This window comes from Topomyia yanbarensis, chromosome 2, assembly GCF_030247195.1.
Source record: "Topomyia yanbarensis strain Yona2022 chromosome 2, ASM3024719v1, whole genome shotgun sequence".
NCBI classification, from domain to species: domain Eukaryota; kingdom Metazoa; phylum Arthropoda; class Insecta; order Diptera; family Culicidae; genus Topomyia; species Topomyia yanbarensis.
In genome coordinates this window covers 110,471,445-110,532,392 of record NC_080671.1, presented here as the reverse complement: position 1 = coordinate 110,532,392, position 60,948 = coordinate 110,471,445, and the positions used below count along the sequence as shown (strand labels likewise).

General features: G+C 40.2%; 1 protein-coding gene across 1 annotated transcript; it reads left to right on the top strand.

Annotated features, from left to right (window-relative positions):
- Positions 1 to 294: 294 nt before the first annotated feature.
- LOC131679190 (protein rolling stone-like) lies at positions 295 to 57,040 on the top strand. Its single transcript, XM_058959843.1, has 5 exons — positions 295 to 559; positions 1,709 to 1,931; positions 34,367 to 34,486; positions 48,429 to 48,609; positions 56,120 to 57,040. Exons 1-5 carry the CDS (start codon positions 464 to 466, stop codon positions 56,394 to 56,396), a joined length of 897 nt encoding a protein of 298 aa, XP_058815826.1. The 5' UTR covers positions 295 to 463; the 3' UTR covers positions 56,397 to 57,040.
- The last annotated feature ends 3,908 nt before the right edge of the window (positions 57,041 to 60,948 follow it).

The window sequence follows — 60,948 nt, the reverse complement described above, 5'->3', positions numbered from 1 at the left end:
TTGGCTCAGGTAGTTCTTCGTAACTTATAATTGATTTGATCAGTCAAGCTAATAAAAGCCTACCAAGCATTTAATCGAAATACTAATTGCTTCGAAGTAATATGAGTGGAGAACAAATTTTTAGAACACATTACGTCATGCGGGAAAGATAAGGATACCGCACATAAATTTACACCTAAATACATTATAACAATAAAAGAACCACATCAGCAGAAAGCCTCGCGACAATATTTTTTAGACTGTCTACCAACTTTTTTCTCCTCTCCTTTCATTTTCCTCCTCAGATCCGCCAAATTAAACGCTCAAAAAATAACCTACCTCACCCGTCCTCGGATGACGCAGACCACAACGAGCAGCAGCGGACGGTGTTTGCAAACATTAGGATAAACGTGAGTGGAAGGCAGCACCTTCAGTCAAGTCAGTGCTGTGCGGAAGTTAGGAAAGTGTAAACGAAACGATAAAAATGCCTAGTAAAATAGCGGCCGCCTGCAAAGATGAACTCGGTATCCGGAACTGCGGAATGGGTCACTACCCGGCGGAAGAGTTTGTCAAGTCACAGGTAATTTTGACAAAAGTGTTTGCATGGTGTACGGTTCATCATTGCAGTAAAAGAATGAGTAATGAATATAAAATTCTAATAAATACTAAGTTTTTTAATACTGACTACTAAATACTAGAAACTAAATAATAAATAGGATTAAAGATCCCTTATTCTTCTCACTTCGACATTAAAGTCACCGTGTAATTCACTAACTCGTCTAAGTCACTTGAAGATTCAATACCTACTCACCAAGGCCTTTCGGTAGAGGCTTTCCTTCGTATCAGACAGTTTCCGTTGTTCTATCTTTGATGGCTTCAAGAATATAATCATTTAACTGAATAATATGTGAGCAATATTCGTATATTCGATGAATGAATAATAAAATGCATCATTCTTTCTTACATGAGCTGTTCATCAGTATTCTTCTTGGACAATTACACCATGCATGTATTCAAGAACTTATCTACATTTATGTGCATTATTCATAAGAAATGAGATTGAATTTAAACAAGAGCCTCTTTTAGTCATGTGCAGTTTGTCGGTTGTACGTCGAGAAATTAACGCAAACTGAGTTTCCGCATACCAAGCATTAGGTCTGCTTCTTTTATTTGAGTAAATATTTCTAAGTATACTACCATTATAAGCTTAATTGTCCCATGTTCGATGGGATTCCCTATATACATAGGACAATTATGCGTAGAGCGGCAGTATATACAGCAGAATAAAATGTTGATCGAGTTTGATCAGGCTCCAGAGTAATTCTTCAACATTACAGAAGTTCTTCACTACCACACGAGACCATCACCGCCAAAAAAATCTTTGAAGTGATACATAAGAATTTTTGCATAATTGCATTCCTTTCCCAGAAGATCTGCTTTCAGACTTGGCCAGTGCGGATATTAATCAGCATGCAAGGATCAATACATTTTTACAATGTAGGATCATGCGCGATATTCTCGAATGTGTTGCTTCCCATCTACATTTTGCAATCTCACTTCATCCTGACCAAGAACGGAATAGCAGCACATGAGCAATTTCTTACGCTTATGCTAAGACCTATGATTCTGCTTATGTACCCTCTACTAAATAGTCTAGAACCTCTCCACTAAAAATTACTAAAACTTCAATACCAAACACTAAGTACTAAATAGTGTTCCCCTCTAACAGTGGCAATCTCGCACCAAATCGACCATCTTCCTGCTGTACCGACTGGCGCTGGCCATCTTCTTCACGGCAGTCGTCGTGAACTCGATCGTGGTCGCCGTAACCCCGGAGGATTGGGGCAAGTACTTCATCTACCTGACACACTGGGGGATCATGATGTGCATGGCAACGAGCGTAATGGGTGCCGCACTAGTGGCTCGCTGGTATTTTCATCCGGAATACTCAGGTGAGTTTGTCTGTACTGTACATATAATTGTTTCTCATCGCGGTAGGTAATTATAAGGTGGTGCACAATGTATTCATCCACCACAACAACTGCGCAAAATATCTAGCTCGTTGCATTAAGTAGGTTTGGGGAAGCTATCACTTGCTGAGAATACACTTGAACCGAACCCATGCACACCAACTGTCGATAGTTGATTTTTTGTTCGATTTTATAGCCGCTGCATTTAAAGAAATTGTTAAATGAACTTTGCTTGCTTAAAACAATGAAGTGCCGTGTATTTATCTCTATATACGCCTCTAGTAATCAACTCAATTTTTTCCGCAATGTTGAGCTGATATTCTACCTAAAATGTACAAATTAGGTACGTCACAAAAAATTGGTAAAAATGTATTACTCTTTCTCGTCACTAATTGTCACAATTATCGAACTTATTGGTTCTATTTATTTTTCTTCAGTACACATTTGTACCTACATATGTACTGTTTTTACTTACTTTCTCCTCTAAATTTCACAGAATACCACAGTTTTCTGTAGCCCCATTTCCCCTCCAAATTGGTGATAATAAATTTATGAATGAACATAAATTGTGTACAAGTTGAGCATGCAACGTTTCATACCGCCTTCGGCTAAGTAGCACAGGCGGAACTGCTTAATACTAATTGAGCTCCGTTTTAGCTATTTGTCTGCTAATTGCCCTCTCTATTCAGTCAGCTGGTGCTTTTAGTAGAAGTTTTTGTTTTTCGCTCTAATAACCATGGGTTCGTGATCTCTTAGTTAATAAGCTAATCTTTTAGAAGTTAACTGGAGCATTCTTACCAATGTACTACTGAGGATTTCTCGCTATGCATATGCACTATCTGTGACAAGATCCGTCGTCGACACGTACGAGGGGATAGCACATAATCACCCAACGAACGGATAAATCAACGAGAACCACTGCCAAACGATGAATCAACAAGTGTACTTACCCTTTACACCCACAATTCACCTCAATTTATCAGCTTTGATATATGAACGTATTAAAGCAGGACCGGCGGAACACCATTGTCCCGAGTGGGTAGTAAGATTCGAAGTGATTTCTCCTCGTACTGACGAAAGTTCAGATACGGCGTGTGTAAGTGCAAATGAAAATGAAAATTCACTGATAATATTTGGTGGCTATTTGGAAACACTCTTTGTTAACAGGGCTTTTTGTCCGATAGCTCAGCGAAAATGTGTTTGTTATCACCCAAAGTCCAACGGGCATCTTTCTATTACTTTTGGGTAAGATTCTATTGCCATTTTGGTAACAGACCAAGCAATTGCGCATTGCGGTATTAAACTCATATTACCGAAAAGGTAATGAACAGTGGAATGACGATGTAGGATAATTCGGTCGATTAGTATTAGTATTAGTATTAGTATCGAGTCAACCCAGCCGGAGTTCTGGCGGATTTCTACTCAAATTCAGGCAAGAATCTGCACCAATTATGGCAGAAATAGGCGGCATTACGGATTTTTATAGGGTAACTTGGATAGTGAAAGAAAATTTTTAGACAGTTTTCGGATCCGGCCTAGTTTCCGGATCCGACACAGCTGCCGATCTGGTCCAGTCCCCAAATTTGGACCTCCCGGATCTGGATCAGTTTCCGGATCTGGACTAGTTCCCGATCCGGACCAGTTTCCGGATCATGACAAGTTCCCGAATCTGGACCAATACCCGGTAATGGACCAGTCCCTGGATCTAGGCCATCCCCTTTTCCCCACCAGGTCAGGACTTGAACCAGGGCCAGATTTTGTGCTTAGATCCAGACAAGAGTCTGGATCCGGACTCTCGGATCGGATACGTGGATCCAAACTATATGTCTTGCTTTCCGTACATGACGGGAAGGACTGTTAATGTTTTGTGCAGTCGCTACCTTGCAGTTGACGTTCGTGATAAAAACAAAAAATCTATTTAACTACGACCGAAATACCCCACCACTATTCCGAGTCGGCTTTTTTCTGACTGTGCTTTGAAGCTAGCTGAGTGTGAGCCGACGGGTATCTCCGGCGACCGACATCCTTTCAGGCTTAGTAGAGGTCGATTTGAATATTTCTCCGATGGCAAAAATAATACCAATAAGTCTCATTTTCGATGCAAATTATATCTAATACAACCGACCATCGGATGGTCTACTTCCGGACCAAAGACAAGCCATTTAACGTCATCGATAAATCGCGTGATCTAACTGAACAACACTCGACTGGGTACGAAAAAGTATTTGGTCTGCGTACCCGCCCGAGAAGTAGAGATTGATGGTGAAGTCTCTGAGAAGGGCCTTGCGAAATAGGAGGTGGCTCCTTCCAGATCCCTGTGCTTCAGTCAGTGTAAATTCTGGTATGCAAGCAATTGTGTTCTGTAAAAATCGAGGAGTATTAGAAAACTTATTTTCCATCAGCCTCATTTCGAACCTTTCGCCGGATTTGGTCTTCCAAAATGTGTTCTTTGGAACGGGGCTCGTCTACTTGTTCGCCTTTTTGTAACCCGGGGCATGAACTGAAGAACCCATTGTAGAAATAAGGCACGGTGTGGAAAATGCGGAGAGGATCAAGACATTGGCTGGTCTCGGAAAGTCCACATGGGACATCCAAAACTTCAAGTGTCTCTATATTGCAGTCATATTATTTTTCTTGGTTTACTTCCGACATAGATCTTTATCAATTTTAGCATTATTCGCCATGGCCGAAAACAATATTGAGGAGCGTTTTGGGGATCAAAACGTGCTATTATTTTAATCGGATTAGCCTTTGCTCGGTACTAGGTATTGAAGTTGTCGCTTGTTAAATCCGAATTATAGGCAAAGATTTATTGATATTCTTTCCATATACATCGCACCTCAACTGGTTCGAGAAGACTCCCACGGCTTGTCATGGAGTTGTCTTCATGCTGATAATCGATTATTTTACTGCATGATATTCGCTACAATTTCAGTATGACCATCTTGAATACAGTGGAAAGGACACGAATGCCTTCCAGCGCGGCCAAGTGCGTTAGATTTATTGTTGTACTCTACCTCATTAGTTTACCCATTGATTGAAAGATCTACGCGTCCACTATATCCCAAACAATCAAATCGAAATGAGAAATTCCTCCGGTGGCAGTGTGCAACGTTTTGACTGGCTTGTTTTTCTACAACGAGATTAAAGGTCAGATGAAACGAATACCTGGCGCGAACAATTATGGACGGTTTCGTTGTGCGCAGAGATTGCTCAGAATTGTATGCGAAAAGGTCCTATGAGCACTTTTTGAACGTCAGATCGCCCAAATTTTTCCGAATATACGCGACGTTAGAAACGCAAATAAAAAACTTGCTGCAAACTGAAAAACGCGGTTATTGGCACCGGTTCGTCAACGGATTAACGAGAGAAACATTATTGCGTCTAGCAGCTGGGCCCTACGTCGTGTACTCGATTAGACCTTTGAACGACGGAACTAAGAATTCTTTATCGGTGACAACAGCATTCCACGTAAATTCCCAATCAAATGATAGAAGTTTCGCGATGAAATTATTATAATGTATATAAACGTAATAATTGTCCTTCAAACACACAAATTTAACTGACAGAAAAGATACTCGCGCTAAGCATTGTCCCCACAAAACTTATAGTTTTATATTTACCTACGACCATATCTACATCGTTACAGTTCCAAGTAGGCGCTGCGATCGATGGAGTATGGAAAGCACTCTTAATTTTCCCGGTGAGAATATGGGAGCCTAGATTCTTTATATTGAAATCGTTCCGGATTACCTGATACAAATATTAGTTTGAGTTCATTCGCATTGATCTATTCTGCGTAATAAGAAAAGTGACACTTAAATTATAATGGTAATGAGAGGTCGGACACTTAGGCATTAGAAGGTAATATTTGTGAAACATCGCACCGAATTTTTCAGTTAGATTTAGAGTTAGAGAACACCCGAAAATTGGCAAATTTTGTGGAATAATGGAAGTTTAGGAATCCCAAAGGCGTCAAGAAACCTTGGTTAAAAAGGATGGATGAACGTCGTGACTTCCTTCGGGTGGCATTTCGGGTCATGTCCAATCATTATACGTTGAATCCGCATCTCCGGCGTATCGGGGTCGTAAAGAGCGTTCTCTGCGCTTGCGGTGATGGGTATCGCTACATTACACACCAAAAAATAAATAAATTTTACCGTTGAGGCATTTCGAAACATACCACAATCTAACAAACCGTAATTGACGAAATGACGAAATATAACCGTGTTCTGTTTAATCTTACATGAAAGATGTACTTTCCAAGCGCAGTGCCATAAAATTGCACATTTTAAACAAACGCCATATGTGGAGTAAAATTACGAGACTCGCAAAATTCAACGACATGTTAAATTAAAATCAAATGTAAAACTATTTCATTTTTGATGCTCGTATAGTCATGGTATAGAAACGTAAATTTACACGATTTTTTCTAGTTGTATAGTGCCAGATCTACGTTAAACGAAGTCCGAGATATGCTGGCTATCCTCCAAATTTATTTATATCTACTCTTTTGGTTGACTTCCTAACAAGTACCTGCAAATGTGATCTCAGGAGTTCCAAGCGGATCCAAGGAGGCCAGTTGGCGATCCGGTTCAAGATGTCCTGATAGTGATTTTCCGTTTTCTCTGATTGTTCTCTGATACGGTCTCTGCTACTGATGTTGGGATCAACAATCTATTGCCTTCCTTATACAAAGTCTACTGATGGTCTAGTGATTGTTTCTCCTTGCTTCAATTTTTAATCAAATGATTATTCATGATAAAAAATTACAAATTGTTTATATTGTCCTTATAAATATTTCTAACTGCATCTCATAGTCTGAATAAAATTGTATATTAATATTTTTTGTCTATCTATCTGAACTCATTGTTTTAAGATGTAGATGTGTCAAAATGTATTTCCATGAGTATAAATATAATAAATAATTCCAAATTTCAAATAAATCCTAATTATTCTCAACAAATTTAAATTGTAAAGCAAAAAAAAATGCATCTGAATAAAAATATGCAATTGTTTTACAACGAGGATTTCCAACGCAAGAATTTTGTGCGAAAAAAACACATACGTGGTTAATCTCAGGTTTTGATTTGTTCCAAACTTTCGAGTGGGGAATTACCCCCCTCGGTAATTTTCGAGTGGGTAGTACTAACTATACTACCCACGCATTCCGCCGGCCCTGTATTGAAGAGTGAGCCATTTTCTCGTGGTGACAAGAAGCTAGGTCGGATCAAAACAACTGTGACCAGGCCAGTGCGCAAGGGGAGGGAGGTTTGGGGGTTCAAACTCCCCCCCCCCCATGAAAGTTTTGAATTACTTTTAAAAATGTATTAACTTCCTGTTCAGGAAAAAATATACTGAAAACCGTTTTGACAAATAAAATGTCATTTGAGTTCGGTCACTCTAGAAACAAGTCAATGAAGAAACCAAGGACGAAACTTTGGCTGGAAAGAAATGTATGTCAAGTTAGACGGCTTCTATGAAGGATCGGTTCACGTTTCGACAAGCTTCGATATTAGCAACAGTGGTGGGTAGACAGCAGATATCGGTCAACGGGCTAGCAACGGCAGCTAAGGAGGAAAAAACACGAAGTTGGAGAAAATCGGGATATCGTTGTCTATAGAAATTTTACCGCCGATGATTATTCCGTTGGAATGGCAGCGAAATGGATCGCGAAAATGGGCATCGGTATAGGGTGAAATACCGTCGCCGAGAAGTTCTCAGCACCAGCTAGCAGATAAATAGGAACGATTAGCACCAAGAAGGATAGGAAGCCCGGCGAAGGTGGCTGTAAACAGACGTAAATCCTTTTGGTCGACACCTCCGGATCGGTTCATGTCTCAACAGGGGACGATATTTGCAGCAGACCTGAGCGGGTCAGATGTATCGCGAAGGTTGGACAGCAAGTAAGAAAAAGTAGCAATGGATAAAAACATGACGATTAACACAAAACAAAATAAGTAAGAACACAAAACAGTACTTAACGGTTGCCCCGGATGGATGAGGTTTGCGAGATACAAGAGGTTTAAGTTTAGTCGGTTGGATTAACAACTACTACAAACCAATCCAAATCCACCCCGAGCCAGCAGGCAGCGCATAGTGGTCCGAAATACCAAAAACGTTGACTAGATGTCAAACCAACCATTGATAGGCGCTAACCTTAGGGAGGCGCTGAAATCTTGATCTGGTTTATAAAATAAATCAGGATAGATCATAAAATAAATCCTGATAACTGTGCCATTTCCAGATACACACTAACGTATTGTTCTCAAATGTGAAGTAGATAGAAGAATAACGAACGTTATTTATGTACCTAAAATAAAAAATAGCGAACTATTGCTCATTTTCTCGTTTCATAGAAACCTAAATGGGACAGACTAAATGGCACACGAAGTTGCTGGTGCCTAACCTATGCCCAATCAGTCCAAGTTGAAATGATATATTTGGCGGTCTCTCAAGAGGAAAGCTTTAGCTTTTACAAGAAACCTCATCTGCCTTTGGGTTTTAGGAGCAGTAACAGATATCCCGATAAGTGGATCACCACTCACCAGAGTCGCATTCTTCCTGTCATGTGAATTCTCCCCATAATAAAAGCGCACTTTTCAGCGCTCTAAATACAAGAGTCATCCTAATAAATCTCTGCGCACTAGCCACACCGTATCTTACATATCACAATTATGAGCTTATCTGGGCGATTTTTTGAGATATCTGCTACGGCTGAATATCTCTCGGTCAGTTCTTTCGAAGTCTTTAGAATACTTAGTCGATTATCTGTGATCAGAAAGAAGACCAAATATGGACCGACTGAGATCAATGTGCATGATTTAAAATGAATTAACGAATCAAGCATCTTTGTAACTCGCTTGTGGTAAGAGAAGGGTGGGTAATTTTTGGGACATAAACGGAATATCGTTACGGGCAGGTATTTCAATGCACTTGCTTATGTACTACATTTCGTTCATTTTTCTCGAAAAATTGCTAAATGGCGCTGGTCAAAAGATAGCACAACAACGACCTTGAACTCGTGCGGTTTGTTGTCTAAATTATTGATTTATGTCAATGTTCTAAATTTCACTTCATTAAAACTGAATTTCGTGGAATAGACATATGTTATTTCCACGCACAAATGGACACAAAGAGCAAAATACACCGGTGCAAAGTCGGTTGTTCTATGATGCCACCATTACCTAAATCTTGTTTATATTATTTCTGAGTTTTTCCTATCTGATTCATTTAATGAGAATGAAAATGATCTTCAACCATGATACGAAATCGTAGTGGAATCGTTGTAGTTTATGCTTAGAACTGGTAGGAAACGAAATGCAATATGCAAGGGTTTGTTTAGCAAATGAAGATAGCAAAACTGATCAAAAGACTTCACTGCTTTTTCGATTGTTAAAGTCAATGAAACCATAGAACAAACATTGAGTTAGTAATTTATTCTACCGAACGACTATCCGTGCCCGAGCATTGCGATTTTTGCATTAAACTATACAAATATCCCGTAGTAAAATAAACGATTTTAGTAAACAGTATATTCTCCCCTTCCATACCGGACAATTTCCTGATCAACAAAGTAATTGATCAAGCCGAACATCAGTTTGTTCAACCGGGCGTCAATAATTGTCCATTAGGATGTGAAAAAACCCCTAGTAAAAAGGCAATATGCCACAGTACACAAGCAAAGCAGCTTCACGAAAAGCAACAATCAGCATGAATTGGCACAGATAAATAAACGAAACATTTCTGTTCCTTCTAAAACCATACACTCACGACCTTGCAAGAAGTAAACCATATGCTCGCACTATTGGTACAAACTAGGAAGCCAAGCAAAGGTGGAACGAGAAAATATTTACCAAACGCGATACCGGCCTGCTCCACCCAAGTGTGCCGTAAACTTGCCATTGGTTCTAGGATTCCGATCCAAAAGCCACACTCTGTTTTGTGTTCTACCACAAAACGGTGTGGCACGATTGGACGGAACCGACCCCGCCAGTCAATAAAATGTCACGAAGCAACTAATCGGTTAATAGAATGCTAATGATCAAGGAAATGAAATTAATAAAACTTGGACGTTTGCTTTTGCATACTCGATCACGTTCATCATACGTGCGGATTAATTCGGCATCTATGATCTGGCCCTTCGATATTGCAAAGTGTTTTACGGGTGGAAGATTTAGTGAAACAAGATTTCGAAAAGTTAGCATCTACTACAGTTAAATGCTAGTTGTAGTTATTTCTAATATCTTTTTCAACAACTTTACTGAATACACCAAGTCTGTAAATAATGTTTTTGTAGGGTCGATTCTCAATTCTAAATAGATTAATCATTAAATTTATCTTTTCATAAGATGCACTATATTATATAATAAAACTTATTCGACGAAATCATACCTCCAAAGTTGATAGCTCGGAAATTATGCGATGTTGATCGTAAAATCATTTATTTCAATTTTCTTAACCTTTGAATTCAGCTCTCTAATGAGCACTGTAAATACCCACTTACAGGAACGAATCCAGAAAAAAAATTCGGGAGGGGTCTGAATTTAATGAAAGTGAAAAATTTGGTATGAAAATGAAGAATTAAAAATAGAAAAAAAAATCTACTGTGTAAACTCATTAGTTTCAGTTTAACAAAACTACGTGAATTTAAAATTTCTGCAAAAGTTAAATATTTCGGAGGGGGTCCGGACCCCAAGGACCCCTCCTCTGATTCGCCCCTGCCCACTTACTTCACTTTTTTAGGTTGCTTTATTTTCAATCACCACTCACTTTCGTGACTAACCACTAAAACGCTCCTTACACTTTTTTCAAACCTTCCCCACGAAACTACATCAAGGTATTACTTCGTTGGGGGGCTCAGCCTTTCGTTGCACCTCTTTCTTTTGCTCTATCTCGGAGCCTCACTTTGTCCATAAAATGGCTCAACCTTTGAGCTTTGATTTAACTCGACTATTCTCTTGTTCTATTAGGTCGCCATTTATCTCTCGTCCCAGTAAGCCGGTTAGCTGCAGATTCTATGAGAAATTTAGCTCCTGTTTCTGTAAGTCATTCAGCTCCCAGCCTTATCACAATCTACTTGGATAGTCCCTGGAGGTTGACCCGCCCTACTCTGACTGAGTAGGGATTTCTCCCGACACTCACACCCGCTTCTTTAGCTCCCAGCTTTACCGAAATCTACTCGAATATTATCCGGTGGTGGACCACCGTACTCCAACTGACAGTTTCCCGGCAGTTCGTTTCCGTGTGCTACTCGGCGTCCTGCTTCGTCCCGATCTACTCGATCTAGTTCCCGGCGGGGGACCTAGCCTACTCAAAGGGCCAGCCAGTGGGTGCGGTCTGACCAGCGTTTTCGGGTGGAGCTTCCTGTTCACTGGCGCCCCAAAGACCCACTATTCAATCTAGCAATTCAACGCGATGTACTCGTTCTAATTCCCGACAACGGATCTAGCGCACTCACGAGCTACCCGGTAGGGTGTCGAGGTCGGTCCGGCGATTCCGGTGAAGCCTTACATCCGGTTCACTGGCGCCCCGACGACCCGAACCCCGTACTACTACTACTACGGGGTACTACTCAACTGGTCCCCGGTGGTGGACTTCGTCTACACCGGCGGAGAGTTCCCCGGCGGCTCTCCTAAAATCCGATTTGTGGTTTCACGGCGGCGGCGTTCTAGGCAATGGCGCTACTTTGTTAATCCTTTCGCCACTTGCTCTGCAACTCGGAGAGTATACTCGTAACAACTCGACAACTTGACAGCATCCCAGATGCATTCGTCGTTGCACATCTCTTCGACGATATTGTCCATTGTCACGCCAGGTGTACCCCTTCAAACCTAGAGCATTCGAAGACCACGTGTTCCGGTGTCTCTTGAACGTTCACACACTCCGAGCAAAGGGGTGACGAAGCGTGTCCAAACCTATGAAGGTATTTCCGGAAGCATCTGTACCCGGACAAAAACTGCGTCAAATGGAAGTTCATCTCTCCATGTTTCCTATGTACCCAAGCAGACACAATTGGGATGAGTCGGTGGGTCCACCGAGATAGAAATATTACTGCGTTGTCCCAGTCTTGCTGCCACTTAGCCAACGAGTCCGCTCGGACTATTCTCTTTGCATTACGTGCATTTCTCCGCTGGTAGCATTCCACGTCCTCAGCCAGAGTGATGCAGATGGGAATCATCCCGGCAATTACGCATACCGCCTCCGACGATATTGTTCTGTAAGCACTCGCGACTCCTTCAGCCATCAACCGGAATGTCCTGTTCAATTTTTCACGGTTCCGCGTGGTCCGAACTACAACTTGGATAGTCTGCGCTAACCCTCCGTGCATTTCGCCAGTCTGTTAAGGATGATTCTTTTCAGGAGTTTTTCTAGTGTATCCAGCAAATATATGCACTTATACGAAGCTTGATCGCCCGGTGGCTTCTCTGGCTTCAGCAGTAACGCCAACTTCTGTACCTTCCACATTTGGGGGGAGTTGCCTTCATCTAAACACTTCTGCAGTACCATCCTGAACATGTTCGGATATCCCAGGATCGCAGCTTTCAGCACCACGTTTAGTATTCCACTCGGACCAGAGGATTTCTTTGATTTCAGGTGCTTCGCTGCTTCTGCGAGCTAATTGTTAGTCATCGTCCGTGTTTGCTGCTTCTTTTTCGCCGTACGTTGTCGGTGGCCACGTAGTTGGATCATGCTTCCGGAAGAGACTCTCAACGATTACATTCAGCTTACCCGCGCACATTTCGGCTGGTGTCGACGAGCCCTTCAGTTTCGCCATCACCACTCGGTACGCATCGCCCCAGGAATTGGCGTATGCTTCTCGACACAGCTCCGTGTTGCAATCTGACTAGCGTCTCTCCGAAATATACTAACGGAACCTTAATTGCATAATCGTACGTCTAACTTCGCTAGAGCTTCCAACAGGATAAACCCTCTTCTGTTGATTACTCTACTTCCCCACTCCACAGCCCAGACATTGAAGTCACCTCCAATAACTACCGGCTTCCAACCGATCAACTGCTCGGTTAACTGTTCCTGCATTAGGCTGAACTGCTCTACTGTCCACCTTGGAGGACCGTCAGAGCTGCACACGAAAACGAAAACGAAGCCTTCGTATGAGAGCTCTAACGCTTGTTGAATGGGGAATCTGCCCATAACTTGTATCACCAGTCTTCCCAAATGAACATCGAACACCATGTTTGCTCTAGTTCTGTGCTCATCCTACACCATCATTCCGTGTGCAAACTTAAACGCGCTAATGCGCACCAAAAGACGAGCACATGTTCGTCTGCACAACCGAACCCCATGTACGTACGCGGTGCTCGTACACACAGGTTCATGATACTAGTTTTCTCTGTCTCTCGCCCATCATCACTAGCATTTACTCATTCTGTTTTGTGTGTGCCTTTTTTATGTACGCACACGGTGTACGTACACGGTGTTTAAACCTAAGTTAGCACATCGTTCGCTTGGGTTCGGTGTTCGATGCGATCCTGTACACAAAGGCAAAGCATGTTTGGGGTTGAACGCGCGCACGAAATTTTGTACACGAGTTCAAACTTGTCGATGTTCATGGGAAGACTGTGTATCACAGCCCCTCCCATTAGTTACCGCTATCAGGGGGGACTTGATACGTCTCTGCAATCAAAGCGACATCACACATGGTTTCTGTCGTAGACAGACACAACAGTTGCTGTGTCACAGTAACCAGGCCTCTCCGTGCAGTCTCTCGACGGGACATCGTCTCCCCGCATTTGAAGCACATCCCGGATCTATCTGGGCCTTTGCAAGACCCTGCCAAGTGTCCAAAGCACAAACGCTTGGACCATGTCTCCGATTGTTTATTCTTTCTTGGAGCGGCTCTCAATGGGCACCTCGACCATCCAACCGTAACTTTGCCTACCTGCAGCGGTTACCGATAAACCAATCGTCGGTGTCTGGGTTCCTTCACATCCCTTCTTTAACCAGCTCGTCATGTGCACCTCGCCCAGATTGCACTGCTGCTTCAGTGCACCTCTCAGCTCGTCTTCCGTCGTGTTCTGATGAAGGTCATTGCACGCAATCACTATCTCCGGGTTTAAGGCTTTAACTTCTGCTTTTTCACCAACGAATTTGATAATAGTCTCCTGCAAGGTCAAGCTGCTAATCGTGGGATCCTTTTTCAATTCGAAGAGCATCTCACCTTGTTCGGTACGCCTGATTCTTAGCACGTATTCCCCCAAATCCCCTCGCTCCAGGTTCTCTCTGACCTTCTTGAGCAGCGCTACATAGGTAGTCGCGTCACTTTCTTTGACGAGCACAGCTTCTCCCTTTGGCACCTTCTGATGAGCCGGAGGTTTACCTTTTCTCTCCAGCTCTCCTTCCGCTATTGATGTTTCCCGTGTTTCTTCTTCCGACCTACAACGGTACTCCAGCTTCCTGCCTGTTGGGTGACGTACTTTCTTTCGGCGATGATAGCGTTCTCGCGCGTCTGCTTCTTGAGCTCGCCTGGTCTTCCATCTCCTGGTGAGGTTACTGTCCTGTTTGATGTCATGAAAACCTTAGTTGACGCCAATGCTTGCTCAGCTACATCAGCCTTCCGCGTTGCCGTCTCATAATCCTTCACAGCAGACACTAACACATTTCGGATTCTGAGAACCATCTCCTTAGTGTCCTTATGGACATTGTTTCGCGCGTCCACAAACTTGTGAAGCTCCTCCACCAAGTGCTTCGCTGCCACTACTTTGGGCTTCTGTGTAACGGGTGTAACTCATCCCGCTCTACTCTGGCTGTTGTTGCTGCTGCTTCTGCTCCTCCTGTTCTTACAGAATAACTTCGGCTGCTGCTGATGGTGGTGGCCTCACCAAACCATCTCAGGCGGGTTCGCGCGCCTGTTCCGTATGTTTTTTCTCCATTTTATTGGCCGGATCGGAATTTTTCTTCAGAGCCGGATCGGCGTAAAATCGGAAATGGTCCGAACCTGGTACCACCAACTAATTGGTGACGAGTTTAGAATGTACCCGGGGGGCTGTACGGAGACAGCCGTGCTGTTAGCCCACTCTCAGTTTAAAGTCGCTGTCATCCTTCCTTACCCGGAAAATAGAACAGCACGCCTGTCAGCCCAAAATCGTTGTCTGATTCGTGATCCGTGTCGTGTTCGTTGACGTTCGCAATGACCAGTATGCCGTAATCAGGATGTTACTGGCTGCGGTCCTGATGTGCCGGTTGACCTCCTGCTTTAGCTAGAGTGCTTGTATTGCTAAGATCTTTAGTTACTGAAATCTTAGGATTTTAGCAAAAGCGGTACAGACTCGCTTAGTCGAAGCTGCTTCCAGAATTATGGCTTGTTTTAAAGGTTTAGCAGAGCCCAATCCAAACCTCACCATGTCCTAGCAAGGCTTCTCAACTCACAGTAGGTCTGCTTATGGGGGGGGGGGCTGGTTTAACCCCTGAGTTCCTGTCTTTTCTGTCCCTGCTGTGTGTATGGCATTTAAACTAATACAAGTTTCTCAGAAATGGCTGAGCCGATTTACACAAACTTAGTTTCGATTGAAAGGTTTGAACTCTTATTGAATTTTTGGTTGATCCGACTTCCAGTTCCGGAGTTACGGGTTGAAGTGTACAGTTACAGTCATGATTCGCTGGTTGGGCCACACCTCTGTCCAACTAACGAATTAGATTCGTTAGTTGGACCGACTGACAGATGTCAAAAACTCTCCAAAGGAGACGTCAGTAGTGTAATTGCATCTATTCACATCTCTAATAATTGTCAGATTGATTGTCAAAGTAAATTTGACATAAGATTTTGACATTCAGATGCTTTTTAGTTGGACAATGGTCCAACTAGCGGAGGTCCAACTAAAAAGCGGTTCAGTTAAAAAATGTCCAACCAGCGAATCTCGACTGTACACAGCAAATTCCCATATAAACTGGTTACACCATGATGTCCGCATGATGTAATACATATTAAATTGGGTGCAACATTACTTGGATTTGCGGGTCTAATCACTAATGACCAATCAAAGTAGCTTTGACCAAATTGCACGGTTGTCGCAGTGGTACCAAAACGTGTGTTTTATTAATTGTGCTTCAAGAGTTGATTTTAGTTTTACGGATGTTCGGCTTTTTCGGTCTATAATATAAGAACGGCTGTTTTGTACTGCCCAACGTTTCGGCCACGGTTTTGGCCTTTTTCAAGGGAAATACAGTCTATCGTTCTTCGTCAATGTGTCGTTTACCAACGATCGGATGGTCTATGTTTGTTCGTTGGTAAACGACACATTGACGAAGAGCTATAGACTATATTACCCTTGAAAAAGGCCAAAATCGTGGCCGAAACGTTGGGCAGTACAAAACAGCCGTTCTTATATTATAGACCGAAAAAGCCGAACATCCGTAAAACCATCTTCCGCTCGCTTTTCTTACTCGTTGATTTTAGTGATTTGCTGTGTTATTTGTTTTTCGGAATGGAAGCCCCCTTCTTTTGGTATATACTGAATTTCGAGATAAAGTCATGGCGCCAATGACAAAGTTATTGAAAATTATACTACGAGGAAACTTACTAAACATGCAAACTCTCCAAAATGTAATGGCGTTGTATGGGAGGCTCCCAAAAGAATATTTTTTCGTTAAAACTTTTCTGAGATTCTTTCAATCCTTTAAATTTCTATAAAGTTGTTGGAATTAAGAATTTACAGATATTTGTCGAAGACATCAACATTTTTCACTGCAAAACTTAAGAGTTATTAAACGTAGTAGGTTAAAATACCACCATTTTGGAAGTCAATTACTAAGAGATGTGGAATTATGTGGAAGACATTTCGATTCTATGAAAAATCAGTGGAAGGTACTACAAGAAAAATACTAGTCAGAACGGTCACCTACGGGCCTGTACCTATATAAAAAATACTTTCCGGCTATATATACTTTTTTATTTCGATTATAGGGGTTTTAACCTTAAGGTCATTCGCCTCTTCGGGTTAGAAAAATTTCAAACCCTATGTGCGAGGTCGGGACTCGAACCCAGATGCGCTGCGTACAAAGCAATCAATTTACCAACTACGCTACGCCCACCCCCCACGTCGGCTATATTTGTTTTGTATTTTGTAACAAAATAAGTAGGACCTTTCCAACATAACTTTGTTTGTCGATTTTTTCTAGTTGTCAAATGTTCTAAAAATCATTGAAAGCATCAAAATACACATATAAATCGAGAACTCAAGGTTTCTGTAATTTCAAAATTACGAGTTATTCGTAAATTAACACGATAACGAATGAATAACTAAAAGATGTGCAATTAATACTGATCTGTATTTGCAAGAGTATGAACCAGGTATCCCGTTTTATGATATATTGATAGTGATATTATGTTTGCTATAAAGCTGCAAGCTTGTGTTCTTCTTTTTCCTGGAATCGTAGTCCACTCTCGCTTCGCAGTCCCTGATACGGTCTCTGATACATTGTTGTTGGAATGAATCTATCTTGTGAACGTCTTTCCACAAATAATTTGCCTTTTTTACAAAAAGCCGAATAGTGATTCTCCTATTCTAAATTGTTAAATCAAATAATCTTTCTTGTTAAAAATTGCCTAATATCAAACTGTACTTCTATTTCTCCAAATTTTGCACATTACCTCACTTTATCTCTATTTTTATGTTGTACTAGCTAATACCCATCGCGCGTTGCTGCGACACTCTGCGAAATAGGAGGAAAACACAATTTGTTCCAAAGCGCCATCTGGCGGGCAGATAATCTCCAACTAATAGCACAAAAACACGCCCCATGCCAAATACCTACTGTGTGCAAATTTTTACGGAAATCGGTTAAGCCGTTTGGGAGTCTATAAATCATATACATACAAACTTTGACTTTTATATATATAGATAGATAGATATAGCCATCTATATTCTTAGTTTTAAAGTAGCCTAAAAATTATTACCCCCATAAAATATTTCAAAGAAATAAACACCGCCAAGCTAACGCAAACATACCGGATCAAATAAACAAATTGAATGAAAAGAAATTATTTTCAATACAATCAATGTATCAATGTAATTAGTTATTGAGAATATCGCCAAAATGATAGAAAGAAACTTTTTGACGTAGGACTACGTCTTTGTTTTCGATATAAGGGTGCACGTTGCAAATTCTTCAAAAATGGTATGTATCGAAAAGTGGTCCAATTTTAAACGCATATAATTCAGCCATCTCATGATAAATTTTCAAATTTTTTGCACATATCGCCCCGAAATACTTCTAAGAATAGATTTCAATAGATAAACCTAAAGATTTTTGATATCATGGCATTGAAAATTTAAATAATGTACAACATAGTCAAAAGAATAGCGCATCCCAAGTCCGACACGAAAGATTTGTGTACCTCGCGCGCTACGCTTCTATGAATGACGTCATCATCGACTATTTAAAGAACGGATTTGGCCGGACAAGCTCAGTTGCCTGTTGAACGGCAGGCGGATCAGATCACTGCGCTGTGTGTTTTCACAGCCAGTGTAGCTGAGTTAGAAGTTCGTTACACTGGCTGTGGAGGTACGCTACCCAGTGCGCAGTGCTGTCCAACACACGACTGAGCTTGTCCGTTCAAATACAATGCTTTATTTGTGTTGTGCTCGTTTCCAGCACACTTTTATGTATAATTATTCGTACACAAAATCGTTTGTACCTGCGAGCTCCATTTGCAAATACGGTGAACATAGTGTCGTAGTATTAGTTGTCTCTTTCGCTCTACCCATCATCATCAGCGTTGATACATTTTGCTTTGTGCGCTTGGGTTCAATGTTTGAGGCGAATGTGTAGGTAGGTAGATCTAATTTGTTACTAAATTGCACAACGAAAGTTTATTATTTACGTTCGATCACTCAGCCTATAGTATTTTGATTGTACTAATAGGTACATACTACAAAGCCTATTTATGAATGAATACACTGCCACTTGAAAAACCGTTGCAAAAACGCATCTTAGTCCATATATAAAATTGTTTTCTGAGGGAGTGAGCGTAGCGTATTGGTAAATCGATTGCCTTGTACGCAGCGCACCTGGGTTCGAGTCCCGACCCCGCACATAGGGTTAGAAAATTTTCTTAAGAGATTTTTCTAACCCGAAGAGGCGAATGACCTTAAGGTTAAAACCTCTATAATAGAAATAAAAATAAAAAAAATGTTTTCGATTCTTGTATATTTATAGTTTCGATTAAGACCACTGCTATATTTGTATGCGTACTTTAGGAAAGTTACAATAATTTCAAAATATAACTAGAATGCTTGGTCTATACATGAAATGTGATTATATTGTCTAAAATTTGATTTTTCTTCACTGGTCCGGGTTTTTTACCACACACAATCGAAAAGCTTTTAAAAGCTAACCTTATGCTATAAAGATTTAGTTCCAGATATTAGTTCGGTCACAGTTTTCTGTCTTCTTTCTTCAGATCTTCTCAAATAAGTTTAATCGGATTCGATCACGTATTACTAATGAAATGACCTGATAACCAAGAAGGTTTGGTTTAATATGTAATATTCGATATTGATTGGTTGTGATTAAACCATACATAAGAAATATATTTGATTTATTATTACTATAAATGTACTAAGAAAATAAATATTTTACATTAAGCAGTATAGTCCTACGTCTACAGCTCGTGCAAGCCCATAGGGCTGCCCCTTGTAGTATTTTTACAATAAATTATACAACACAGGAATTCATTTTATAAATGTCCCATAGAGTACCTCACAGCGAGGCGTTAGAGGTAAATTTTGGAAGGTTGAATATGTCTCATGAGGATTATGTATAATTTTGATTAATATAGGAACTGAGCGGGCTTTTTAACCTACGCAACGTTGGTTTGTATCTTAACGCTCATTCAAATCGACCGAATGCCTAATTCTTCAATCCTTTGCGATGATTTGTTTCCTCCGCAGGAAACAAAAAAACGATCGTAGTATATTGTTAGCATTTGCCTTTGCGTCATTCCGCATTCGAGTACTTGTCGACTCATTCGGTTGAGGATTTTTTTACGAATAAAATCAAACAAAATATGAAGAGTACGGTCATTAGCTGGGCCAGAAATAACGATGTAAACCCCGATGAAGGTTGCGGTGAGATGTGGCTAGATAGAATACAAAGAATTTGGTAATCATCGTTCACAAAACGACGTCAAGCACTTGATTTTCGTTCGCCGGTTCAAACCTGTCTCTTTCTCATACGCCTTTCTTACGGAAACGGCCTTAAACTTGATTTGTAGATCTGCACACGAGGACTTGAAACCGATGTTCGGTTGAGTTTATTATTGTTGTGAGCCCATTAAAAGCTGCCCGAACGTGTTTCTTCGCTGGCCGCAGTTTACTGCGGCGACGATTGCGTAGTGCATATTTTTGCTGCTTTTGTTTGCTATTTCTTCGTTCGCACGGAAAGCTTAATGAATATTAATCACCTACACAAACACTCGCATCCCAAAGATCTGTACACAGCGTACCTACATACCGCATAGTTGTTAATCGATAGGCCCATTGAGCCCAGATTCGAGTTCAAGTTGACTGGCTAATGTTTTGCTTCCGCGACCTACAGCTGGAGTGTGACGGTCAATGTCAATGTACTATCTCGGGTAGGATTGGAAGGGTGCTCGGTAGTGTCTAGACTAAGTATATTAGAACATAGCCGTTGCAATTATCAGGTGGTTGCTAAAACTATTTATACAGATGGTGGCGACCATCGACATACATCGAATGATTTGTATTCAGATCCAACCCGACAGGAAGTTCTTTCATCAATGTTCAATTAAGAACGGATTAGTATGAACAATTATCATAGTAGTATAGTGGCTCAAAGGTCAATAATCAATGATAAAATAAAACACGCCCTTGTAGGCTTCCGGATGTAAGAATAAACCATCGACGTAAATCGGATTTCTTCGTTGACCACAGTTACAAAATAAACCATTCTCAGGTGGGCGAGTGAGTAATCGAACTACCTTCATGTTTGCATAGCAAACAAGCAGAAGGTCCATACCTGCTCCAATCAAGTAGGGAGCTATATCATGTATTACACGGCGGTACACAAAACAAGAATGAACATTTCGTTTCGTTTATTTGTAAATTAATGGCTGGCGTCGAATAGCTACCCACATTTTGCATTTTTTACAGGAAAAAACTTCTGCATTTTCAAATTAACATTGTTTTTATTCTAAAAATACATTATTTTATTAGCATTATTTATTATTTTGACCCATGTTGTCTAGAAAAAATAATATCATTACCTTTCAATTCACGGGCATTTTCGTAATTCCCGGGGGTGCCTAGCTGGACTAACCAACAATATACACGTGCTTTCCTTATCTTTCGTTTTAGAGTTATGGTGTCTTTGGACAGGGCCGGCGAAACACCTTTTTCCCGAGTGGGTAGTACGATTCGAAGTGATTTCTCCTAGTACTGACGATTCCAATAATAGTATTAGTATCGATTCAAACCAGCCAAAATTGCGGCGGATTTCTGCCCGAAATCAGGCTGGAATCTGCACCAATATTGACAGAAATAGGCGGAATTACGGATTTTCTTACAAACAAAAATTGTAGGCAGTTTCCGGATCCGACACAGCTCCCGATCCGGACCAGTTCCCAAATTTAGACCTCCGTGATCTGGATCAGTTTCCGGATCCGTACCAGTTCCCGAATCTTTACCAGTACCCGCAAATGGACCAGTCCCTGGATCTAGCCCATCCTCTTTTCCCCTTACCAGGCCCTTACCTGAATCTGGTGCTTAGATCCAGACAAGTGTCTAGATCCGGATCCTCGGTTCGGATGCGTGGATCCAAACTTGCTTTCCGTGCATGACGGGAAGGAATGTTTTGTGCAGTCGCTACCTTGCTGTTGACGTCCGTGATAGAAAAATTTCAATTTAACTCCGACGGAAATACCTTACCACCATTTCGTGTCGGTTTTCTTTCTGACTGTGCTTTGAAGCTAGCCGAGTGTGAGCCGATGGGTATCTCCGGCGACCGACATCCTTTCAGGCTTAGTGGAGGTCGATTTGAATATTTCTCCGATGGCAAAAATAATACCAATAAGTCTTATTTTCGATGCAAATTATATCTAATACAACCGGCCCCCGGATGTTCTACTTCAAGACCAAAGACAAGCCATTTAACGTCATCGATAAATCGCGTGATCTAACTAAACAACACTCGACCGTGTACGAAAAAGTATTTGGTCTGCGTACCCGCCCGAGAAGTAGAGCTTGATGGTGTAGTCTCCGAGAAGGGCCTTAATTGCGAAATAGGGCTTTTCCTAGATCCCTGTTCTTCAGACAATTCTGGTATGCAAGCAATTGTGTTCAGCAAAAATTGAGGAGTATTAGAAAACTTATTTTCCATCAGCCTCGTTTTGAGCTTTTCCCGGATTTGTTCTTCCAAAATGTGTTCTTTTGAACGGGGCTCGTCTACTTGTTCGTCTTTTTGTACCGCGGGGCATGAACTGCCGTCATTGCAAACAATGAGCCCATTGTAAAAATAAGGCGCGGCGTGGAAAATGTGGAGAGGATCAATAATACTTTTTCGTCTCTGGAAAGACTGTGAATGAATTTTTCAATCCCGTTGAGGAAACATTTTTTAATGCGCCTAATAGTTTTCGAAAGAGGAGAATCATTTCCTCCGCATGACCATCTTGAATACAGTGAAAATGACACGAATGCCTACTAGCGCGGCCAAGCGCGTTAGATTTATCGTTGTACTCTACCTCATTAGTGTGCCCATTGATTGAAAGAGCTACGCGTCCACTATATCCGAAGCAATCGAATCAAAATAATAAATTCCTCCGATGGCAGTGTACAGCATTTTGACTGGCTTATTTTTCTTCACTGAGATTAAAGGTCAGACGAAACGAATACCCGGCGCGAACAATCGTGGACGGTTTCCCACTCCGTTTTGGGCAGAGAGTGCTCAGAATTGTATGCGAAAAAGTCATATGAGAATTTTTTGAACGTCAGATCGCCAAAATTTTTCCGAATATACGCGACGTTAGAAACGCAAATAAACAACTTGATGGAAGCTGAAAAACTCGGTTATTGGCATCGGTACGTCAACGGATTAACGAGAGAAACAATATTTCGTCTAGTAACGTTGTGTACTCGATTCAACTTTTGATCGGAATACACGGAACTAAGAATCCTTTTTCGGTGACAACAGCATTCCACGTAGATTCACATTCAAATGATAGACGTTTCGCGATGAAATTATAATAATGTATATAAACGTAATAATTGTTCTTCAAACACACAAATTTATCTGACAGCAAAGATACTCGCGCTCAGCATTTTCCCCACAAAACTTATAGTTTTATATTTACCTACGACCATGTCCACACCATGTCGTTACTGTTCCAAGTAGGCACTTCGATCGATGGAGCATGGAAAGCACTCCTAATTTTCCTGGAGAAAATATGAGCGTTCCTAGATTCTTTATATTAAAATCGTTCCTGATTGCCTGATATAAATATTAGTTTGAGTTCTTTCGCATTGTTCTATTCCGGGTAATAAGAAAAGTGACACTTCGATTAGAATGGTAATGAGAAGGCGGACACTTAGGCATTAGAAAGTAATATTTGTGAAAGATCGCGCAGCATTAACGAATTTTTCAGTATTTATTGTTAGAGGACACTCGAAAATTGGCAAATTTTGTGGAATAATGGAAGTTTGGGAATCCCAAAGGCATCAACCAACCTTGGGTAAAAAGAAAGGATGACCGTCGTGACTTACTTCGGGTGGCATCTCGGGTCATGTCCAACGATTGTGTTCAATACGTTGAATGCGTATCTCCGGCGTATTGGGGCCGTGGAGAGCGTTCTCTGCGCTTGCGGTGACGGTTATCGCGACATTAAACATGTTGTCTGGTCGTACGCTTAGTGTTCTACACACCAAACAAAACTGAATTTTACCGTTGAGGTATTTCGGAACTTGCCACAATCTAACAAACCATAATTGACGAAATGTAACTGTGTTCTGTTTAATTTTACATGAAAGATGTACTTTACAAGCGCCATAAATTTACACATTTTAAGCAAACGCCATATGTGGAGTAAAATAACGTGACACGCAAAATTCAACGACATGTAAAATTAAAATCAAACGTAAAACTATATCATTTTTGATGCTCGTATATGTCATGGTCAGGAGACGTAAATTTACACGATTTTTTCTAGGTGAGTAGCGCCAGATCTGCGTTAAACGAATGCCTTCGGCCTGGTTTTAGTCCGAGATATGCTGGCTATCCTCCAAATTTATTTATATCTACTCTTTTGGTTGACTTACTAACAGCTAACTGTAAATGTGATCCTAAGAGTTCCCAGCGGATCCAAGGAGGCCAGTTGGCGATCCGGTTCATGATGTCCTGATAGTGATCTTCCGTTTGTCACAAAGCTACAAGTTTAATTTCATTTTTTCACTGTCATTTTTCTCTGATTGTTCTCTGCTACTAATGTTGAAATCAACAATATTTTGCCTTCCTTATAAAAAGTCTACTGATTGTCTAGTTATTGTTTCTCCTTGCTTCAATTTATAATCAAATGATTATTCATGTTAAAAAATTACAAATTATATTGTCATTAAAAATATTCCAATAGTCTGAATAAAGTTGTATGTATTAATATGTTTTGTCTATCGATCTGAATCCCTTGTTTTAAGATGTAGATGTGTCAAAATGTATTCCCATGAGTATAAATATAATAAATAATTGCAAATTTAAAACATATCCCAAATTTTCGCAAGAAATTTAAATTGTAAAGCAAAGAAATTTGTATCTGAATAAAAATATGCAATTGGTTTACATCGAGGATTTCCAATTCAAGAATTTTATGCACAAGACAAGAATAAAAAGGTCAAGTGTTGTTAACGAATGAATTAAACGAATACGCAGAATTTGTCGAGAAATGTTGAAATCAAATGCTGAAACGACCTGGTTAAAAATTCTTTGTAGACCAGTGATGGTTCCATACATACTATAATTAGCATAATTAATGTTGTTTGCGTAATGCTCGAGGTGCGACATTTATGTTGATTTCTTCCAAAATAACTGGGACAGTGGGACATCTATACGACCTTGCATAGTGTCAGCAATGAACAAAGCTCTTGTGGTATTCCTTCGAACATATAAGGGCTCCAGTTGAATCAGCTGACACCAGTTTTCATAGCTAGGTAGTTGGGCAGAATCTTTCCACGGCAATCTACGCGAAACGTAAAAATCGATGCTGAACGGATTCGATTCTCTCAACGTCGTTATTGTAGTTTGGACTCCACACTTCAGAGCAATATTCTAGGATTGATCGCAATAAAAAGCAGTAGATCGATTTGAGACAATAGATATCCGTAGTGCTCGTGACGCTTTACCAACTGCATAGGAGACGTGTTGTTTTGACGTAAGTTGAGATTCCAAAATCGCTCCCAAATCTTTAACGTGACTAACGCGTTCAATGTCTGTTTCTAGAAGACGGTAGTTGAAATAAATCGAATCCTTCTTCCGTGAAAATGATATACCGAACACTTCTTCGGGTTCACACACATGCGATTCATGTTACACCAATCAGCAAAGACATGAAACTGCTGCTGGAGAAATCTGTAATCTTCAATTGAATAAATTAGGCGAAAAATCTTGAGATCATCCACGAAGGATGGAGTCTTCAGAACTAGATGTACATCATTGAAGCATAGCAGAAACATCAACGGTCCCAAGTGGCTTCCTTTAGGTATCCCTGACGTAGAAATGAAGGTGGGGGCCTGATAACCCGAGCAAATGCAAAGTCCATAATAACCCCATACTCATGGGGTTGGGCATGGGTGTTTGAAATGGGTTCAAACCACGAAAGCACCATCGTCATGGTCCGGTAGATCCCATAGAAAAACCATACGTTGGTATATTTTTGGGTTATTGAGACCATTTTATGGTGTTTTAATGGTTGTGAAAGTTGACACGGACCATGTTCATGGTCTTTTCAAGGGGCTGTGCGGTGTTTGAACCCATTAGTATTTGCTCGGGAATCTCCTATGATAACCGCTATCTCTCGGTCTGTGAGCTAGGATCGAAACCATTGCCAAACACTACCATTTATTCCAAATCTCTCCATTTTTGCGTTTGCGATATCGTGATTTACCTTATCGAAAGCGGCCGATAAATCGGTCAAAACAACGTCGGTTTGAGCACGACGTTCCATACTCACGGTTATGTAGGATGTTGAACACGGCAAATTAGACGCAGTTGATCATCCGGACGTGAAGCGATGTTGATCGTCACTTAGGTGCTGCTTACAGTGAGCCTGAAGAGGTTCCGTAACCAACAGCTCAAACAACTTCGAAACAGCACTCAATGAAGTCATTCCATGGTAATTGTTGAAGTTTCGATTATTACGCTTTTTGTGGACTCGGAACATGTTTGCGTATTTCCAGCAAAATAGAAAAACTTCTCTAGCAATACATGCTCGAAAGATATGACGAAGAGGAGTAAAGCAAAGTTTCGATATGCCTTTTCAGAATAACGGAGAAGAACTCGTCGGGTCCTGGATTGAAGGATGACTTAAAGGGTTACATACCTTTTTATTTTTAAAAAAATCGAAATTTGTTTCATTACTTTATCATTACTTTAACCGATGTGATTGGCTACAATTATTAACGTGTAACCCTTTAACCCTTTAACGTCCAACGCCTTGAAATGGGTTTACATAAATGTAATCGAAAAAAAGAATTTTGGAATTTCAAAACTGATAGAATAAATGGATTCAGCGACCCAAAATTAGTTAAAAACCCAATTTTTAGTCACATAAACCCATTTTTATAATTTTGTCACAACTTTGTATGAACAAGTGGCACTGTGCGTCGCTGCGTACTCGTTAGCCATAAAGGGCCTGTTTATCGATGGTGAATTTTATTCGGAACGTACAACAGAATGCTGGATAAAGTTTGAGCAGCGGTTTCGACATATTAGGGGTCCAAAATATTTTCCCAATCGATGGTGGAAAAAAGGTCTGCGATACTGCGATGACCAGCTTTACGAAAATCGTAGGAGACGAAAAGCGGGGAAGTATCGAAATCCTGCTCCATAGTGCTATTAATCGTGGCGATCAATGGAGGATGATGCGCTACTGGTTATACTAGAGGAGAGGGAGCCATCACTTTGGTTAGTGGCGGAAACATGATCGCTGACAAAACAAAGGTCGAGGTGGCGGCAGTTCTTATTGGCAATAGGATTGATTTGTAGTAACATGGCTGAGCTATAGCTGTCAAGTAGTCTCACTGCACCTGGGTGGAGAACGGAATGGTCAGAATCCGGATAAAGAAATCCTTTGCGGGATGATTGCCATGAAATGCTAAAAAGATTAATATCTCCTAGTATCATGATCTCATCAACTGCATTAACGTCTTCGATGATCGTAAAAGCCGAGCTGCAGTTTGCTTCGACATATTCGGTGTCACGAGCGCGGTCGAGTGGAACATGCAACGCACACGGGTACAACTTCCGGTCGCCAAGCTCGATTATGATCCAAATCTGCTTAAGGCAAACCCAAGCAATATTCTCGATAGCTCTTGCCTTCAAGCTGGAATTAACTGATACTAATATGCCACCTCCAGTGGATTTGCGGCCATTGCTAGGGCTCCGGGCACAACGAAACATCTCCTAGTCTGCACCGGTCACCTGACTGGAAAGCGTGTCATCGTTCAACCACATTTCGACGAGCACAATGATGTCAAAACTTATCAGAGACTGCAAAGCAATATTGTTCAACGGTTGAGTTGATACCACCAACATTTTGGTAATATAGCAGCAGTTTATCCTGTCGTTGATCAAGGCTGGAAATCGAAGAGCTTTGAGGCAAGGAAGAGTTCACAGATGTATTGTACTCGCCTGTGGTAAATTTACGGAAGACCCCTTGTCTCAACTCCACTACAGGACCGGGACGACTGCTGGTCGCTGGCAATAAGGGCTTTCTCATGACTAGTGACAAGTGTGCGTCCCGGTGACCGAAGAAACGATATTTCGTGGAATGCAGCTGGACTATGTGCCTTTGAAGTAATTAACGATGAACTGAAATCCAGGTACATTTCAATGTTTGAATTATTCAAAATGGATGGATACTTGCCGTAGTAGGAAGTTTGGAAGATCCTTTCTCTACTCCCACACACAGAACCGGGACGACTAGTGAACGTGGCTGGACTGTGGCGGGGAGATCAAGGCCTTTTCCAATATAAGCGGCGGTGCATCCCGGTATTCCACTAGCGAAACCTATTCTGCTTTGGCTGGTCGAAATTGAATTCTTGAACGTGTACTCCAGTCAGTTAAGTAGACGAAGTTGAGATTCGTGAGATTGGTGTCCTTCTTGACCAACAAAATTGCTTTGGGTATGTCGTTTATTCCGAGGCATTCTTGGGTCATAGCAATAACTTCCTCCACTGTATGGCTCGGGTCGAGACAGTTCAAATAGACCCAAAACTGCTCCCGCTCAACCACAACTGTTCTGATTTCCCGCTGAATGGCCCCAGTGCCACAGACAGCCAATGAGGTATATATAGGTGTGGCAGAACACACGGTTTGCTAGTGTTGGCAACCAAAAATATGTAAACAATCCAGAAGCACAACGGGTCGACGTCATATCGGTCACACGATTCAATGGGAGCGGAACGACCGCTATGACGAAAGCAAGTCGATTTATACTGTGATCACTCACACCACTCATGTAAGATTCATCTTACGAATACCAAAGTGCCATCTTCGCCAGACCTGTATATACGACATTGACAGACAGCGGCTTCAGTGGCGAGAATTTTTGTATTATTCTGGCGACTTCATTTCAGTGTTGGCAGATCTCCCACAGAGGGTTACAGCAAGGTGATGGTCTCTCGTGTCTGTTATTCAACATCGCGCTGGAAGGTGTAATAAGAAGAGCAGGGATCGACACGAGTGGTACGATTTTCACAAAGTCCGTTCAGCTACTTGGCTTCGCCGATGACGTTGATATTATTGCACGAAACTTTGAGAAGATGGAGGAAGCCTACATCAGACTGAAAAGAGAAGCCAAGCGCGTCGGACTTGCCATCAACACGTCGAAGATAAAGTACATGATAGGAAGAGGTTCACGAGAAGAGAATGAGAACCGCCCGCTTCGAGTTTGCATCGGTGGCGACGAAATCGAGGTGGTTGACGAGTTCGTGTACTTGGGCTCACTGGTGACCGCCGACAATGATACCAGCAGAGAGATTCGTAGACGCATCGTGGCAGGAAATCGTGCTTACTTTGGCCTCCGCAAGACACTTCGGTCGAACAGAGTTCGCCGTCGTACGAAGTTGACCATCTACAAGACGCTGATTAGACCGGTAGTTCTCTACGGGCACGAGACCTGGACCATGCTCGTGGAGGACCAACGCGCACTTGGTGTCTTCGAACGGAAAGTGCTGCGTACCATCTACGGTGGAGTGCAGATGGAAGACGGCACATGGAGACGGCGAATGAACCATGAGTTGCATCAGCTGCTCCCCCACCCATCTGTCATACCGCGAAAATCGGACGACTACGGTGGGCCGGGCACGTAGCCAGAATGTCGGACAATAGCCCGGTGAAAACGGTTCTCAATTGCAATCCGACCGGTACAAGAAGACGTGGCGCGCAGCGAGCACGATGGATCGACCAGGTGGAAGACGATTTGCGGACCCTTCGCAGACTGCGTGGCTGGCGACGCGCGGCCATGGACCGAGTGGAATGGAGGAATCTTTTGTATACGGCACAGGCCACTTCGGCCTTAATCTGTTAATAAATAAAAAGATCTCCCGGAAGTCGCTTGACAAACAGCTCGCTTTGAGTTACAGAACCAGAATTGGTCGGAAAGTGAGTTTCAATGCGGCTCGAGAGATTTGAGACGACCGCGATCAAATTGTCTACAGCCACACATAATTTTTTTGTATCCAACAGTGGGAGCAGCAGAATCGGATTGTTGCATCCACTCGTTGAAACAGCGAGCTGTTATGATTGTCACAACACAGCCAGTACCGGTTGTTGTTGAAGCTAGACAACATATTCTCAACTGTTTCATCACCAAAAAATCCCCAAGGCGGAGTCTATTTGTAACATGTCACGAGAACGTATGCTGTATTGCAAAACAATTTTGCGACCTAGTTTCAAATCGAGTTCAATTATGTTTGTAAAATTTTTGGTGTCGGTTTTTTTTATCAAGATAATATGGAACATTTGGAGGCAAATATTTTGCTCTTATGCATTTAAATTTCATCGGCGCGTCTAGATTTACTGTGAATTTTACAATTTTACGCTTATATTTTCAACGCGCCCTCAAATAACAGCAGAAATGGATGAAAATATAATATTTAGATAAAGCTCTCCAGGCAAATGACGCAAATTTCGATTGCGCCTTACAATATGCAATTTGAACATGGTGAAAAAAATATATGAAAGGATCATGGCCGCCTTCTCGATGCGGCTGATTCGTTGACATAAGAAAAAGGCAATGAATAAAGAAGCATCGTTGACGCTTTCTCGTTGTTGCAAATTTGCTTAGTTAAAGTGTCGGCAAATATTTCCTAAGTTTGCAAGTATGTTTTTTATTATAGAGGTTTACATCTCTTTTTGGGATAATCTGTAACCCTTTGTGCGGGATTGGGAATCGAGACCAGGTGAGCTGCGTACAAGGCAATTCGATTTACCAACTACACTATACCCGTCCCCTAAGTATTTTATTCTTTATATGATATTTAATGCAAACAAACACTGACAGCTGCTTTCCACTATAGCAGTGATTCCCAACCTGGGGTCCGCGGACTCCTAGGGAATCATGAAGGCGTTGCTGGGGGTCCACGATAAAAATATATTTTTCGAGAGCAGTTTGAAATTTCAAGTCTTTTTTCCACTCAGCTAACAAAGCTTTTACCGAGGTCTCAGTAGAAGTGACGTTTGATTTGTTGAAACTTGAAAAATATATCTCTGATCAATAAATTAAATCCACTTTGCTGAGCTATCAGTTGAAAAATTTTACTGGTTGTGCAGATATTACTGAACTGAAATGAGTGTGTGGTATGGCGGCACTAATGTTCGAATGGATATTTGTTAAATTAGTTTGCGTTTCGACTTCGTATCATCAGGCTCCGACATGAACTTAGCGTTAGGACTAAGCAAGCGCCGTATTTACGCTATCTCCAACACCGAAGACACAAAAGGTGTTCCTGAGCAAACCGCTAGTTAAGCGTGATTTTCCGCAAGAAAAAGAGTTCTGTGAAAACAGTTAATTGGTGTGATGGCCCTTTTTAAAAGTTATTCGCGTTACGCCATCATGAAATGTAAAAAATCTAATGTTTATCGTTTTAAAGTCGTGAAAGAAAATTTTTCAGTTTATTTGGATCATAGAGAGGCTTTCAATAAAAAAGTTTTGCTAACAACAATTTTTGACATATTTTTATTGTTCATACTATTTGCAGCCAAAACACAATTTTCTTTTTGAATATGGTTCTAAACGCCATTTTGAATCAAATATGAGCAAAAGGTTCTGAAATGTAGTAGCTTTCGAGATATTTTAAATTTTGTTTTAACATCACAATTCTTTTGTTTTATTACGACCATTTCAGAAGTTATTTACGTTTCTCCATACATAAAAACAAGTTTTTCAAAAAACAAAAAAGGGTGGCTTCCCAATCCGAAAATTTAATTGATTGTAACAACTCATTCGATGTTCATCCGAATGTGAATCTGAAGAAATTTGTAATTTTTTTCGCATTGTGCGTAATGCCAATGAGAAGAAAAAGCAATCACCTCTGCCGATATCAGTGAGGATCTCCGACTTCAAAGTCTTTCGAACTGAGCTTTAGACGTTCATACCGGACGTGAATTCAAGAATGAAAAATTTGAAGAATGAAAAATTTGAGTGTCGTAGATGCCAAGGCTTTGGGTACGGAATAAAAATTGTCATTTGGGTTTCGCATGTATGATCTGTGGTGATAAATCGCACACAAACGACATTGGTTCAGTGAAAGAAACCACAAAAAGTTTCAAAATCGCTAATTGTAGCGAAAACCATGATTTGAATTTCTGGGCTTGCCCTATTCGAGAGAAAATTATAAATTCTCGTTCAAAGCAACAGAAACAACAAATAAAAAATTTATCCTACTTCTTCAGGTACATTTCAAGGAATTAAGTTTAAATGTGTTAATCCACTTCAAAATAGATTAATAATTCCTCTACCAATACAAGGATCTTCTATCTCCGTTACACCATCCTACAATGTTGAGTCATCTTATGTTTCAGTGGCAAGTGACAAGGCCAAAATAATGGTTACCACGCCTACAAACTCGTTTGCACCCAACGCTTCGTTTAGTCCAATGGATCTAGGTAGCGTAATGGAAGAAAAAAAATGAATTTATTGCAAGAATCTATGTTACAGTTGATGATTGCAATGTTAAATTCGACCTACATGATCTAAGCTTCGCAAACTGGGTGGGAATTTGCTAACAAAATTGTAATGAATTAAAAGCTTAATGGATATTTGTCCAAATATTTACACAAGTATCACAAACATATTTGTATGAACATGAATGTCTGTTCTTTGTGATATAGATATTTAGGAAATACTATATTCTGTGAAACGTTGTAGATAGTATTGCTTCACTAAAAAGTTGTTCAAAAAATAGTGCGGCACCTTATCTAATAAGCTAAAAATACGCTCATTACACTACACGAGCGTTATAGTTGCCTTTATGTCACATCACAACGAAAGAGCTAATTTCTACAAAAATTAATATAAACTTATATGGAAAGCGGTAATAATCCGTCATTTCGAGAATTACATGTTATTAAATTGCACAATTACGCCACCGATAAATCTCAGATATTTTGTTGTGTGAATAATATTGCTCTTGTTCTAAAAAAAACCTTTCATACTTTCACTTGTGAGCACACCTAACTAATTTTACTATGTGGTAATTTTGATGGAATTTTTGTTTTCCATTCCACTCGTTCGATAGTCGTGCCCAAATTTACATAGTTGACGCAATGAGCCCAGGTGTTTTAGGTCATCGTCGCCAGTTTAGACAGTATAATAGACCGCAAGTTTCATTGAAATCAAATATGTATAGTTTTGTTCTCTAACTTAAGACGATTGTGTCACGAATCTGGGGAACAACTTCGTGGATTATTATTCGAAGTTTTTCTTTACACTTTTCGCATGATAACAGATGTGTTATGAATAATTAGATAGTTAAACAGCCAACAAGTTTTTTTTGTTGCGTTGTCTCTGAGGAGTCTGCTGGTAATTTGAATATTCAGAAGCAATAACTCGGCGGCGAGACGATGAATTGACACTACATGAAACCGGCGGATTTACTGATAGTTCAGAGGAAATTTCTGTGATCAAAACCAACCCTCAGTTTAATAAAAATCATTAATAACAGTGCAATAACCTAATATTCCAACGAAACCAAACGAACAAAGTCTCTCCAAACTTGCGATGGAAATTGGACATAATTTATCACAGCGTCGTGGTAGCACGAAACATCGCACAACCTGCCTTAGGCGGATTAGTTTCCAACTCCGGACGATCCTCAATATGGCACCGGTCAGGGGCTTTTGTTTTTATCGTTTTGGGTTCGTCTCATCGTCGAAATTTGCCCACAACGACAAAGAAACTGGGTCACGTTTTAAAATGTCGCCAATTTCGAGTCGCTTTTCCTGTCTGATGAATTTATAGTCGCTGTTGAAAGTTTGAAATTTACCATGCCTTTAAAGTGAAGGATCTGAACCGCATTTCAAAATAACTGCAAGAACTTGACTGTTTTTCCCATTGTTGGAGATTGCTGCAAACAAATCTAAGTGGATAAAGTAGACGCCACAATCAGCCAGTAATGTCGCGATTTCGTTACGCAACGTGACCGCCGTTCGTGTAACAGCACAGTCAATGGGACTCGCCTTGGAATATCAATGATTATCTGCTTCAGGATTGATAGAGTTCATGCTGTTTACTTTCCTCTCGGGTCGTGTAGCAATTCATCTCGAGAAGTTCGCAAGCACTTTGAAACAGTTGACGGTCGTGGTTCAGTTGCTAATATATTGCCTCTTTTGATACTGTGAAGATTCCAATCAGCTCGAAAAACAGTTAAAATCTTCAGACCAACCTGGTGATGGGTCGACTACATAACAAACCACACTCTTGTGCCAGCATGCGTTTGCCCTTCCTTCGGCATAGGTTTAACTTGATTTTCAGTGTCCACCATTAAACAAGCTCTGGGTGGTTGATTAGCAAATCAATTTACGTTGGCGCAAGAGTCGTCTACGCCGTCTCCTCAGAGGTTGTGTTTCCGATTCGCAACCTCAAAGAGACAGCATCACGGAACAAGTGGCGAACCAGTATGCTACTTCAGCTAAAGGTCGTACAAGTGATCAAGTTATTCATTCTTTACTTCCAGACAAAATATGCAACTGCGATGATATGCCACGGGCCTTCAAGATCTACTGGATGATGCACAACATTACACTGATCGTATCGGTTTGCATCACGGTCATCTACTGGAGCATTCTACACAATGGTGAGTTGTTGCCAAACATTACAACATCGTTCAATCAAATGCAACAGGTTTTCGAAATAGTTTAGACCTATCGAATGAATCTCGTTCCTACAGCAGTTGGTCATAGACAAACAAGAGAATCCGACAATATTAGGCCCTAAAGTGTTTAAACTTGAATGTGGAAAAATGTGAATGTCAGGGGATCAAATGTGGCAGGTTTCAGGTTGCAGGTTACGAACAACTGTTTGTTTTTGGTTAATTCATTTCATAGAAGTTCGGCTACTTTATAACAGCAACCGGTGATGCAGACTAGAAAAACTCTAGAAAGAGAACTGCGAAGACTCCATTTTGAATCGATTGGATTCGCGTTTAGCTGTCAAAAAAGGGATCCAATCGAACATTGCCTATCCTTATAACATTGGACGTGTTGCCATACAGTGCCGGGACATACGTTGCCAAAATGCTGTTTTTTCTCTCCGCAGTTCTCTTACTAGAGTTTTTCTAATGCAGACAGGTCTGCAATAGAAACAAATCCACGACCAGCTGAATGGTCAAGGATAAGACGGTGCAGGTCGGCATATTTTGTTCTATGTACGAGTGCAGTTATCATTTATTTTTTCGAAAAAAAAACAACGATGAAACAGGAGGATATGAAGAAGAAAAACATAAACAAATAACGTAGTGGGCTTTTCTGTTGCCAAACGTTTTGATTCGGTTCGGTTATAATTATTTTTCATCGAGCACCAAAGCATCAGGATGCTCGTCAGGATGTTTCTGTTTTCTTACATCGAGATATTACGATGGAATACATAGAAAGATCAATTCGCTTCTCCGAAAAGCTTCTAGTATTTTTTAATATTAGGCTGTTAAATCTCGAACTATACACGGAAAAAATCCGTTCATAAATTCATCAACAAAAAATCACGATTTCGCGAACTGAGCGATTTACGAAAATCGTGACCAAGTTTCTGAAATCGGGGATAATAATCCTTGGATTCATGAAACTATGTGTGTTATCAAAATCTAGTTCGCGCAAAAATGTTTCATTGCAATTTTTGTTTGGGTTACTATGGTTGTGCCCTGGACATGGTTAGTTTTTTTTAATGATTCTTGTTCGTACTTTGGGGATACACTATTTTGTAGTTTAGGGGAGACCGGGGCTTTCAGCATTCATTTTTTACCACTTTTATTTTGGTATATTTTGCAAAATAGATCACGTTGCCTAAAAGGGGAGACTGCTGGCAACATCTTTGAATTTTATTAAAATGTTTGATACATTGTCTCCATTTCTATAGACAAAAATATGACGCGGAAAAGCCGTGAATTTACCCCAGCCTCGAGGTAAGTTAGCGGTATGTATGGGATAAGTTGATGGAATGCCAGAAAATGAGCAATCAAATGGAAATTCAGTGATCTTTATGAGATGTGTTGATTGTCTTTTCAATAAAACTGTACATTATTCGACGCTTTCCATTATATTTCAGTCTCGATACCCCGGCATTTTAACTTCAACGCGTACTCCATATTCAAAAGAAAATTTTCGGAATTCTTCAAGCGATTGGGCGAAGTAAATGTCTCCTGCATTGACGAAATACACAAGAAAAAGATTCTCTTACTTTGGAGTGAATTCTAGAAATGAAAATTTTTAATGACTATGTTTGCACCGTAAACAGTAGCGCCAACTTACCCCGTGTGCGCCGCCAACTTACTCCAACCGCACATTTTATAAAAAGGCTTTAAAAATTATTTTTGTTTGTGGATAGTTGTAATACGGATACTGAAAGCTCTTTTTACGTACTATCGAAAAATATAATCATTCGGCGAATAGATTTAAAATAACCAAAAAACACAAAAATTTTAAAATTAAGAAAATTTACATACTACACTCGAAAACACAATATCGCCCACAACTTCTACAAAACAAAATGTTTTGCAACAGAAACACAATGGATAATGTGTTTCACATTTCTTGAGGTACATAGCGAGAGGCAGCGCTTTATGTCTAATAGAAACGGAGAAAAAAAGGAATTCCGCCAACTTACCCCAACCGCCAACTAGCCCCGGGCTCCACTATCAACTAAAACGACGGTCATGATTCCAGGAGTTTAGTCGTGATTTTCGTAATTTCTCATTACTGTGAGATTTTATTCATGAGTTTGATATCGGATTTTTCTGGCAGAGTAGCACGATTTATGTTCATGATTTCAGCGTTTTAGTCACAATATTCGTAATTTATATTCACGTTTTCGTGATATTTTATTCGCGAGTTTCGTGTTGATTTTTCTGGCAGAGTAGTGTGACTTAAGTTCATGATTTGTGTTCATAATTACAGGATCCTAGTCACGATTTTTGCTATTTTGATCACGAGTAGCGTAATTTCTGTTCATGATTTCAGGATCTCAGGATCCTGATTCTGACGTAGAAAATGAAAAAATTCAAAATGGCTGATCCAATATGGCGACTGTGCTTTGCTAAACTTCATGTTTTTTATATCGGCTTAAAACGCCTTACAAACAGGTTTTTCGGGGTCGATGATCCTGATTCTGACGTCGAAAATGTGACTGTGTTTGGCTAAATTTCATGTTTTTTATATTGGACTAAACGTTTTACAAGGCGGTTTTCGGAGTCGCTAATTCTGATTCTGACGTCGGAGATGTAAAATTCAAAATGGCGGATCCAATATGGCGACTGTGCTTGGTTAAATTTCATGTTTTTTATATTGGCCAAAAACGCCTTACAAGGGGGTTTTCGGGGTCGATGATTCTGATTCTGACGTCGGAAATGAAAAATTCAAAATGTCGGATACAATATGGCGACTGTGCTTGACTAAATTTTATGTTTTTTATATTAACCCAAAGCGTCTTACGTCACTAAGTCTGATTCTAACACCAGAATCGTAATCGGCGACCCGAAAAACTCTCGTAAATCGAGTTTTATGTTAATTATAACTTTACATTTTAACGACATTCAATTAGCTAGAGATTACTGGCTAGGGAAAGTTATGAAAATTAGAGCCATAGTACTCAAGTGAGAGCAAGGATGTTAAGTAAACAGATCGGAAAACTAGAAGTGGCAGGGTCATTCAGTGTTGCCATAATTAAATCTGTACCGGGAGTTGAAAAATCTTTTCTATCTGTACTCTTCTATAGAAAAATCTGTACCGGATTCTGTACCCAAACAATAACAAGGTTGTTTAAAAAACATTTTTCTTATACATATTTTTCATTCGGGAAAATCAAACCAGACATTCTAACTCGGTTGTTTTATTTGAGCTGGATTTCCGCAAGAAACCAGCTAGAATTCTGTGTGAGTTTTACTGGGTAATTGAGGAACGGGAGCACTGCTTGTCCCTCACCTGATGAGCAGATATCTTGCGCCCTACTACTGTGAGCGCACCTTTATTGTATGTGCGTACCTTGGTATAACGCACTGATTCTGGCGGCTATCGTCTTGTCATCATCTCAAAACTAAAACGTGCTTTTCCGACCGTTCAAATAAAGTTGTTAACAAAATCTTATTTGTCGCGTAGTTTTACCGTTTATTCCGCGACCGAAATCCCATAACAGCTTCTTCTGATCCGCCTGAACTCTCGCCAGTAATATCAATATCAGCTTCAGCTCAAATTCTCACTGCCACTTTGTTTGTAACCAATGGTGGCCAACAAAATAGCGGCAAGAAGCTGAGATGGGGCTGGTAATATCAATAGAATACGAGAAACCTGCTTGGAATTCAAATGGAGCAGGTCAGAGTAAATCCGAGAAGATTCGCTCGGCTTTCACTTAGATATCATCCCTTTGATTTGCTGGAAACTGGTTTCTCGCCTATCGCATTCTAATGTCAGCTTCAGTACCAGCTCCACTTCAGATTCTTTCAATCACTGCTGCCTAACACAACGTTTACCTACTGTTTACTGGGATGCATCGCAGGGTTAACTTATTTTACCTTGCTGTCATGTAAAAAAATCTGCACCATTCTGTACTTTTTCACAAAAATCTGTAATCTGTACCGTACAGAATCTGTACCAAAAATGCTTAAAAAATCTGTACCTTTCTAGATAAATCTGTACTTGTGGCATCACTGGGGTCATTGGAACAGGCTTAAAATCCTACGGGCTTAATTTTTGTCTTCTGCTAATGAGGGTCGAGCTTAGGCAGCATAAATACGAATCACTCGAATTCACTAGCATGTGTCCTGGTATAGACAGACACATGCTAGTGAACTGGTACCAGGACACATGCTAGTGAACTCGGGTGATTCGTAGTTCTGCTGCCTGAGCTCGACCCTCATTAGCAGAAGACAAAAATTAAGCCCGTACGATATTAAGCCTGTTCTAATGACTCTGTCACTTCTAGTTTTCTGATCTGTTTACTTCACATCCTTGCTCTCACTTGAGTACTATGGCTCTAATTTTCATAACTTTCCCTACCCAGTAAGCTCTAGCTAATTGAATGTCGTTAAAATGCAATGCAATGCATGTTAATTGTAACAAAATTCGAAAAAAAAATCATAAAAAATGGCTGCCATTGAGTATCCGCCTTTTTGAATTTTCAAATTCTGATATCAGAATCATAATCAGCGACCTTGAAAACCACATAATCTATTTTTATGCTCGTTGAGGAGTTATCCCTGTCTCTCAGAATCTTTTATAGACCAACATAATAAAAAACTCCATTTTTCCATATTTGCATATTTTTTTCGAAAAAAAACTGACCTATGAAAAATTCTGCAATAAATCTATTATTTAGTTCAAAGTTTGAGATACTTGCAAAAAATAGATCTCTAGGACTTTTAGTTCAAACACAACCGAATTTATGGTAATAAAACGAGATTTTTGAGTTTTAATTGTTTATAACTAATAAGGGCATGTTCAGGAGCGTTTTATTTTGTATAGGAGTTTCAAAGTAGAACTGGAACTGAAACATTCATATCCCCAGCAGAGCGTTTTGTCTTATTATTTCGAACAGTTTTGTTTCAAAATTTAAAACTGTTATACGACGCCGCTCTATTAGCTGCTGATTTTAAAACACGTTTAGAACTGTGTTTTAAATATGTGCAAAGTTTTCAGCACAGACACTTAGAACCGATAGACTGGGGGAAAAATAAATTTGAATGCAGTAATGCTGAAGCCATGGCGAGACATGAATTTTAAACTGAATAGAACACCCGCTAAAACTGCTGCTGGGGACAAAAAGTTCCAGTTTTATTTTATAGAACTGTCAAAATTATAAATCTAAAACTGAAACACTCCTGAACATGCTCTAAGTAATCAACAAATTCACATAATTTTTTTGTGCTAGTTGTACTCCTTATATCCCTAAGAGTTGATTAAAAGAGTGAATTCGTATTTATATGTCAACGCTAACTAAAAATACATTAAAAACTTAGGCGAAGTAGGTGGGACTTATACGTCCCACTGCGTCGCAAAGAGTTAAGCGACATGATTGATTTTAGAAGCATGTAACCCGAGACAGTTGGAGCCGGAGCCTAAATCAATATTTAGCGGATGGCTTCAGCGCCACTCCCGAAGGAGACCATTCGCCTTGTTCAGTTTGCCCAGCTATTGAGACCCCTCCTACGGGCGGGTACCACTTGTTTCTGAGTTCTGGCTCCAGAATGGTCCAACTGGACTCAGGTACCTTGATTACCAGTCTGAAAACATTCGCTAGAAATCAACAACAGTATACAAAGAAGGCCTCAGACCGGTATAATTGATTAGCTCTAACGCCTTTTATCATCACGGGCAAAGATCTACTCAAACACAAGGTCCCCAATCGTGGCCGATTTAGGAAAGGGGGAGTCGAATGAAAAAGGAGTCAACTCTGCTCGCTAAAAACGGAAACGACCGAAAATCGTGAAACTACCTATACCAGAAAATACCAAAAAATAGTTTACTGCAAAAAAACTGTTTAATTCACTTCAACTCATAATTCGCTTACAAAAAAATATTTATTTCACATTTCGGGTCTCGAACCCAGGCCTTCCAATTTGCTATTTAATTTCCTCGCAGCGCGCTAACCAACATGGTCACTGCCTATCCTGTCTCTCTCCCTTCCCAAAGCATATCAAAAATCTAACTACCTAACGTGGTGTTCATCCGAAAATGAGTGGCTCAACTTACGGTGCGTGCATATACAGTCCGCGTGTTTGCGTGTAATACAGCGATTTCATCGCTGACCTAGGATTTTCACGGGGTGGGAAAAATAAAACCGCCGAACAAAAAAATTGATAATCGTGTTTCGAACCCGGGCTTTTTGAGCTTGTCACGAAAACGCTGTCACTTAGCTCACTGAACCGGCATTTGCGGGTTTAAACAAAATTGATCATGCGCATGTCAAAAAAAGGAAATGAGTACTCACACTACCATGGTTTTAAGTGGGTCGCTCGAAAATCCAGTCCGCTGGAGATGCTGATCCGGTTGCCACAAACGATTTGCCCGGTCGTTTGCTGGCAGAGTCTGATCTGATGGAGGTCACTGCATTACATGTTTCCCACGTGGGTTGATCGATAGTCGGTGCCCAGCAGCTGGACGTATGCTGGCAACGATGCTGCTCCCTAGCTAGCGCGAATTTGACGGTCGTCGCTCTTCCGGATGGTTCACCGGGAACTTTGTAGCTAGATGGCGGGGTCAGAAGCGGTTGCTGACGGATGATGATCGGTGTGACGGGATGCTGCAGCTTCAAACCTGCACGAAAAACACGCATCCAACGACAAGTTGGAATTAGGGCACGCACTGCACTGGCCACCATTTGCACCTTACCTTAATTCGGGAATACCGACTCTAAACCACTGCTTCGATATGCGGGAAGCCACTTAACTTGTACGAGTTAGAACTGGGAAGGGAAAACTAATTACTGGCAAAACTGATATAGAGAATCTCACGATTTTTATCTTTTACCTATAAAACCACACCGAGGCGCGAGAAAAAAAACTAAACCACTCCTGCCTCTTCCACGATCCAGAACAAAGTGAAAAATCAGATCTTTGGAGTCCTCAGTTTAAAGCATGAGTCATATCTTTGTGACCGGAACTACGCAATCGTTCACGAAATTACGCAAGTTTCCCCGAAGCCTTTTTTTGTATACGGCTTCAATTTCTTTTGAATATCCCCAGACCTCGATCCTCTACCACCAAATCCCGGGTGCTGCCGAATGGCTTTCAAAACCCAGAGACAAATAGTTTCCCCTCCACTATAGCTTATTCTGCGGTTAAAGGTCGCAGAAAAGGTTATCTCAAAAGCGGGGCGATGCCTGCGTCGCGACCACCCGCCAAAAGTAACTCGGCTCCAACCACGGCTGGATCCGGTGGGTGCTCAACCACTCATCTGACAGTTCATTCGAAGGAACTCCAACCAACCACTCACTCTCATTCACATTTCGGGAGAAATTACAGAAGCTTTTACCCATGCTGAGCGGACCAGTTATTCGAGGGGCCGCTCGATATTATTTACATTCATATCGTAGTACTACATCATTCCCCACTTTGTTTTCGAAAATTTGATTGGTTAAAAACCAATCAAATTTTCGAAGGATATTTGTATTTGTAATTGAGAAAATCGTGACTGCTGGGGTCATATGTGGTCATCGTCAAAAAAATTGACTCATCATCTATTTGCAGACATTATCTGTTACTGACCATCATCGTTTTTCAACTCCGGTCTCCAGCAGCAATCACCTAAATTTAACCAAAAAAATACAATATCCATGCTAATACTGAACAACTGAAAAACTTTGCTTGATCTTTCCGATAAACTTTGGCTAATGGTAATTGGCAATCACATTCACTCATAATATTCGACTATAATTGGAATATTCCAAAGTACAGTTAAACTAAAAATTAAGACACGAATTCCTTTACCTCAGTATAAAAACTAAGAAGTGAAATACGCTCTTCGTAAAACCTTCACCTTTGTGAAAAATACTAGTATGTTTTGCTGATATCCAAACCTCGGAGTAACATCCAAGCAAAACGGATTCAACATCACATCCTTTAAATGGGGGTCTGTTTCCGGTTATTGTGAACTACTCTGGAGTTCTCCAGAAAAAATGTTCACGATAATCCAAAAACGCAAATCGAACGAAGCGAGAATTTCTGACCGTCAAAATTGTTTGACCACGAAAAACTCACAACATAAATTATCAAGAAAAAATACCATGCAGTCACCCCTCGATCACACATGTTAAACTCTCATTCATCCCTCTCACGAGTCACTCATTCTCTTGCCAATACCAATGAACTAGAGATGGTCGGGTTTCATTTTTTTCGAACCCGAACCCGGCCCGAACCCGAGAGCTTGAAAATTGAAAAACCCGAACCCGACCCGAGCCCGAAATTATAAAATTTGAAAAACCCGCATCCGACCCGAGCCCGAAAATTTTAAAATAAGAAAACCCGGACCCGACCCGTACCCGAGAATGAAAATTTTGTAAAACCCGAACCCGACCCGACCCCGAGAATTTTAAAATTTGAAAACCCGACCCGAACCCGAAAATTTTTAATTTGAGAAACCCGATCCGAACGAAACTTGCTAATATGGAGAATCCAGAGATCTCGAAGTTTTTTAATTTTAGGCACCCTAGGCTCATCCTAGAATAGTAGAATCATTCGAATCTGAAGTAGCACCATACGCGTTGAGTTATATCTGCCTATGGCGAAACGAATTACTGGCGAGTAAAATTCGCGTTTTTATTTGCTATTATTGAACGTCGAATTATGTAATGTCATGAGAAACTTACAAATTGTCGATATATTAACTGAAATGTAGAATAAATCGGTCGCTAACTCATGGGGAAACAAAAAACTTAATGGTGACAGTTTCAAACAACCTTGCCCGTCGTACTTAACCAAAATTTCTAATTTTGTATCAAAAGCGAATTCTATACATTTCTTTTCTAGAAAATGTAAAACCATTCCTGCAAGGCAGTTTTGTATAATTTATCACGTTAGCTATGGCAATTTACCAGAGCAGTACCACCAAATTTGTGATTTCAATATATGGGAATTGTGAAATCGTCCCCGGGCTACAACGTTCTTTTTAGTCAATGGTTACAGTTTATTTTAACTGCAAGCATTCTTTATCATAAATCAATTTGATTATTATTAAACTTCTATTAAAACAGGTACAACCTATTTGTTGCATTTGACTAACTTAACAGTGCCCGCTTAAAGCTTGTTTGAGGTACAAATGTACCCCACAAAACCATTTACGTTAATGTTTTGTCATGTTTGCATAATTCCGAAGACATTATTATATTTTTTTAAAAGCAAAACATGATACAAAGTAAGCGAAAAACTTTTGAAAAATTGTATGTTTTAGAATAAAACTATCCAATTTAATTATAAATTTAATAAAAATTAGACATATTAGAGCGATTTTCGTTCTTGGCTACGAATGTATCCCAAAAAACCATCTACTTAGAGAAAAAGTCACGAAACCGTTGTAGGGTTGATGAACAATTATTATTCAATATGTAGCAAAAAGTACTACCATTAAGTGAACCATTAAGAGATTTCGAATTAATAGATTGGTTTTTATTATTTCGACTTTCCGTAGATTTCTACTCGCTTTGCTTTGGACACTATTTGCTGTACGCTTTAGCTGAGTTTTACGCGTTTACTCTGACCGCGGCCTACGTATCGGTTTTAAACAACCTGTCGAAATTAATATTTTAAAACAGAAAGTTGAACCAATATTTTCTGATAAATTCCTGTTAACTTGATTTATTACTAATTATCATTAAAAATAAATCGCAAAGAGATTTTAGATGTGAGACACGTATTGTTGAATGCTCTCTCATGAATGTTCTTTTAAAATATAAAATAATTCAGTCAGGTTGCGAATCTGAAGAGACAGAATTTTATACAAGAATGAAAAAATACTATATTTGAGCACCAGAAAATACGACGAATTCTAGCGATTTAAAGGTGCTACCATTTGGTACGGTTAAATGTGTCTTCCATTCGTATCACAAAGTATAAAAAAGGCTGGGTTTTGTGTATAGACAGCGTCAAGAAATGGTTGGGTTGTTTTGTTCAAAACCCGAACCCGACCCGACCTCGACAATTTCTAATTTGAAAAACCCGAACCCGAGCCGAGCCCGAAAGTTCAAAATTTTAAAAACCCGGACCCGACCCGAGCCCGATAATTTCAAATTTCAAAACCCGGAACTCGACCCGAACCCGAGAAGCTTAAATTTATAGAACCCGAACCCGACCCGAAACCCGTCGGGTTCGGGTCGGGTCCGGGTTTCGGGTCTAAAAACCCGAACCCGACCATCTCTACAATGAACCTGTTCTACCAAATGTCAACAAACCGTAACTCTAACTCGTCGCGTTCGGTAGTGAAAAGTGTTCGCGAAACTTTATTGCAGTTTTTCCGGTGAAAGGGTGGTGCTACACCAAAAATCCGTCGGAAACTGGACCTGCTACCATCAGGAGAGTACTTTACGCATAGTGTCGTATCGATGTAAGTTTTGAAAAGAACCGTTTTTTCTTATTTCTCTTCGCAGGTGTAGCTGCTTTCAGATGTCGAACCTCAACCTACCTCAAGAGCTTGCTGGAGAAGGAAGGACGAAGGGTAAGGGAGGACGATGGATGGAATGGATGAAGCACGGATGGATGGAATGGATGAAGGGCGTAAAGGAATCTACGAACTTTGGGTTTGAAACGGACTACACAGGCAAAAAAGGTAAGAAATCGTTTAAATTATCAAAATATATTGAAAGTGAAGAAAATAACTAATTCAATTTATAATATTTTAGGAATCCAAGGAGATAATATGGAAGAAAATAAAAATGAAGGAAATAATATACAATTTAGGAGCAAAATTATAGAATGATTCGAAAAATTTAATGATGAATAAGGAAAAATATGAAAACCGTAAGTTTCTTAAATTGTCGATTAATATTACTTTAAGAACTAACACTAGAGAATAAGAGATAGGACTAATCGTAGGAATTGCATACTAATCTAACTAACACTACTATGTACAATAATATTTACAACACGATTCTTGTCGTGCTTAGCCAAACGTGGAAGAATCCACTTTGTAGTTACTTCCATACCATTTACATAGCTGTTTTGGTGGAGTTGCGTCCACTACACAAAGGCTATGTTGGCGGCTACCGTTTCTTCATTTGTATTCTCTTAAAGCACACTGAGAATTGCATCAGAGGCTAGCTCCTCTTTTCTTCGCTTGATCACGGCCGTTTGTCGAAATCATCGTAAGGGCTCGCTTTATGATTCATAGCATATAGCATATTACTTTGTACAGGTCATTGCCCCTGCTCATTCTAAGGCGTCGTGAACCGCAATACTGGTTTAACGAGTCAGCACAAACTTCTAATGATTTCTCAGCGCAGTTATCTTTCGGAGAAATAAACAAAGCTGCTAATAGCTGCCAGTAAAAAAATTTCCCCGTAGGTGTTTCTTCTCATCGTAATCTGTGGTTACTCCGAAGAGCTACATAGCTTGACTTATTTCCACCTATCTGCTTAGATGAGAAGAACTGAAATATTTAACGGCGAACGATAGTTTTGACTATTTTTGACATCGGACTTGAACAACGTCCTTAGAAGTCTCTGTTTACCAGCAAGATCAAGTTCAAGGTTAGTTGCCTCCAGCTGACCTCTGATCATAAGTTCATAATCAACTTCTTCAGAGTTCAAATGTTCAGAATAAGGAAATCTATCCATTTTGTACGTGGATATGAAGTAGTATTGATTTATATAACTTGTATTAGGTATAATGAAACGTAGTGAGTATATAGTAATGAATTGGTAAAATAAATGTAAAAATATGGTAAAGAAGAGCAATAAACTTATTCTACAAAATATTTATGTATTTACAACTTAAACCAAATTAACCATTGAGAAAATCTAAACTAATCTAAGGGAAAAATGCCGAAGAAAGTTGTACTTTCCAACAAAAAAACGTGCCAAATCTTGTTGGGCGCCAATTGTAACCCGAGACAGTTGGAGCCGGAGCCTAAATCAATATTTAGCGGATGGCTTCAGCGCCACTCCCGAAGGAGACCATTCGCCTTGTTCAGTTTGCCCAGCTATTGAGACCCCTCCTACGGGCGGGTACCACTTGTTTCTGAGTTCTGGCTCCAGAATGGTCCAACTGGACTCAGGTACCTTGATTACCAGTCTGAAAACATTTGCTAGAAATCAACAACAGTATACAAAGAAGGCCTCAGACCGGTATAATTGATTAGCTCTAACGCCTTTTATCATCACGGGCAAAGATCTACTCAAACACAAGGTCCCCAATCGTGGCCGATTTAGGAAAGGGGGAGTCGAATGAAAAAGGAGTCAACTCTGCTCGCTAAAAACGGAAACGACCGAAAATCGTGAAACTACCTATACCAGAAAATACCAAAAAATAGTTTACTGCAAAAAAACTGTTTAATTCACTTCAACTCATAATTCGCTTACAAAAAAATATTTATTTCACATTTCGAGTCTCGAAACCCAGGGCCTTCCAACTTGCTATTTAATTTCCTCGCAGCGCGCTAACCAACATGGTCACTGCCTATCCTGTCTCTCTCCCTTCCCAAAGCATATCAAAAATCTAACTACCTAACGTGGTGTTCATCCGAAAATGAGTGGCTCAACTTACGGTGCGTGCATATACAGTCCGCGTGTTTACGTGTAATACAGCGATTTCATCGCTGACCTAGGATTTTCACGGGGTGGGAAAAATAAAACCGCCGAACAAAAAAATTGATACTCGGGTTTCGAACCCGGGCTTTTTGAGCTTGTCACGAAAACGCTGTCACTTAGCTCACTGAACCGGCATTTGCGGGTTTAAACAAAATTGATCATGCGCATGTCAAAAAAAAGGAAATGAGTACTCACACTACCATGGTTTTAAGTGGGTCGCTCGAAAATCCAGTCCGCTGGAGATGCTGATCCGGTTGCCACAAACGATTTGCCCGGTCGTTTGCTGGCAGAGTCTGATCTGATGGAGGTCACTGCATTACATGTTTCCCACGTGGGTTGATCGATAGTCGGTGCCCAGCAGCTGGACGTATGCTGGCAACGATGCTGCTCCCTAAAACCTGCACGAAAAACACGCATCCAACGACAAGTTGGAATTAGGGCACGCACTGCACTGGCCACCATTTGCACCTTACCTTAATTCGGGAATACCGACTCTAAACCACTGCTTCGATATGCGGGAAGCCACTTAACTTGTACGAGTTAGAACTGGGAAGGGAAAACTAATTACTGGCAAAACTGATATAGAGAATCTCACGATTTTTATCTTTTACCTATAAAACCACACCGAGGCGCGAGAAAAAAAACTAAACCACTCCTGCCTCTTCCACGATCCAGAACAAAGTGAAAAATCAGATCTTTGGAGTCCTCAGTTTAAAGCATGAGTCATATCTTCGTGACCGGAACTACGCAATCGTTCACGAAATTACGCAAGTTTCCCCGAAGCCTTTTTTTGTATACGGCTTCAATTTCTTTTGAATATCCCCAGACCTCGATCCTCTACCACCAAATCCCGGGTGCTGCCGAATGGCTTTCAAAACCCAGAGACAAATAGTTTCCCCTCCACTATAGCTTATTCTGCGGTTAAAGGTCGCAGAAAGGGTTATCTCAAAAGCGGGGCGACGCCTGCGTCGCGACCACCCGCCAAAAGTAACTCGGCTCCAACCACGGCTGGATACGGTGGGTGCTCAACCACTCATCTGACAGTTCATTCGAAGGAACTCCAACCAACCACTCACTCTCATTCACATTTCGGGAGAAATTACAGAAGCTTTTACCCATGCTGAGCGGACCAGTTATTCGAGGGGCCGCTCGATATTATTTACATTCATATCGTAGTACTACAAGCAAGAACAAAAAACTGTTACTTTGTAGGAGGTTGATACCATGTAGAGACCTGCCGCAATTTACCAAATAAAACTCAATCACCATAACACCATCATGTTTTCTTTCCCTACCTACAGAGGAGATGCCCGTGGACGCCAACAATATCCTTGTTCACGCCACCAACTGTGTATTCATGTTCATCGATCTGATCATCGTGGCCTACCCAGTGCGAATATGGCACGTAGTGCAGCCGATCGGATTTGGCCTCTTCTACTGTCTATTCTCGGTGATCTACTTTCTGTTCGATGGAACCGACAAGTAAGTATCCTTACATCGATCTAGCAGTTGGTCGGTTATTAGCTTAATGTGAGCAGGTGATCAGCCCAAGAAAAAAAAATTCCTAACGCGCCCAACAATCGCATAGAGCAGATTCGCAACATGGTGGATGCCGCGAACTTGTAGGGGGCCACGAAGTCGTTGTTGGGGGTCCGCGAAGAAAAATGTGTTTGTGAATCTTGTTTCCTAACAGACCGAAAATAATATATTGATAGCTTATACAAAATAGATGTTTAGCAACAACCCAGGGTGATTTCTAAGGGGTCCGTGGCACGGAACAGGTTGAGAACTACTGCAGAGCCCAACAGCTGGCGCTTGTATGTAGAAAGACGCGTTTTACTACGTTACAAATTGCCTAGCCAGCCAGCACCAAGCCGCCGATGTTCTTGTTAAACGGTTAATTTCTGCAGCATTTGCTGTTTTCCATTGTAAAACTATAATAACTGCGATACCTGGTAGCAAATTTGTTGATACATTTTTATTAGACAACATACACGCTGTACTGGCCACGTGTGTGGACTATGTGCAATTCGTCGCTCGCTTTCTCAGAGAACGATCGTTATAAAATTACATAATAGAGGGGTGCCAAGGTGAAACGGGGAATTTCTTAGAGATCCTATATTGAAGATATTAGGGTGATTGTACTTTTTTCAATCCTATTAGTTAGAGTGTCGATATTTTTGTTTTCCTCTTAAGTACATAATAGTAATTTCTTTCATTCTAATATTTGTGCCAAAAGGTTTAATCAGAGATATCAGACGCTGCTCAAATTAAAATATTCGAATAGAGTAAGATGTATTAAGGAATAGTTACCCTAGTAGCACTGAACCTAATGGAGCTTACCATTGCATTGCAATGCAATGCGCTGTCGCTAATGGATAGGACATTTGCCAGTAATGAAAATGGCGAAAGGTGTAAATGTTTATTCACGAACAAAAGTTCGTTGGGTATTAACTACCTTAAATGGGCTATCCTGATCGGGGGGAGAAATAAAACCCTTTCTCTTTGGGTACCTTCATGATAGTGTATTAAGGCAACAATGATATGTTACATCGTTACAGTAGGGGTCGGAATCAGCTGTGGTTGACTGGTTATGTGTATTTTCTAAGCAACTGACAACACAAAGGGAAACTCACCAGTTTCCATTAGGATGGCTGGCTTTCCTATTCAATCATGGGTTCCCGGTTAGTAACGTCTTAGGTTTTATTTAATTTACGTAGTACGCATCGCTGTTACACTTGATTTATCTAGAAAATAATAAGAGTCGGTATAATTGAAAACATTATCACAAAGAACAGAAGAAATAAATCAAAACTAAGTGGATAAAATTGAGAAAAGTTTGGTTAGCGCTACCATACAGGCAAATCCATTACTAATAGCGTAGTCGACCCTTACAATTAGTCTACCTGTGTGCAAGTACCGATCTACATAGATCTTTTATTTTTACAAACGCTTGAGATAAACCGCTGTACGCTGTGATAACCAATTTGACTTAGGCACGAACATATGCGATAGTAGGCAAAACAAAAGAATCCCATGCCTGCATGCTGCCTTGCATTTAAATTGCTACATCTCAACCGGAGCCTGCCTTTAAACTCGTCATAGGGCAACTTTTTATAGCCTCATTTAGCTGTTTTCAATGAAAACTAGATTCTTCGGTAGCTATGTTTAAGCCCAACGTCTATCTGCCCATTCGATCAACAATCCAAACCCGTACATCTCATTAATGCATAAGGTTGTAATCTGACATAGGTACTGAAAGCTGTTGGCCATTAGACCATGTTGGGCGGATATTGGGGAATTTTAAATTAAAGTATCATATGTAGACCAGGTACCTTGTTTGCTGGGTTGTCGACTGTCCATATCATAATTATAATACAAATAATTATGGTTCATTTCCTTGCCACGGAAATGCCGTATAACTCATTCATTCGGAATGGGATAAGATTGTTTCATTAAAAAACATGCTGGAAGGAAAGTCGACATTATATTGTTAATTACAATCTAAATTGGACTGTCATAAACGAACACACACTCCATAAATTCACATGACATTTGAATCTATAAGTGTACTAGTTGGGAGTCAATGCGGCATCTCAAGTTCCAATTGGAATCGGATTTACTTAACCCCGTCTTCGACGCTTTCATCAAAAATGGCACGACAAATCCACGTGAAATGCCTCGTGCATGTATACTTGCGAATAGTGCTATTGACGCATGTCTTATATCCGATCTCACAACTTGCGAAATTTATGCTGTCACAGTTAATAACAAGAACTGTTGATAACATAAACAAGATAAATAAACAAGAAATTCGGCATATTTGCCGCTTAATGAACCATCAACTTCTGATGATTTCAAAAGGGTTATATAATACTGGTGCAGAAATAGGTTTTCCCTCATAAGCGGCAGTGATGCAAATAATTTGGGCAGCTCAGATATCAATTTGAGAGGCACCGAATCGATGAAATACTTAAGCAGTACAAATCTGCACATACTTAATGGAGGAAATCGCCCAACATTTCCACGAGCTGTCAGAGAAGGGGTGTTAGATGTAACTCTCTGCTCTGACAGTATTACGCACGAGTTGGCAAACTGGCTCTTACCGAACGAGCTCGTTATCTGATCATAAGTGCATTGTCTTTGATCATTTAAACATCTCGCTAGACAACATCACATATCGTAGTCCCAAATCTACGAACTGGAACGATCTACGATGAGAGCTTGACGACTAGGTTTCAGGGGTATCTTCCGACGATTGAATCTTCAGGTGACTTGGTTGAGGTCGTGGATAAAACAAACTCACTCATAGTAGTAGTATACCAAGAGGCTTGCCCGCTTCGAGTTATGCGTGCCTCTATAGAAACTCCTTGGTGGGATGCCGAACTTGGTCGACTCAAAAAAATATGTAGAAGAGCTTGAAATCGTAGACGCTGGAACGGTTCGGAGGCCTTTAAATTGGCTGGCAAAGCATACAGAAAAGCCCTTCGATCCTCTGAGCGACGTGGTTGGAAAAGCCTCTGCAGAAATGTCTCAAGTCTCAACGAGCCTAGTAGATTAAATAAGTTACTTTCGAAATCGAAAGACTTTCATGTCAGTTCGATTAGAACTACTAATGGTGAATACTCGTCTGACCAAGATGTAGTACTCAACTGTATTTAAACACACTCTTTCCAGGTAGTACGTAGCCATCATTGACGACTGTCCCTGAGTTCTTTTCAGGTAGTTCTGATTCTTGGGAATTTGCTCGTAGAATTGTGACAACCGAATCGATCAAATAGAAATCGAAAGTTTTGCTCCGTATAAGCACAGAGAACAGACGTCCATCTTCAGCATTCAACTTGTGTAAAATCTCTAACGGTTTCGAAGGTAGTTTGGATATCTAAACCAGGTGCGCTACTGTCGTCATGTTTTTTTGTGGCTGAGCGCGACAGAATTGACAGCGGTTATTCCTCTACCCAGTCAAACTAGTCCGGAACCGATTCGGACTTCCAGCATGAATTCCAGCTCAAATGCATCAACCGATAGAATCGGAATCGATTGTTTTCTTTGAGCTAGATTCCATGCAGAATCCATCCAGGATTTCGAACCGGTTCCGGAATCGATTTGACGGATAGTTGGGATAGGTTGGTGTGGCGGCGCTAGTGTTTTTAGTATATTAATTCAAATGTTTTCACACGTTTTTTAAATATTTTTGTTCGATCATGGATGTCTGTTCTCTGTGGTATAAGTCTCCGGGAAAAGATGAAGTTATTCCAGTTCAACTAAAAAAAGGATATGAACACTTCAAGCATATTTTGAAAAGGTTTCTTACTTATAGTCTTGCACCAGGGTACATTCCGTTAGCGTGGCAGGAAATAACTGTAAAATTCATTCCCAAAGGTGGCCGCGTCACTTATGAGGAGGCAAAGAGCTTTAGACCGATCAGTCTGATCTCCTTCCTTCTCAAATCAGTGGAACGTTTAATCGACCACTACATTCGGGATGTTTGTTTAGGCGAGCACCCGCTGCATGCAATGCAACATGCATATCAGCAGGGGAAGTCTACTACCACCTTGTTACCCAATGTTGTCTAGTTTTTTCACAAAAGCAATCATGTTTAGGAGTTTTTCTTGATATTGAAGGTGCTTTTGACAACGTGTCTTTCGAATCCATCTTGGAAGCAGCACGAGGTCATGGAGTACCTTCATATATCACGAACTGGATACACGCAATGCTTAGCAACCGACATCTATGCTCATCTCTAAGACAAGTAGAGATAAAGAAACTGAGTGTCTGAGGATGTCCTCAAGGTGGTGTGTTGTCACAACTTCTATGGAACCTTGTCGCCGATGGCTTGTTGAGGAAACTTAATGAGCGTGTGTGTTTCCGATATTTGGTTTCGCCGATGATTATCATATAATGATCACCGGTATTTGAATAAACACACTTTTTGATTTGATGTACCAAGCCTTATGTCAACCATCTTCACAGGATGGTCTTGATGGCGATGATTGGTGCGTTCTCGACAACACCTACTGCTGCTTTAGAGGCACTCTTGAACATAAAACCACTATATGTGTTTCTGAAACAAGAAGCACTTAAGATTACTGGGCTTTGGAACAGTAACCCAATAGATCGTGCAACTATTCACACAAGACTGTGGCCCCAAATGGTTACTTGGGATGAGATAACACTTGCTCGCAGTAGTTTTCTTTTTAAAACTTTCAATGTGAGAATTCTTCATCGTAAGGAATGGCTAGATGGATGGAGATGGCTAGATGGAGCGACTTGAAGATTATGTAGTTTGTTAAACTGATGGTTCTTTGTTGTAGGCCCGAGCTGGTGCTGGTGTCTACTGTCGTGAAATGAGATTATACCAATCTCATTCGCTTGGTAGAAACTGTACCGTATTCCAAGCAGAAATCTTCGCGATTCTGTGGGGCGCACAATCGGAACTTCAGCAGAGAATTTGCGGTAAAAGAATCTATTTTAGCTCTGACAGTCAGCCTGCACTGAAAGCATTTAGTTCGACAGATTCGAGATCGAAATTAGTAATCGCTTGTCGAACTCAAGTCGAACAACTTAGCATTTCAAATACTATCTATTTTCTATGGGTACCTGATCATGCCAGTATTACTGGAATTGATTGGGCAGACGAATTGGCTACAGCTGGCGCTGCGACTGACTTCGTTGGTCCAGAACCAGTTCTCACCACTGTCGATAAGTTGGATAAAGCACAAGATTCGCTCTTGGGCTGCATCCGAACATGCCAACCATTGGCGTAGCTTGCAAACTTGCGTTCAAACAAAGACTTTTCTGCCGGATGTGAGTCCGAAAATGTCAAAGAATTTGTTAGGGCATGTTCAGGAGCGTTTTATTTTGTATAGGAGTTTCAAAGTAGAACTGGAACTGAAACATTCACATCCCCAGCAGAGCGTTTTGTTTTATTATTTCGAAGTTTTGTTTAAAAATTTAAAACTGTTATACGACTCCGTTCTATTTGTTGCTGATTTTAAAACACGTTTAGAACTGTGTTTTAAATACATGCAAAGTTTTCAGCACATACACTTAGACCCGATAGACTGGGGAAAAATAAATTTGAATGCAGTAACGCTGAAGGAATGGCGAGACATGAATTTTAAACTGAATAGAACATCCGCTACAACTGCTGCTGGGGACAGCAAGTTATAGTTTTAAAATTTTCAGTTTTATATAATAGAACTGTCAAAATTATGAATCTAGAAATGAAACACTCCTGAACATGCTCTTACATTTTTTCCAAGCACAACTGCAGTATTCAATTATCACATGGCTACTATTCAGCGCGCTGAGTATTATTCATGTGATCTTTGTGAATCTGATTACGGAACATCATATCATTTGATATGCAACTGCCCTGTAGTGATGCAATTACGTATCCGGATTTTTGGTTCTCCATACATAATTGAACCTATGTACAGAGAGCTGAAACTGAAGGATATGCTATTGTTCCCAACCAAGTGTGTAAAGAGCTGAAGGCATTATCCGTAGGGTTTATTATTCCTTTGTTAGGAACGAATCCAGGTTGTTCACTGTATTGTGTTGTCATTTTCTGTTTCCCCATTTTTTCTCTTCCCATCAAAAAAATTATGAGACGATATGGCAAGGCACAAATCTCCGAATAACATGAATAACGTGCAAATCGAGTCAATATATTCTAATCCCTGATTCCTGGTAACACGAAAATCGGATATGACCAAATTATGGAACAGGTCGATATTCTGGTCTGGGTCTGGTATTACAGCTGTTTTTTGACCTCCAGAACGAGGGAAGTCTCCAGGGCTCTGTCTACCATATTCATACTTTTTTACCCAAATTCTTACGTTTTCCTAGGAAGGACACAAATCACTGATCGTAAGAAAAATGCTTTCATAAATTTGTATTGCATAGAAAGATTAATTGCCTCACTATCATTCAGACTGTCAAAATGTGAAAACATTACAAAAACTTTTGAAACAACAGTGAAATAAGCAAAAAAGACTACATAATACGAGGGTACATAGCTTTGTACTTTTTTATTGCTTAGTAGGCGGTATAGGCTACCTATGAAGCAGCCCTCGTAATATTGCTTAAGTCGGTTACCAACTATCGTGCAAACAGTTCAACTTATGGGTTTTATAGCTTGGGCTTGTGCGACCACCCATGGTTGCAACTCCGTTCTTGATCTGGTCTAGCAGATATTGCCTGGGAGTATCAAATCATCCTTCAATGTACAACTTCTGGTAAACCTAAGTTGTTTATTGACGCCGACCCAGTCCGAACGTAGATCGCAGCAGGGAAGAGAAGGAATGTTAGTCCGATGGGGTAAAACTACGTTTGCGCCGTAACTGTAGTAAAAGATTTACTTTTCATGGCGGATTCACCAGTAATTTTACAATTTCTCATTTCTGTCATCATAGGATAATACCATATCAACTTTTGAATAGGGCTAATAAGATTTGTAAACAAACTTTTGTTTTGCTAATTTCTCTTATTTTGTTACAATTTCAACACAGAAAACATTTGAAATTGATTCTACCAAGGGTAAAGATGCTGATTCATGTGTATTTGTCATGAAATTCAACTCGGCTGCGGAGTAATGAGCGAAAGAAGTTTGTTTACAAAAATCTCATTAGCCCTTTTGAAGAATTAATATTGAATAGATTCCATCCGATCTCCACTACTGTCGCTTCCATTCGAAGCGATACCGACCCAGGCTCCAGCCCTAACCGCTGTCAAAATGTATGAACTGACAGCGGCTGAGTCTAGATGCCGACTCAGCCCTGATTACATGCAAAATGTTACGGCATAAGATGGCGTGTAGCTCGGTTTGCAATACGAGAAGTAAAAGATAGGAGTTCTGTATCAAAGGTCATAGGGCCGCATGTTGTACATTGATACAGCTTTGCCAACCAGTTCAATTTGTTGATTTTATATGAGACTATCTTAGTAATAATACAGACTCAGATTACAAGTTATCATTTCGTTTCAGGAAAGGTCGCCCGTACATCTACAACGTGCTTGACTGGCGCACGCCTGGACCGGCCATGGTAACCGTTGTGGGGACAATCGTACTGGCAGTCATCGTTCAGGTTCTGATGTTCTTCGCTTACAAACTACGCAGCTTCGTCTATCTGCGCTACTTCAACCCGAAGCCGATTCTACCGACAAATTCCACCATCAATCTTCAGCAGGGCAAAAGTTGTGACGGTATTTCAATGGTATACGGCAATGATAACCGTGGTTATACCCCTAGCGAAAAATATTAGGGATGTGAATTGTAACGATAGTTCGACACGTTAGGATAATGTCTGACATCGGTTATACCCTAAGACAGGATCCGCCAGTTCAGTTTCAGGCTGTCGAGCCAATCACGAACCAGATTGTGATTGGATAAAATGGGCATCAACAGGCGTATACACACTCAATTCAGTTCGGTAATTTCCACAACGTTGAACAGTCAGTAAAAATTTCAACTGGTAGCTCAGCAAAGTGGCTTTAATTCGATGATTTTCAGCTATATATTTTCCGAGTTTCAGCAACAAACGTCACTTCTACTGAGATCTCGGTAAAAGCTTTGTTAGCAGAGTGCTCGACGGTGTAAAAATTGCGAAAAATGCTGAAATTCGGTAGAACAAAATTAAGTGTGTATGGCTTGCACTGAGAAACAAAAATATGCATAGTTAAGTACGATTCAGACGATACATTAGCTTCCGTCAACGTCAACGGAACGTCGCCGTTCCGTCAGGATAAGTTACATGCAGTTAAATGGAGGCATTCACACACAAAATCAACGGCACGGAACGTTTTGACGTACGGCATGTGTGAACGGGCACAACAGAAAAGTATTAAACTTATCCTGACGGAACGGTGACGTTCCGTTGACGTTGACGGAAGCTGATGTATCGTCTGAATCGTACTTTAAGTACGATTCAGACGATACATCAGCTTCCGTCAACGGAACGTCACCGTTCCGTCAGGATAAGTTTAATACTTTTCTGTTGTGCCCGTTCACACATGCCGTACGTCAAAACGTTCCGTGCCGTTGATGTTGTGTGTGAATGCCTCCATTTAACTGCACGTAACTTATCCTGACGGAACGGCGACGTTCCGTTGACGTTGACGGAAGCTGATGTATCGTCTGAATCGTACTTTAACATACTTTCTATTCCCGTCTCTTTTCTTCTGCTGTGATTTTTATGAATTTTCATGCATTCTTCTTGTACACTGAGAAATTAAAATATGCATAGTTAGCATACTTTCTCTTCCCGTCTCTTTTCTTCTGCTGTGATTTTTATGCATTTTCATGCATAAACTTCTAATAAGCATTCAATGAGTGGATAGACCGAATATGTCCAATGCATAAAATTTACAGCAGAAGAAACGAGAGGCAGATAGAAAAGTATGCTATCGATGCATAAACAAAATTCTGCGTGTAAGCATAGATTGGATAGACCAAATATGTCCAATGCATAAAATTTACAAGAGAAGAAACACGAGACAGATAGAAAAGTATGCTATCGATGAATAAATAACGTTCGGCGTGCGGAATCAAAAGGTACTAAAGGGCTAACTGGAAGTGTTGTCTAAATAAGTGTAAGGGCATGTTTAGGAGCGTTTCAAATCTAGATTCAGAATTTTGACAGTTCTATAATATAAAACTGAAAATTTTAAAACTAAAACTTGCTGTCCCCAGCAGCAGTTTTAGCGTGTGTTCCATTCAGTTTATAATTCATGTCTCGTCATGCCTTCAGCGTTACTGCATTCAAATTTATTTTTCCCCAGTCTATCGGGTCTAAGTATCTGTGCTGAGTACTCTCCATGTATTTAAAACACCGTTCTAAGAGCATGTTCAGGAGTGTTTCAGTTTTAGATTCATAATTTTGACAGTTCTATAATATGAAGCAGAAAATTTTAAAACTGGAACTTGTTGCCCCCAGCAGTAGTTTTAGTGGGTGTTCTATTCAGTTTAAAATTTATGTCTCGGCATGCCTTCAGCGTTACTGCATTCAAATTTATTTTTCCCCAGTCCATCGGGTCTAAGTGTCTGTGCTGAAAACTTTGCATGTATTAAAAACACAGTTCTAAACGTGTTTTAAAATCATCAACAAATAGAACGGCGGCATATAACAGTTTTAAATTTTGAAACAAAACTGTTCGAAATTATAAAACAAAACGCTCTGCTGGAAATGTGAATGTTTCAGTTCCAGTTCTACTTTGAAACTCCTATATAAAATAAAACGCTCCTGAACATGCCCTAAACGTGGCATGTTTAGGAGCGTTTTATTTTGTATAGGAGTTTCAAAGTAGTACTGGAACTGAAACGTTCACATCCCCAGCAGAGCGTTTTGGTTTTATAATTTCGAACAGTTTTGTTTCAAAATTTAAACTGTTATACGACTCCGTTCTATTTGTTGCTGATTTTAAAACACGTTTAGAACTGTGTTTTAAATGCATGCAAAGTTTTCAGCACAGACACTTAGACCCGATAGACTGTGGAAAAATAAATTTGAATGCAGTAACGCTGAAGGAATGGCGAGACATTAATTTTAAACTGAACAGAACATCCGCTAAAACTGCTGCTGGGAACAGCAAGTTCTAGCTTTAAAATTTTCAGTTTTATATAATAGAACTGTCAAAATTATGAATCTAGAACTGAAACACTCCTGAACATGCTCTGATATCATGATTTGTTTTATAACAACGATTGTTTACTGCATTAATCCCGAGCAAATTCTCGTGCGCACAGACACCATACAATTCTTTAAAAAAAACCATTAATATGGTCCGCGTCAAGTCGCAATAACCCCTAAATACATCAAAATATGGTTTATATATGCGATCCACCGGACCATGCTGATGGCGTTTTCGTGGTTGGATCCGATCTAAACACTATGAAAACATCATGCAATGGGGGTGAAATTAGACCATTACCATGGGGGTATTATTTTACGCGGGATATAAACAACAAATTTAACGTTATTTTGTGACTTATGTTTTTATACACATCACACAAATCAGATGATGGCAAATAAGTTTTCGTTTCCAAAAACTTTTCTAAAACCACATTAAATTCACACACAGAAAAAAAATATTGGTGCTCCGCTCTTTGCAAAAAAAAAAAAATCAACGCCTACTATTAGGTTGAAAGTAAAATTTTAAATTAATCAAGAATAATAATCAAAACAAAAAATTTCATTTTAAGCTAATGCAGAATAGTAATCAAAATTAAGTTTTTTTTTCAACCTAAGAGTATGCGTTGATTGTTTTTTGCTAATAGTGAAAGACTCTTATTTTACTAATATTTTTTTACTGTATGTAGATTCGATTCTTCTACTAAACCAAATCTAATCTAATTTGAGAATCCAAACCAGTTCTCGTGAAATTGGTTCATAAAAAATCAATCAAATAAAGTGCATGGTTAAAACCAACATATTGGAAACAACTTTGTGTTACTTCCATCAGGGGCTAAAAAAATAGGTTTTTTCTTTGGAAAAAGAAGCCAGCCGGCGGATCCTGTCCTAGATTATATCAAGTAATTTATGTGAACCATCGTATCAATAGTCACGTAGCCGTACTACCACATAAGAGCAGACATATATGTCCAATGCTGAGAATAGAATGTTTGTGATAGAATTTTAAGAAAGTAAAAGGGAACTAAGTTAACATGTATATAGATAATAAGAGCAACTGTGATTTTCAGGGATCCCTTAACAGTATAAGTACAGCAGTACATTGAATGGAGTATCCGATGTCTTTTACCATCTAGTTACTATACACAGAGAACAGATTTTCATGTCGGACCAACTAATTAAACTTCTATAAAAAATTGTTCAACATTAGTGCCGCGATGTCAGTACATTTAAAGCTACAAGTGTAACAGTATAGACCATTTTAAATTGTCCATCTGTCAATGCTGACAAGCTCAGTAGCAAACTTGACAGCAAAAATTAAACTACACTTCCGGGGAAAATAGGACCTGTGTAACATTGAAGGCCTCTCTTTACTTTCTATGTCAATTATTACGACGTGGCTATAAAACTTTCCACAAATTTCCCTTCACAAAGCGAAAGACGACGGTTTATATTAGTATGTTGTGCAAAGAGTTCAGGGGTAAACGCTGAAGCTACCGAGTAATACACAAAAGAGAAAGTAAACGAGAATCTCTCGTTGTTACTTACGACTTAATGAAAATTTGAATAGATTGTTATAATATATTTTACACGTATTTTAGACGTATGTTCTCTGTGGTCATAGTATTCTATTCTTTTTTTTCCTGTACGCCCTTGAACGTTTGATTTTTGCGTTCATGTATTAATTATAAAAAAAGTATTAAGTAAAAGTGTTAATTACTAAAGTATTAGGAACAGTTAACATAATCGATTGGAAATAGCGTAGTATTTACAGGTATTTCAAGAAATCGAAAAAACACGCGTAAGAAAAATGCAAGCGGTATATAACCTAACAGTGAATGATTAATAAATATCACATCCATTATAGATCTGCCGAATTCCCGGATCAATCTTATTCAAACCACTATTTTATGTCATTTAATCATGATAATCGAAACACGAATCCGCAATAAGCCCAACACATGTTGTGTATGCAATAAAATATTGTTACTGCCTAATGTGGCTACCTCTCATTGTTTTTTGGGCCATTTGATTAATTTTTAATCGGTCGTTTAATTTTTGGGCGATGAAAATTCGTCGGGTCCCAAGTAACAACTTTAATTTCATGGTACACTCGGAGACATCTTCAAGAATCGTTTCATAAATCCGAACATAAAACTAATTATTAATGTATGTAGATGTTTTTGAT

Excerpts from the sequence above, each read along its gene's own strand:
- LOC131679190 (XM_058959843.1), top strand. The coding sequence starts at position 464 with ATGCCTAGTAAAATAGCGGCCGCCTGCAAAGATGAACTCGGTATCCGG. Across the intron at positions 560-1,708 it reads AAGAGTTTGTCAAGTCACAG|TGGCAATCTCGCACCAAATC; the intron begins GTAATTTTGACA and ends CCCCTCTAACAG. Across the intron at positions 34,487-48,428 it reads CTGGAGCATTCTACACAATG|AGGAGATGCCCGTGGACGCC; the intron begins GTGAGTTGTTGC and ends CCCTACCTACAG.